The 66,583-nt window shown below is 49.6% G+C and overlaps 2 protein-coding genes and 1 long non-coding RNA gene across 5 annotated transcripts; 1 reads left to right on the top strand and 2 right to left on the bottom strand.

Annotated features, from left to right (window-relative positions):
- Positions 1 to 10,476: 10,476 nt before the first annotated feature.
- CEACAM19 (CEA cell adhesion molecule 19) lies at positions 10,477 to 27,717 on the bottom strand. 3 transcript variants are annotated; one of them, XM_057711364.1, is made up of 8 exons: positions 27,388 to 27,717; positions 26,210 to 26,578; positions 16,904 to 17,054; positions 13,763 to 13,846; positions 13,313 to 13,359; positions 12,301 to 12,386; positions 11,525 to 11,578; positions 10,477 to 10,685 (listed from the first exon to the last, which is right to left on the bottom strand). In XM_057711364.1, the coding sequence occupies exons 1-8, from the start codon at positions 27,440 to 27,442 to the stop codon at positions 10,632 to 10,634; spliced, it is 900 nt and encodes a 299-aa protein (XP_057567347.1). In that variant the 5' UTR covers positions 27,443 to 27,717; the 3' UTR covers positions 10,477 to 10,631. The 3 variants fall into 3 exon arrangements, with proteins under 3 accessions (XP_057567347.1, XP_057567348.1, XP_057567349.1); XM_057711365.1 differs by lacking the exon at positions 11,525 to 11,578; XM_057711366.1 differs by lacking the exon at positions 13,763 to 13,846.
- Positions 27,718 to 28,414: 697 nt separating this feature from the next.
- Positions 28,415 to 45,484, top strand: LOC130838381 (uncharacterized). Its single transcript, XR_009049659.1, has 3 exons — positions 28,415 to 28,787; positions 28,990 to 29,049; positions 42,372 to 45,484. It is a non-coding gene; the product is annotated as an uncharacterized LOC130838381 (long non-coding RNA).
- On the bottom strand, positions 37,143 to 59,300 carry PVR (PVR cell adhesion molecule). Its single transcript, XM_057711362.1, has 8 exons — positions 58,993 to 59,300; positions 56,093 to 56,452; positions 48,958 to 49,263; positions 47,424 to 47,541; positions 43,631 to 43,779; positions 41,936 to 42,052; positions 39,699 to 39,730; positions 37,143 to 39,101 (listed from the first exon to the last, which is right to left on the bottom strand). Exons 1-8 carry the CDS (start codon positions 59,066 to 59,068, stop codon positions 39,030 to 39,032), a joined length of 1,230 nt encoding a protein of 409 aa, XP_057567345.1. The 5' UTR covers positions 59,069 to 59,300; the 3' UTR covers positions 37,143 to 39,029.
- Positions 59,301 to 66,583: the final 7,283 nt, after the last annotated feature.

The raw sequence follows: 66,583 nt of genomic DNA, 5'->3' as shown, positions 1-66,583 counted from the left end.
CATTGTATCTATTGGGTGGCCTGGGACCAGGCAGGAGGTGGCGGTGGACAAGGAGGTGAGATGGGGATGAGGAGGTGGGGAGAGGGGAAGGGATGGGAGGTGCTGGTGGCTGGACCAGCGAGGGCAGAAGTGGTCGGATTGTTGATATATTTTACTAACAAAACGTTATTCATTTTGATATTATTACCTTCCCCTGTTATCTCATCCAGAATTACCCTCCTTCCCTGAGAACCCATTTTGCAGACCAGCAAACTGAGGCTCAGGCTTTAGCTTCAGGAGGTTAGAGAGGGTACGTCTTTATCTTCACAGCTGGGGACAAGGTTCTCTGACCTTGTTTTGTCAGCTGTCTCCCCTCACCCCTGCCCTCTTATCTCACCAGCCACGTCATTAATGCCCTCGGGAGCCAGAGGTGACCTGGGGCCTCCTCATTCTGTCTCCCCACTGAGACCCCGCCCATGACTGACTTAATATTTGTAAGATGGAACACTTGTCCTGTCCTCTTGGGCAGAGCCCTCGCTCTGAGAGCTACTCGCTTGGCAAAGCAGAAGCGGGTTTCTGGACTCTCCTTTTCTGTTCCCCTTATCTCTCCAGGGTGAGGCTGAGGGTGCTGTAATATTTACTCATGGATCGGACTTCAGGGTGTGGCTTCCTGTGCCAGCCTGGCAAGGTCTGGGCTTGGTCCTGGGGAGGCTGTTTTCGGGGAGGAAGGCCCCCATGTCCCCTTAATGCCTCACCCTCAAAAGAACACCCAGGCTATGCTGCAGGAGGGGACAGTGGATCAGAGGGGCAAGCCTCAGACCTTCGCATGGGCTGTTCCCTCTGCCTGGACACCCGTCCCTGCTCCCCTCCCTTCACCCCCCTCCTCCCCTCCTTGTCTCCATCTCACCTCATTCACCTGGGTTTTTCCAAGTCATTCGATCATTTAACAAATATTTATTGAACACCGACTATCTGCCAGACTGTGCTGGGGAGACAGGCACCATCCCTTTCCTTGTGGGGCTTAATCCTATTGGAGGGAGATGGGCTGTAATTAAAAAACTGATAGAGCATATCATGTCGGGTGGAGATAAGTGCTATAAAAATACGAAATAGGGCAAGAGGATGGGGAGTGGCAGGGGTTGCTCTTTTGGTCTGAAGAGGTCAGGGAGGGTCTTTCTGAGGAGGTGCCATTTGAGCTGAGACCTGAAGGAGGCGACCGAGGGGGACTGTGACGATCCGGGGGAAGAGTGTTTTTGGCAGAAGTCTCAGCAAGTGCAAAGGCCCTGAGGCAGGAAGCTCTTGGATGAGTGTGAGGATGGCAAGGAGGCCAGTGTGGTTGGAGCTGAGTGAGGCAGGGGGACAGTGGGAGGAGCTGGTTACAGGAGGAGCAGGGGACCCAGAATAAGTGCTTTGGCTGCGAGGTGGCCTGTTATAGATGAGTTGAGGATGGTAAGGTGCAGCTTGGGGTAAGAGGGCCAATGATGCACAGAAGGGAAGGGTCTAGGTGTGGGGTGAGGGGCTGCAGGGGGCCAGGTTGGTACATGTGATGGGCTGGGCTTTTCTGGAAGGCGGTCGGGGTCAGGAAGTAAAGGGCAGAATTAGAGGTGGAGGGGAGCAGAGAGAGTGCCAGGGTTCTCTGGGGACCCCAAAAGGGCCAGAAGGGCCTGGGAGGGGCAACCTGGCTAGGTGTCCTTCCTCTCTGGGCCTCATTTTTTCCCATCAGGAATATGGGAAGGGGTTGGACTTGGATTTAGAGTTATGGTTAAAAGCAATTTAAAGATACTTTTTATTCTGGAAAACTTCCAAATTTTACACACTCATCAAAAGCAGAGAGCAGGGCTTCCTAGGTGGCGCAGTGGTTAAGAATCCACCTGCCAATGCAGAGGTCACAGGTTCGATCCCAGCTCCAGGAAGATCCCACATGCCGCGGAGCAACTAAGGCCATGTGCCAAAAAAAAAAAAAAAAAAAAAAAGCAGAGAGCAGAGCAATGTCCTTCCCCCACACCCATCGCCCAGCTTGAGCCAATCTTATTTCCTCTCCCCTACCCATGCTCCTCTCCCATTTATTTGAAAGCAAATTCCAGCCATGGTATCCTTTTATTCATAGATACTTCAGCCTGTATCTCTAAAAGATAAGGACTCATTAAAAGAACAGACTCGCAATGTCATTATTTCACCTAAAAAGTGAAAAGAAAATCAACAATGAACATTTCCTTAGTATCTTCAAATACCCAGTCGGTGACCAAATTTCCAGTCATCTCCTAAATGTTATAATCTCTTCACCAGCTTCATTGAGGCATACTTTCCATCCCATAGTATTCACCTTGTGCAGCCATTCCCCAAATCTAGTTTTAGAACCCTTTCATCACCCCCAAGGGTTTCCTGATGCTGAGATCCAGAAGTGGTTCAATATTTTGAAATGTTTGCTTCCTTGGTGGAACGCTTTCCTCAGGCGACATCTTTCAAGGAACCCCAGGGCGTCCAGCAGATAAAAATTACCTCAATCTCGACTCAGCTGCCCCCATCGCCCAGGTACAGAAACAGGCCTGCACCCCCATCAAAGGTGTGGAGGGTGGCAAAGGGGTGTTTATGCCTCTGAGGCCAGGCCACCCATACCATCTGACTCCAGCAGACTCGTTCAGAGTGCAACGGCCTTTTGCCCACAGAGGGGTTGAATTTGAGAGAGAAGGGTTTTCCCCATGAATCATAATCACTCTTGGTCATGGCCCAGCCCACTTCCTTCCCCATGCAGCCACTTCCTCGTTTGTAAAACAAGGAGCCACAGCGCTGAGAATCGAGAGGTGCCCGTGGACTCACGGGAAGTAGGTAGTGGTGGACAGTGACCCCTGGTGGGCAGAGATGGGGCGGGGAGACCCAAGGAGGCTGGGGGTTCCCAGTCCCAGCGGAGGACATTGGTGTCCTCCTAACTGGGCCAAACACTGAACCCAGTCCCTGAAATTCCACCATCCGCAATACCTCCTGTGGGTTAAGCATGGCCCTCTCCTTGGTGCCCTCTGCTTGGACATAGAGACGCCAACACTTTAGTGGGTATGGGTTATGGTTTGGTCCTTCTATCTTTCAGACTGGAAACGTGCAGAGGATAAAGCTTGGATGGTGGCAAGATGTTGGTTCCATTCCCAGTTTGTCCCTTTACAGCCTGTGTGACTTTTTTTTTTTTTGCCACGTGCGGCATGTGGGATCTTAGTTCCCCAACCAGGGATGGAAACTGTGCCCGCTGCAGTGGAAGCGCAGAGTCCTAAGCACCGGGCTGCCAGGGAAGTCCCTTACGTGACCTTTCTTAGCCTCAGTTTCTACATCTGTAAAATAGGGATAATCACAGTACTTGCCTCATGAAACTGTTTGGAGGATAAAATAAGTAAAGCACTTAGCACAGGGCACGACATTTGGTAAATGCTCAAGAAGCGTTTATTATTAATTATCATTACATTGGCTTCCATATTGCCTCCCCCACTAGACTTTGAGCTCCCTGAGAGTAGGGGCTGCTCTGGTTTATCTTCCTGTCTCTGGTGCCCAGCTGATTTCATTCAACAGAACTTCGTGTATAGTAGTTGCTCAACGAACATTCATCAATGAATGAATGGAAATGCTGGACACGGGAAGGGAAGGATATATATAATGAGAATCCACACACGTTCACTTATTCCACACGCATCCCTGGAGCCCCTGCCCTGTGCTGGGTGGTACTGGGACCCATCGGGTGACCAAGGCAGCCCTGGCTGTGCCTTCTAGGGGTTCACAGTCCAGCAGGGAGATAAATCCATCTCCAAACAGAGATGACCCAGCATGGGCAGAGGTTGGTTGGATATGAACTCAGAGGGGGAATCTGACCTATCTTAGGAGTCAGGGAGGACTTCCTGGAGGAAGAGTCATCTCAGCTGAGACTGGAGGATGAATAGGGGCATGGGGGCAGTTAGAGTGGAGTGATGTGGCTGTGGGCATACTCCAGGCAGAGGGAAGGGAATATGCAAGGTTCTTGAAGAAGTTCAGTCCCTCAGATCACAGGCCACAGGGTGGAGGTGAGGGACAGGGGTCTGAGAGGTGAGGCTGAGAGGCCCCCCAGGAGCCAGACATCGCAGTCAATTGAAGGCTGGGCTGAGAAGCCTGGACTTTAAGGGCACTGGGGAGCCATGGATGGTTCTGAGCAGAGAGGGGCGGCGTCGAGTTTGGGCTTTATTTAATTTTATTTATTTATTTATTTGGCTGTGTTGGCTCTTCATTGCTGCACGCGGGCTTCAGTAGTTGTGGCACATGGGCTTAGTTGTGCCACCAGAGAAGTCCCCACGTTTGGGTTTAGAAAGATCCCTTGCGCTGTCTTGTGTTGGGAGGATTGGAGGAGATGGGGTGGGAGGCTGGGGAGGCAAGGGGAGAAAAATGGCAGCCTGGCCCCGGGCTGGGCTGTAGAGAGGAGAGAAGGCCCAGCTCAGGAGACTAGGGGGCAGGGGCAGGTGCCTGCCCCAGTGAAATCGAGGGAGGGAGGGGCCCATATTTCGGGGCCTGGGCAGCTCTGTGGACTCTCTGGGAGCCCCGAAGGGTAAAGAAAGGGACAGAGGTTGGAGGCAGGTGGGTGCGGGGCATCGCAAGGCCGGCACTCGTCCGTGGGTCTGCGCGGCCCTCTGCTGCCCCTTGCTGGCTCCGCGTTGACTTGCATCCTGTCTGCAAGTTTGGCAACCAGCACAAATCCAGTAAAGCTCAAACCCAACCAGTGACAAAAGAGGACATTTCCTGGGTGACCTTGCTGCAGGGTGCACTCACGTTCACTGTCCCCAATCCTCTTCCCCTGACCCAAGCCTCCAGCTGCCTTCCCCTGCTGACAGGCTGAACTGAACTCAAGACTGTCCTCCCAAATCCTTCCCTTTTCCCTTTTTCTTTCTTTCTTTTTCTTCCTTCCTTCCTTCCTTCCTTCCTTCCTTCCTTCCTTCCTTCCTTCCTTCCTTCCTTCCTTCCTTCCTTTCTTTCTTTCTTTCTTTCTTTTTCTTTCTTTCTTTCTTTCTTTCTTTCTTTCTTTCTTTCTTTCTTTCTTTCTTTTTCTTTCTTTTTCTTCTTTCTTTCTTTCTTTTTCTCTCTCTCTCTCCTTTTTTCCTTCCTTCTTCTCTTTCTTTCTCTTTCTTTCCTTCTTTCTTTCTTCTTTCTTTCTTTCTCTTTCTTTCTTTCTTTCTTTCTTTCTTTCTTTCTTTCTTTCTTTCTTTCTTTCTTTCTTTCTTTCTTTCTTTCCTTCCTTCCTTCCTTCCTTCCTTCCTTCCTTTCTTCTCTTTCTTTCTTCTTTCTTTCACTTTCTTTCACTCTTTCTTTTTTCTTTCTCGTTCACTTTCTTTCTTCTTTCTTTCTTTCACTTTCTTTCTTATTTCTTTCTTCTTTTTTAAACAATGTTATTGAGATGTAATTCACATACCATACAATTCACCCATTTAAAGTGCACAACTCAGTGTTTTCAGTGTGTCCCTAGGGTTGTGCAACCATCACCACAATCAATCTTGAATATTTCCAACACCCTCAAAAGAAACCCTAACCCCACTAGCAGTCACTCTCCGTGCCCCCTCCCTGCCAGCCCCTGGCAAACACTAATCTGCTTTCTGTCTCAGTGGATTTTGCCTATTCTGGACATTTCATGAGTGGAATCATACACTGCATGGTCTTTTGTGTCTTGCTTCTTACTTAGCATAATGTTCTCACGATTCATCCATGTTGGTAGTGTGGATCAGTATTTCATTTCTTTTTATGGCTGAGTCATTTCACGGTGTGGATAGACCACAGTTTGCTTATCCATTCATCTGCTGATGGACCGTTGGATTGTTTTCAATGTTCAGCTATTATGAATAATGGTTTTTGTTTTTGTTTTATAAATGATATACTTTTTTTAAGTCTTTATGAAATTTGTTATGATATTGCTTCTGTGTTTTGTTTTGGTTTCTCTGCTGCAAGGCATGTGGGATCCTAGCTCCCTGACCAGGGATTGAACCCGCAACGCCTGCATTGGAAGGCGAAGGCCTAACCACTGTACTGCCAGGGAAGTCCCAAATAATGCTTCTATGAACGCTTGTGAACAAGTTTTTGTGTGGATGTATGTCTTCATTTCTTGAAAACCCACCCTCTTGCAGCTTGAACGCCACCACTGTTCCCTACCCCTCATTGGCAAACCAGGCACCTGGGGGCTCCCCCTGCTCCAGGACCCGGCTTCCTCAATGTCTATTCCCTTCTCCCTCATAGCATCATCCCCCCTACTTCCACCCCCCCCCCCGACATTACATTCAGTGCTGTTTGTTGTCAGCTCTCCGAGGGTAGGGATCTCTGTGTGTGTTGTTCACCACTGTTTCCTCAGAGCCTAGAACAGCTGCACACAGCAGGTGACCAATAAATGTTGAATTGAGGAATGAACATATTATTGACAATACCCTTCTCCCTGATCCCCCACATCTAATTCAGAACAAAATTCTATCAATGTTTCCTTCTAAATATCTTTTGGCTTTGTGCACTTCTTTCCCAGCCACCCCCACCACCATGGTCCAGCGCTTGCTGAATGAATGAAAGAGTCATTGAATGAATAGATGGGAGTGGGCAGGCTTGCCTGGGAATTTCTCTCGGGAAAGCATAGTGGTTGAGAGTGCGGGCTCTGGTGTGAATCCTGATGGTGTATTGACTGGGCTGTTCATACCTATTTTGGTTCTCCCTATTCTGGGAATGTGGTCGAATTGCACCAGCCCAGCCCTCTTGACGTTACATTGTGCCATGTGACTTGCTTTGGCCAATGAAATGTGAGTAGGAGTGTCATTTCCGAGTGGAAGCCTTTAAAAGCCAGCGTGCCAGGTTCCCTCCCTTTCCCTGCATAGTGGGGACAGTCCCTGTCAGCCTGGTTCCTGAATGAGATGTGATGAAGAGCTTTCCTGGTCCTCAGCATGCCTGCCTACCTGACATGAAAACACGTAGCAAGAAATGAGCATTGTGATGTTTTAAGCCATGGAGATTGTGGGGTTACTTTTTACTGCAGCATAACCCAGCTCATCCTGACTGCAACATTGGCCTTGCCTTATACTTGGTGTGTGACGTCGAGGCAGTCACTTCACCTCTCTGAGTCTTGATTTCTCCATCTGCAAAATGGGAATATAATAGTCCCAGCCTCCCATGGCCATTCTGAGAACTTAAGAAATTCAGACATGGAGAGGCATAAAGGCCAGGCTTTCTTCACTGTAGCTTTTGTTATTATCATTATATTTAAATCTGGTTTTGTCATGGTGAAGGAAGAAGGAATGGTATCTCATTTCCTAGGGCTGTAGTAGGAGCCTGTATTAGCCTGCTGGAATAGTCATGATAAAAATACCACAGACTTGATGGCTTAAACAACAGTTATTTTCTCACAGTTCTAGAGACTGAAAGTCCAAGATCAAGGTGTCAGTAGGCTTGGTTTCTCCTGAGGTCTTTCTCCTTGGCTTGTAAGTGACTGCCTACTTGTTGTGACTTCATATGTTTTTTTCTCCATGCATGTGCGTCCCTAGTGTCTCCTCCTCTTCTTCTTTGCTTAAATGGTATTTTTATTTTTTAAATATATATATATATATATTTTTTGGTCACACCATGCAGTTTGTGGGATTTTAGTTCCCCAGTCAGGGATTGAACCCAGGCCCCTTGCAGTGACAGCTCGGAGTCCTAACCACTGGACCACTGGGGAATTCCCTCCTCCTCTTCTTGTAGGGACACTAGTCATACTGGATTAGGGCCCCACCCTATGACTTCATTTAAATTTAATTACCTCTTTAAAGGCCCTACCTCCAAACAGAGTCATACTGGGGGTTAGGGCTTCAACATAAATTTTGGGGGACACAATTCATTGTATAACAGAGCTGGTACCGAGTGAGCTAGAAGGCATGCAGTCAGGCCCAGAGAGCTTCCTTTTGAAAATATTGCCATCTTGGATGTGGTGGTTGTATGAAATAGGATTTACAGGGAGCTGGGTGTAACAGAATCCCTAAGTAACAGTGGCTTAAAGAAGAGAGAAGAGTGTTTCTTTCTTAGGTAACCTTCTAACCTGGCACGGTGGCTCTGTCCACATCACTGTCCTGGCTCAGGTTCTCTCCAACTTGGCTCTGAGCTTCCTTTGTCTGTGTGATCCCAGATTCCCACCACACCTTTCCTCCAGCCTAAGATAAGATGAACCGAGGAAAAGGGTGATCCTCTCCCTTTAAGGGCAGACCTCAGGATTGTGTATTTCACTTCTGCTCACATCCACTGGTCTGGAATTGGTCCCATGGCCACACCTAGCTGCAAAGGAAGCTGGGAGGTGTAGTTTTTATGCTTGGCAGCCATATGCTGGGTTAAAAACCCTATTCCTGGGGAAAAGGAGAGAACAGATATTGGGGTTTGATAAGCATTTGCTGGTATAGAGGAGAGGGAAGTAGGCATGTGGGTTCTCCTCATCTGGAGTTGGAATGAACAGAGTCCCCCCATACCCTGCACCCTAGCAGCCAATGCCTAGCTGAGCTCTGCCCATGTGTTGACCTGGTTGAACCTCTCAGCCAGCGGGAGTTCAGAGGCCCAGGCATTGGCTGTTCTGAGAGGTCTGGGGCTGGAGAAGTTCCTCACAGAGGGTATTTGCATCCTGAGTCCGTGGGAGAGGCAACTTCCCTTCCTGCAAATTCTTCCTCACCCTCTGTGTTAATTTCCTGTGGCTGCTATAACAGATCACCACCAATGTGATGGCTTAAAACAACACGAATGTATTATCTTACAGTTCTGGAGATCCAAGTCCAAAAAGGGTCTCCCCGGCCCCTAATTAAGATGTCAGCAGGGCCGGGTTGCTTTCTGGAGCTTCTAGGGGACGATCTGTTTTCTGGTCTTTTCCAACTTCTAGAGGCTTCTGCTTCTGGGCTCTTTCCATCTTCAAAGCCAGCAAGGATCACTGGAATCTTTCTCACACTGAGTCACTCTGACTCTGTGCTGTCTTGGCTTCTGGCCCTTTCCTCCATCTTCAAAGTGAGTCACTCTAATCTCTGTTTCCTTTGTCATCACAGCTTCCTCTCTGACTCCTGCTCTTCCTGTGTCCCTCCTATAAAGACCCTTCTTAGTACATTTAGGGCCCATCAGAGTAAACCAGGCTAATATCTCCATCTCAGGATCCTTAATCACACTTTCAAAGTCCCTTTTGCCATATAAGGTACCATTCATAGGGGATTAGGACACGGACAACTTGGGGGGGCCATTGTTCCACGTATCACACAGTTTTTATTTTTCAGCTCCCAGAGCAAAAGCCGTAGTTTTGCAGGGCCTTAAATGCCCTGCATGATCTGCCCCTCCCCCTCATCTCCCTGACCTCACCTCCTACCCTTTCCTGCTTCCTTACTCTGCTCCTGCCACACTGGCCTCCTTGCTGCCCCTGGAACACACCAGGCAGACTCCTACCTCAGGGCCTTTGCACTTGCTGTCCCTGCTGCCTGGAATGCTCTCCTTCTAAATCTCCTCATGGCTCCCTCTGTTTCTGCCTTCAGGTCTTTGTTCACTCTTACCTTCTCAGTGAGAGCTTCTCTGCCCTTTTTATTTAAAACCTCAGGACTTCCCTGGTGGTCCAGTAGTTAAGACACTGCGCTTCCACCGAAGGGAGCATGGGTTCAATCCCTGCTTGGGGAACCGACCAGATTCCACATGCCACGTGACCAAAACAACAACAACAACAAAACCCTCCATCCCCAGTACTCCCACCCCTCTTCTCTCTTTATCCACCACCCCCAACCCCCCGGCCCCCAACACACCACGGATGTTATTCATTTTGTTTCCTGACTCTCTCCTCTGCCAGAGTGTCTCTCCAGGAGAGCAGGAATGTTCGTCTATTTTGAACCGTGCTCGGCACACAGCGTATTTATTGCTGAATGAATGAATAAATTAGAGGGTGAGAGATCGGGCCCACATTGAGGACAGGGTTGGGTTGGGGTAGAGAAGGGAGCAGCTGCCCTGAGGGACTTGGCTTCAGGGGAAATGGGTAGAAATTGGCCACAGGTTCTGAGAGACTGATTTTTTTCCCCTCATTTTTTGAGACTGAATTTTAAGAGGGGCTGGATCTGTCTGAACAGGGAAGGGGCCTGGCAGCCGTGGTAACTGGCCGGGACTGTCATCTGGGGCCACAGGTTCATGAGGCCGGACCTTGCCGTCACGTGCTTTGTCCTTTGGGGCATGCATTGGGGGAGGTGCCCAGGGGAAGGGTCGCCCAGGGCAACCAGCAGCGCAGGGTGGGGCACTGTGGGCTGAGAGGAGGGGGCGCAGCCCAGCAGGTGCTTGTGAGGTCTGCTGGACATAGGCCTGAGACCACTCGTCACCCCCAAGTATCCGGATGGGGGACTCTGGGGTGGGAGGAGCCGAAAGCCTGCTTCTCCAGGCACATGGTCCAGGCCAGGCTGCTGAAAGTCCAGACGTAACAGCGGGTTGTACACTCAGAGTCTGAGCAAGGAGCTGGGCCCGTCACGGTCCCTGGTCCCCCACATGGGACACCTGCCCGATGCTGCGCTGAGTCTTCCGCTGAGTCCGCCTCACCGGCCTCACAGCCCCGACGGCCTCGTCCTGCTGGGTCTCTGGTGTGGCTTTTCTGTGGGTTCAAGGCTCCCAGAGGGGGCTGAGGCTTTCCTTCGCCCCGACTGGCCTGGCTTGGGGCCCCTTCAGGGGGCTGGCACCAGCTGGCAGTAAGGGGCAGGGTCTGGGTTCAGAAGGTCCTGGGGGAGGGGAGGGAAAAGAGAGAGAGGGGTTGTTGTTGGGGGGTGAGAGTCAGGGGGAGGCAGAGAGGAACCAGGCAGAGACCGAGAGACAGGAGAGAAACACACACACAGGGGATGAAGGACCGAGATGGAAAGAGACAGGGAGACACAGCGGTCACAGGAGAGCCACGAAAAAGGGAGGACATGAAGCGACAGAGATGAAGAGATGGGAGGGACAGAGACACAGAAAAGGAGGGGCAATGACAGAGAGAGAGACAGAGAAACAAAGTTGTGTGGAGTACAGAGAAAGAGGGAGGGAAAGATAAAAGGTCACAAAGAATTGGGGGTGGGGAGATCCCGAGAAGGGGAGAGAGACACGCACAGAGAAATGTAAGACAGGACAGACAGGGACACTGAGAGAGAGGCAGAGACCCAGGGGCAGACGGGGAAGGGAGGAAGAGCGGCTGAGACCCAGGCCCAGGAATGGGCTCCTGCGGTGGGGCCCTGACTTGCTGTGTGACCCTGGGCAAGGCCCTTCCCCTCTCTGGGCTTCATTTCCTCCCGAGCAAATTCACTGCCTTGGAATCCTTTGATGAAGGAGGAAACTATAACCCCCCCCAGAGGAGAAAGGACTTGTCCAGGGTCTCTCAGCCCAGCTGTGATGTGCTTACAGGGGAGCTACAGACCCCGAGAGTTGGCAGGGGTGGGGGCTGGGGGTTGGGGAGGGTGGGGGGTGGGCATAAGGGGTGGGGGATGGGGATTGGAAAGGACAGCCCGTCCCACCAAGCCTGGTCATCTTGGCCCCTCCCCGCCTCCATGGGGTCCCTGACACCCCCTCCCACCTCCCAGCTCCACACCTGGTAGGGCTGGTTCTCCAGCGGTGGAGGTGGGGGCAGGGGCAGGTTCGGCGGCTGCAAAGGAGAAACACAGATGAACCGGGCCCCTGGACCCCCCACCTTTGCCCTTTGGTGTATGGACATACCTGGACTCCAGGTCTCCATCGCCCCTCCCTGACTCTGGGGCCTCTAGGTGCAGGGGATTAGCCTCCTTGCACTCAGTGTTCTCCTCTGAGAAACGGGCCTGTCCAGTGGTCTGACAATCACCTTGTTAACACTCAGCCGCCCTGTCAGCACCTGTGGTTCTACGCTTTTAGTCTTAGCTTTTTGTCTCTCTTTTTTTTTTTCCTTTTTTTCAATTTTGGCTCCGCCGCGGGGCTTTGGGGACCTTAGTTCCCCGACCAGGGATTGAACCCAGGCTCCGGGCAGTGAAAGCTCGGAGTCCTAACCACTGGACCACCAGGGAATTCCCAGTCTCTCTTCTTATTTAATTCTTATTTTTATCCACCTTTCCCACCTGACTGTAAAAGGAATATTTGCTCAGCGTAGAAAATACAGACACTTATAAGAGGAAAATAAAGACCACCCACCAGCCCCCACGCCCAGAGACAAATGCTCTTTGTGTTGTGCTGTTTCCTTCCAGTCTTTTCTGCTTATATTTTTAAAACAGGGAGCAGCCTAGACAGAGAACAGCAGTTTCCAAATTGTGCGACAAGGCATCCCAGGGCACCCCAGCCCACTCAGAGGGGAGACACCAGGTCAGAAGTAGGCTTTAGGGGAGAGGGGCGAGGGCTCACCATGATGGCATTCGTGGACCCTGTGTCACTGAGAGGGGACACCAGGAGGACTGGAGATGGAAGCACTTCATAGATGTTGTTGTCACCTGAAGCAGAGGACAAGGGGAGGAACCAGATGACAGGTGGCCCACAGGCTGCTGTTGACATTTATGTATTCATTCAACTAACATTTGTGTTAAGCCCTCTTCTTGCCAGGGACACAGCAGTGACTGTGGCAGCCCTGGCTCTGCCCTCCTGGGGTTCACAGTCTAGTGCGGGAGCTCCTAGGGGACCTGGAGGAGAGTCAGGGAGGGCTTCCTGGAGGAAGGGGCATCTGAGACTGGAAAGAGAAGTGAGAGCTATGCAAAGGCAGGAGAGCATGCCTGCAGAGGCCTGGTGGTGAGAGAGCTGCCCATGTTTGAGGAACTATGTTTCGTCTGTCTAGATTATATTTATATTTCTTTGCATCGTTTTGCTTGTTTGGGGATGGACATGTTACATGTGAGAGATGGAGCCAGGAAAGACAGTGGGGACCAGTTTAGGAAGGGCCTTGAGAGCCAAGTTAAGGAGCCTGAACTTTGTCCTAAGGGTACTGGGGAGCCAGCGAGGGTGTTTGAGCAGAAGAGTTGCAGGGTCAGAGTATTAGAAGGACCCTGCCCAGGAATGCGGTGGAGGCAAGTGCGGAGGCAGAGAGAACAGTGAGGAGCTGGGTGTGGGAATCTGGGAGATGGAGCTTGGGTTGGGTTGGGTTGTGACCTGTTGGTGGACAGGAGCCACCGGTGTGGCTGATGGGTGTGGTGGTGATGGGGGAAGGGAGTGCCAGACACTCAGAAAAGGAGGAAAAACAGGTCTGGGTTGAGTGCTGATGTGATCATACTCTGTGGGCTGAATCTGGGGAGTCCCGGCGAGGTCTGGGCCGGGCAAGTGATTGGGAGGCCCCAAGCTGGGGACCACAGGGAAGTTTTTGGCTTGGCAGGAGAAGAGGAGGGGGCCATAGGAGAGCTGGGTAGTGAAATTGGGGCCTCTGGCTTACCGGCATGATGACTGGGGTCCAGCTCTGGTTTCTCTGTGGCCGTTATCCTGGGGGCAAATGGAGGGAAGGATGTTAGGATTGTGAGATGCTCAGGTGGGTGGAGAGAGACTCAGAGAAGCCGGAAAGTCCATCAGGCCTCAGAGAGAGAGGGTCCCCACTTTAGAATGAGCCAGGACAAGACCTGTCCCCGTCCCAGCCTCTTCTCCCATAATTCCCAGCCACACAGCCCTTCCTCAAGTTTCCCCTGCTGTCACCTGCTGCCAAAGAGCAATGCATCCCTAATCTCATCATTTACACAGACTGCCTAAACAATCCTGCCTGTCTCATGATTTCCTCAATATTCCTCTTTAAATAGGCTCATTTGAATACCCTTATTTAAGAAATACGCTTGACATCACGACCACAAATTTGTTAATTCACTAAACAAATATTTACAAAATACCAACCAACCATGGGCTGGGCACTGCTGAAGGCACTGGGGACACAGCTGGGCACAAGACCGACAAAGACCCCTGGCCTGCTGGAGTGGACGCTCTAGTGGGGAGAGAGAGGAGAGAATTCAAATAAATGATGCATAGTCGAATGACGGGGAGTGAAACGTGCAATGAAGGAAAACGAAGACGAAAAGGGGCAGAGGGTGGGCTGTGTGCGTGCAGTTTCAGACAGGAAGGTTTGGGGAGCCTCACTGAGAAGGTGGCAATTGAGCAAAGGCTTGAAGTAGCCAAGGGGACCAGCTGTGCAGGAATCATGAGAAGACAGTTCCAAGCAGAGGTAACAGTCTGTGCAAAGGTCCTGAGGCAGGAGCAGGAACAGCAAAGGAACAGCAAGGAGGGGAGTGTGGCTGGGACAGAGAGTGTGAGGGGGATAGTGGGAAGAGGTGAGATCAGAGAGGTGAGGGGCTGGGCAGCAGATTGAGCTGGGTCTCATGGCCGTGGTGTGGACTTTGACCTTAACTCTAGGACCAGAGTTGACTGATTTTAATAGGATCTCTCTGGCTGTTGAATGGGAAACAGACCTTGGGGGCAGGAGTGGAAGCAGTGAGACCAGTTGGAAGCTGTTACATTGCGAATGAAAACTGTGCAGCCGGATGTGAGATAGAAAGTGGGAAAGTAAAGTCAAACAATGGTTTAGACCTGTAGCTCCATATGTTTGCTGATTTTCTCTTTGTAAAAGCTAGCAAGTATTAGAAAGGTGTTAAAGGCTGACTAGAACCTGACTGAGACATTCATTTGCCACTATCAGAATCATGCAAAAAAGAGTAGAAAAAAGAATTCTTTTCACCATGTGATTCAAAACCTTTAAAAATATCATAACTTTAGGGACTTCGCTGGCAATCCAGTGGTTAAGACTTTGCCTTCCTTCCAATGCAGGGGGTGTGGGTTCGATCCCTGGTCAGGGATCTAAGATTCCACATGCCTCACCGCCAAAAAACCAAAAAACATAAAACAGAAGCGATATTGTAATAAATTCGATAAAGACTTTAAAAATGGTCCACATCAAAAAAAATCTTTAAAAATAAAATAACTTTAAAAAAATCATCACAATTAAAAATTTGGAAATATTATTGGAAATAATATTTGGAAATATTTTGGAAATATTTGGAAATATTATTTGGAATATTTGGAAATATTTGAAAACTAATATTTGAATTAGTTGAAAAATATTTGGAAATATTATTTGGAAATATTTCAAGCTTATAGAGAATCACTGGCTCTATCGGAAAGAAAGCTAGTCAGAGGGTCAAGATATGTGATGCCTAATTTTGGTTTTGGAGATTACAAAGTATTCAGTTCGGGTTCCTATCCTGGGAACTTTTCGCCATTCACAGGTCAGTTCTATGCCATTTGGCTAATGACTTCTAGTCTCTAAGGCTTAGTTTGCTCTAGAGACTACGGCAAACTATGGCCTGTGGGCCAAATCTGTCCCATCACCTCTTACTGAATCACCTTTGAGCTAAAAGAAGGATGTCTAGCAGGGATGCCTTATGTGCCTCCACTACGTTTGATATGACCATGGCAGACATTGTTAATCAATCACAGCATCCTTTCCCATTGAACTTAGACGTGACCCCCTACCTCCTCTCCCACCAAGCTCTCTAGTGCCTAGAAGAGTGCCTGGCCCATAGCAGGCCCTCAACAAATATGTGTCAACTGATTTACTAATCAGAATTGGGCTGGGAGGTGAAAGCTGTTTTGCCATCCCAAATTAGAATGTATTCAGAGAAAGACAAATAGAATTGTGAAGGTCAAGAAACTAACACATAAGGAAGAGTTGAGGAAGGAGACAAAATTGCTGCTTTCATTTTCTGGGGATTATTGAGTGGCAGTGAAATTAGACATCTTATCTGCAACCAGCTCAGAATCAAGGTCAGGAGACAAAGTTCTGAAGGGACTGATTTCATGAGGAAGGAATTTTTCACGAATAGATTGTCCCCTGGGGAAACAGGCTACCTCCTCCCTCTTGCTTTCTCCCAACAGGCCACCTCCCCTGCCCCCACCTCTCCTTCCCACCTACCCACCCCCTTCCCCCCAGAGGTAGGCACCATCTGATGCCTCTGCCTGCCCACCACCCACTCCCATTCTTTGGTAGTTACATCCAGTTTTCCTTTGGGGAACCCCTCCCCACTCTCAATCCATTTGATCACATGGAGCTCGGTCTATCTCTTGCTCCATGGCTACACAAATAGCCCAAGTTTGGCCCATCAGAGCATTCTAACACCTGGCCATGGTGATTGGTTCATGTAAGAACACGTGATTTAAGTTAAGTTAATGAGAGGCAGCCCTGGGGCTTTTGTTGAAACTATCAGGAACAAGGTACTATTTTTCCTCTGGAGTAGCTGAGCTGGTGGAATATAAGCCTGGAGCCACTGGAAGCTATCTTGTCATACCATAAGGGTAGAGCCTGCTTGGGAATAAAGCCACCATAGAGAAAAGGAAAGTTAAGAGGTCTATGGTCGTGACAAAATTGAGCCCCTGGATCCAGCCATACCTGAAGCTCATGTTATATAGGACAAAAACATTTCCTAGTTTTTGGTAAGCCAGTATACAGGTAGGGTCTCTGTCCTTTGCAATGCAGAATTCTGTCCAATGCAGGATAGGAAGATCCTCTCCAGCTCAGGGTTCCAAGATGTGATGAGATTGTGTATGAGTTGGATGATGTGACTTGTGGAAGAAGAATCAGTGGGACCCGGGACTTCCCTGGTGGTGCAGTGGTTAAGAATCTGCCTGCCAATGCAGGGGACACAGGTTCAATCCCTGGTCTGGGAAGATCCCACATACCGCGGAGCAACTAAGCCCATGCACCACAACTACTGACCCTGTGCTCTAGAGCCCACAAGCCACAACTACTGAAGCCTGTGCGCCTAGAGCCTGTGCTCCACAACAAGAGAAGCCACTGCAATGAGAAGCCTGTGCACTGCAATGAAGAGTAGCCCCTGCTTGCCAGGCGTGCAGCAATGAAGACCCAATGCAGCCAATAAGTAAAAACTTAATTAACTAAAAAAGAGTCTTAAAAAAAAAAGAATCAAAGGGACCAGAGAGGGGAGGGGGAGGAGACTGACAGGAAGGAGAGAGAGGCCTGGGGCTCCTGTACCTGTGACTCTGGACCCTCCAGCCTCTTGTCACCAGGAGATAGGCAGTGATGGCAACGAAGACACACCCAATGGCAAGAGATCCAATAATGATGGCAGCCACAATTCCAGCATTCATAGGCAGGCTTGTAATGGGCTGCTCCTTATGCTTTTCTGAGGGGGTGAGAGAGACAGAGAGAGAGAGGACCATGTCTTGGGAGGGCCTCCCCGCTACCCTCCCCCACTGCATCAGTGACTGTCCACAGAGCACCGATGTGGGATTTCAGCTTCCCAGCCCAGAGCTTTCTCCTGCATTTCAGATCTGAGCAACCAACTGTCTGGTGCACATAAAACTCAACAAGTCCTAGATGGAACACCTTGGCTCCCCCCACCTCAAAAGCTCTGCTTCCCTAGGACGTCTTACTATTCTCAGCACATCCAAAACCTATTTCCTGACGTGCTTCTCCATCCTCAGCCCACCACCCTGCCATTTCCCTCCTCAGTTGATGACCTCTCCATCCTTCCAGCAAAAGGATGAAGTTCTGGGCTGTGTTTTGAGGGGGACATAGGGGACCCGGCTTGTAGGATTCTCAAACTCAACATGCCAGATCTGGAACCAAACCTACCTGACTTCTGGCCCCTGCCACGAGGACCTCCAGCCTTTAATCTCAAGCTGGACACCTGTTATATCCCAGCCCTTCTAGGCAGCTAAGCTTGTAGACTCTGAGGTCAGAATGCTGGGGTTTAAGTCCCTGCTGCCTCCTGGCTGTGTGTTCTTGGGCAAATTACTCAACCTCTCTGTGCCTCTTCTCATCTGTGAAATGGGGATAATAAGAATACCTACCTCTCATAGGGTTGTTGTGACATTGTTTACACATACACACACAGAACTCTCTCAATTATCCAACAAAATAGGTTCTGTGCCATTTTACAGATGAGGAAACTGAGGCACAGAGAGGTGAGCTGACCTTCCTGAGGGCTGTGCTGGGATCACACCTGGGCCACCTGAGCTCCCGATGACTGCTGTGCGTGGGTTTTTAAAGAGATACCTGTGTCTTGAGAGCCCTTGAAGGGTAAGAATGAGCTATTTCAGGCTCTGTCTGAGTGGAGTAAAGACTCATTTCCAAATGGACTAAAGTGTTACTATCTATCTATCTATCTATCATCTATCTATATCTATCTATCATCTATCTATTGTCTATCTATCATCTATCAATCATCTATCCTGAATATATGTATATACATTTGTGTAATAAAATTAATAAATATTTTAAGTCAACCTTTGCCTATTTCACCCATCTCCCTAGAAGTTTACCTGTTCAAAGTGTCCAAAGCCCATTTTGAAATTTAACCTCGTCATTAGGAGGAAGAGGCTAGCCTATATTCAGACTTATCTGATCCTGGGCATATTCAGTAGTTGTCCCCACAGCCCAGGGAAGTGGCTATATTAATATAGGCCCATTTTGCAGATGTGCAAACCAAGGCTGAGAGGGGCTGCATTTGGGCAGAAGATAGAAGGCTGTCCCTCTTCCACACACCGTGCTAGCAACTTCTTCCCCACCTTATGCTTTATCGAATCCTCACAAGAGCAAATGGAAATTCAGTGGCTTCTGTGAGTAACTCAGGAGGAGGGGCAAGGCGGAGGCTGTGTCTGCCGACCCAAGGAGCCTCCTAGTCCCTGTCTGTCCGCCTCCTCCCATCGCCCAGGCTTCTTGCAAAAATCCGGAGCCCCTTCTCCCGGAATCTGCTTGCTCTGGCCCGCTGCTGCCCCATATTTCCACCCAGCCTCATCACCCACGGCCCCCTTCCTCACTCTCCGGGCTGCCTGGCCTTCGCCCATGCGGATCCCTCTGCCTGGCATGCTCCTATCCCCACACTATAGCTCCGGCTCATTTTTCTCTTCCCAGCTCCTTCCGGAAGTCTTCTCTGACAATCCCAGGCCAAGGAGACTCCTGATACACTTTTCCTTCATAGCTTACCAACTTAATTATGCAATTAGTTGATTAATGTTGATAGAGTGGACATGTGGGTGTCTCCCCAGCACTTTCCACTGCAGCGCCTTTGGGAGGCCTCCAAGGGTTCAGGCGCCGTGGAGACCACCCCCAGCTCTGGGGGAGCCTCTTAGCTTATTCGCGTAGTATAGCCCCACCCCTTGTCACCGGGATGGGCAGCCATCCAGACCTAAACCAATCAGAGCGCCGCATTCATTTGGCCTTAGTGATTGGTTCAGATTGGCCCAATCAGAGTGAAGTGAAGGATTGTGGTCCAGAGTTACGGAGTAAGCGATCACTTGTTTTGGAAGCAGCCGAGGAGGCTCCCTGCGTCAGCCGACACAGCGTGGCCTCGCTCCTCCTCCAGAGGAGTTGTGAACATGAAGGCCGGAGTCATCTAGTACCATGAAGGCACTATCCATGTCTCCTTCTTCCCTGAGAAGAACCCTGCGCTTTAGCTGGGCAGAAGCCTGCGCAAGATAAAGACAGTTTCCAGCCTCCTCTGCAGCCTCCTCTGTGCACTGCCGTGACCTAAAGCGCTGTATTCACCAAACAAGACATGACATTGCAGTGATGTTCAAACCCGGGGCAATTTCACATACAAAATTCTGTCTCCATATTTCCCCATTTGACAGGGACATCAGTCACATTGTAATAGGGCCCACCCTAGTGACCTCATTTTAACTTCATTACCTCAGTAAAGATGCACTCTCCAAATAAGGTCCCATTCTGAAGTACTGGGGATTAGGACTCAACGTATATTTTTGAGGGGCTATAATTCAATATGCAACACCTCCCAAGCCTGCCATCCTGGAGACTCTTTGAACTGCCCAGGATCCTTTAATTCATCCCTTTTCTGCTTAAATCAGCCAGAAGCAGTTTCTGTTGCTGCAGCAAAAACCTTGCCCGATTCACATGATTTTCACCGCTTGTTGTATTTTGTCTTTTATCATAGACAGTGAGCTTGTAAAGAGGGAGCCTGTGAGTCACTGTATTTTCCAAAGTTGATTGTAATTGAATGCTCAATCAGTGATATGACTTTGCTATTTTCCTATCCAGCAGGAGGTGTAATCCCCTTTCCTTGAATCTGGGCCAACCTTAGTGGTTCACTGCTAATCAAAAGAATGCAGTGTAGGTGACAGTGTGTGACTTCCAAGGCTAGGTCAGAAGAGGCCATAGAGGGGGGTTCCCTGGTGGCACAGTGGTTAAGAATCCACCTGCCAATGCAGGGTACATGGGTTCGATCCCTGGTCCAGGAAGATCCCACATGCTGTGGAGCAACAAAGCCCATGCGCCACAACTACTGAAGCCCACGCGCCTAAAGCCTGTACTCCGCAACAAGAGAAGCCACCGCAATGAGAAGCCCGTGCACCGCAACGAAGGGTAGCACCTGCTCGCTGCAACTAGAGAAAGCCCACACACAGCAACAAAGACCCAATGCAGCCAATTAATTCATTAAAAAAAAAAAAAGAAGAAGTCATAGAGTTCCTGTAGTAGTCTTTTGGAACACTTGATCTCCACATACTTTCCCTCCATGAACCCAGAGCCCAGCCACCATGTTGTGAAGAAGCCCAAGTGGTCACATTGGTGAGGACGTGTGATGATGGTCCAGTTGATAGGCTTAGCTGAGCTCCCAGCTGACAGCAAGTGAGTGAAGACTTTTCTAGCTTCCAGCATTCGAGCCAAGCTCAGCCTTTTGAATCTTTTCATCTGAAGCATGATATCACAAAGCTGTCTGAATTCCTGATCCCAGAAATCGTGAACATAGTAAAATGGTTGCTGTTTTATACCATTGAGTTTGTTACACAGCAAGAAGTAAGTAGAGCAGAACCCCGCATTCTGTTTCTTCTTCCAGGACTGAAAATTTTTTTTTTTGGCTTTTCTCCTTACTGGTCTCTGGGACCATCTCTTCTCAGTTCTACTAAGAATCATATGGGTCTTCTGTGGACCAGATTTATCCATGTTGATCTTTGATGAGATACAATCACATCTGAAAAGTGCTTTCAGTATACAAACTGAAAATTGTCAGACCATCTATAAAAATAGAATTCTGACTCACAAAGTGCAGCAGGCTGCCTATGAGATTAACCCTCCTAAAAACAGCCCAGGAAGCCAGCTCACTTTAAGTCAGACTTACAGGAAGCCAGATTTCTATCTCCAGTGACAATGCAGGAAGCTAAACAATAACTTCTGTAACAATCAGCTCCAAATGGCCAGGACTTGATTAACAACTAAGAGCCTCCTTAATTTTTGTCCCTTCTTCTAACTTAGGGCCAGCCAGAGAAAGCCAGATATGCACCCTAATTGATCACCGAGGATGCCCTGCTTCTAATTAGCCCACCTTCTGCTTTTCTATGCCAACAGCCTCCAACAAGGCACACCTGTTTTCCATTATAAAGCTTTGCCACCCCTCTGCCTGCCTTTGCATCTCTGCCAAAATGGAAGTGATAGTGGCCGACTCCCTGGCTACAGCAAGCTCTGAATTAATAGCTTTTGCTTTTCTCCTTTGGTTGTTCTTTATTTCCACACCTTCAAAAGCAGCAGCTTCACGTGGATTTGCCAAGCCAGTCCTCTAAACCAGGGGTCCCCAGCCCCTGGGATCTAATGCCTGATGATCTGAGGTGGAGCTGATGTAATAATAATAGAAATAAAGTGCACAATGAATGTAATGTGTTTGAATCATCCCGGAACCACCCCCACCCCCCATCCTCCTCCACCCCACCCCCCTGCCCTGGTCCATGGAAAAATTGTCTTCCACGAAACCCGTCCCTGGTGCCAAAAAGGTTGGGGACCGCTGCTCTAAAGGATCCTGTGACGGGTGGTGTTGACATTGCCCCCATTTTACAGACACAAAAATAAAGCCTCTGAAAGGATTGGCCATTTGACTAAAGGTCATATTGTCACATATGTTATGCAGCCCAGGTCCCAGGTGCAGAAACTTTTTTTTTTTTTAATCATACAGGCTAGTCGTGTTTTATCAGCAGGATGCCACAAATGCCTGAGAGAAATCCAGGCTGAACCAGCTAGATCCAGGATGGCCGGCTTGCCTTGCCTTGACTATTTCTATTTCTATACCGGTCCCTGAGAGCTGAAGGACACCTGACCTGATTTCTCTCTGTGTTTGTTTCAGAAGCACTTGGTATTTGACAGAGATGCTTTGCAGCTGTGCTTTAAGAGATCTACAACTTTCACCCGCCCCGAACCGGCTCTGACTTGACCTCAGGAAGGGGCCTGCACAGATGAGACCTGGAGGTATCCAAGTTACATTTGCCCCATTACCACACTAAGATCTCTGCCCAAAGAGGGGATTTGTACTCTGGTAGGCACAATTCATGCAAAGGAGCGTGGATGACTGCGCACACCCACAGCTGCCCTTGAAATCTCCACGTGGTTCCTAGAGCCCTGATGACCTATCTGCTCCCTAACCCTTAAAATCCCCTTACTCCCCTCCCTTTGCAGAGTAGGTGCTTTTAGAACAGAAGCTCTCTTCTCCATTCTCCGGCCACTCTCAAGCCTGTCTTGCTTGCAGCAAATTCAGTTTTATGATTGGCAGCTCGAACCTGAGCCTGAGTGGGAAAGAATTCCCTGACAGAGCCAGAGGGACTTCAGTTCAGCTAGGGCCCCAAGGGCAGACCTTGCATCTACGAGGGTGAGTCAAAAATTATCCGTGCTCTGGCTGTAGAATTTATAGGATTTTTAATATAACCGGAGTGTGGATAAATTTTGACTCATCCTCGTAATTCAGTAACAGCATTGCTGGTAAATTGAAACCGTTGACACCGAATAGCTTTGGATGGTGGCTGTTAACACAGGCAGAATCAAGTCCCATTTAAAAGTGCGGGCTGTGGGGACTTCCCTGGTGCTCTGCGCTCCCAATGCAGGGGGCCCAGGGTTTGATCCCTGGGCAGGGAACTTGATCCCGCGTGCCACAACTAAGAGCCCGTGTGCCACAACTAAGAGCTTGCATGCCGCAACTAAAAAGATCCTGCATGCAGCAATGAAAGATCCCATATGCAGCAATGAAAGATCCCACATGCTGCAACTAAGACCCAGCGCAGCCAAATAAAAAATAAAGTCTGCTTTGTGACTGTTGCTAGGGATCGCAGCTGTTGAGTCCTTGCTCATGGTCCCAGCCCTGATCCCCAGCTCCCCATCTTGTTTGTTGTACTTGATCCCACCCCCTCGGGCAAGGGGTGGACCCTTGACTCAAGGGAAAGCAAATCACAGGCTAGACAGGACCAACCAGATTCTCAGCCTCTCTGTCTGTCTGTCTCTCCAGCTCCCTTTCTTTCTATCTCTGCATTTTGGAAGAAGAGACTCTATATGCAAAGAAGCCTGGGCTGACACCCTGTTTAGTGTCCTGGTGGGAATCCCTGGCCATGAGAGGCGATGGAGCCCTTGAGTAGAGATGAGACCAGAGATGGCGCCCCCTGGAGGAGGAGGGAGCACTTGCTTTCCTCACCTTCCTTTCGCAGGAGCAGGGCTGGGCTCCCCACCCATTCATTCATTCAGCAGTGCCTCTGGCCCTGTTCTAGGCTCCAAAGAAACTGGAGCTGTGAACCCAGGCCTCCTAGAGCTGACATCCCAGGGGCTACTTTTGGGGTTCTACAAAGTACCCCCAACTCTAAGTCAGTTAGAGAGAGCTTCTGTCCTTATAATCCAAGCCTTGGCTCAAACCCATCCTGCAGCACTGGCCTCCTAGGATGACCCTCTTCACCCTCCTGCCAGCCCACTTCATGAGCCCTACAGCTTCCTGCCCCAGGCCCTTTGCACAGGCTGAGCCCTCTGCCCGAATACCTCCCAAAGCTCCTTTCCCCTCTACTTAGAACTGCCAGCCATCATTCAAGCTTTGTTGAAGGATCACCTTTCCAATCAACCTCCCTGACACCCCTATTTACAATCTCATAATTCCTCTACCTTCCTTCACAGTACCCGCACTGTTCATAATGATCTATTGTGTGAGTGTATGTGTGTGTGTGTGAGATTATGTAGTTAATATCTGTCTACCCCACTGGGCTGTGAGCCCTAGGAGGGCAGGGTCAGGGCTGCCTTGGTCACCACTGTGTCCCCAGCACTGCCCAGTACTGGCCGGACACAGAGGAGGCCTTGAGGAGGTGGCACTTGGGGGGCGTTTGCTGAAGGACGAGTGAATGAGGAGTATAGCTTCTGCAGGGGCAGCTGTGTGTCTGATTCAGGAGGCCTTGACTTCGGATCCCAACTCTGCTGCTCATTTGATGATGAGCTGCTCGATATTCAAGAGGTGCCTTAAACCTTCTCGATAAAACAGAGATTCAACTTGCCTTGCACCCCATGATTAGCTTAAGCTGTGAATCTGATCAGTCCTCCACTTAAACCCTCTAGTGGCTTCTTGTCAATCTCTCCATGGCCTACAAGCCCGGCTCCTGTCTGTCTCTTAGATCTCGCCTTCCAACACCCAACTTGTTTACTGTCTTCTAGCCAGGGCGTATTTCTATCTATGCTTTGAACACACCAAGCTAGTCTAGCCTCAGGGCCTTTGCACTTGCTGTTGCCTCTACCAGGAGCTCCGTGCCCCAGAAACCTTCAGGGCTCCCTTCCCTTCCTCTGCTCAAATGTCACTTCCTCCATGAGGCCCACCCCAGATCACATCATCCTGTTTAGTTTTTTTTTGTTACTGGGCAGTCATAACCTCTCTGTGCCTCAGTTTCCTCATCTGTAAAATGGGTCTAATAATTTGCCCACCTCACAGGGCTGTGGTGAGGATTATGTGAGTTATGAGTAAAGCTGGCATGCAATAAGCACTAAATAGTGTTAGCTATCACTATTATTGTTAATGTCTCTCTCTGAAATATGATCTTAATTTATTATTTACATGTTCATTACCATCATCCCCCATTTGAATGAAGGTAGGGAACATTTTTTTTCTCTTTCTCTGCTTAGAGAGGAAGTGGTTAAGCTCCCAGACTCTGGCATAGTGACCTCATGGGATCAAATGCCAGCTCTACCTGAAGCTCTATCAAATGCCTCACTTTCGGACTTCCCCAGCGGTCCAGTGGTTAGGACTCCCTGCTTCCACTGCAGGGGGCACGGGTCTGACCCCTGGTTGGGGAACTAAGATCCCACATGCCTTGGGGCAGGGGCCAAGGGAAAAAAAAGCCTCAGTTTACCCATCTGTAAAATAGGGACAATGATGGTGCCTGCCTCATGGAGTTGTTGTTGAAAGTTTTCATTCGTTTATTTACTGATTCAACTGACATTAACTGAGAACCTATTATGCCCCACATGCTGCAGTAGACATTGGATGATAAAAGGATGAGTACATTCTATTTCTCTCACTCTGAAGAATTACTATTCTAGTGAGACAAGTTTTTAAGGTGATAAATTAGAACACACCGTGCCAGTTGCAAAGGTAAAGGGATGAACAGTCCTACGGGGACTTAGATGATGAGTGACCAGGTCTGCCTGGGAAGCTTGAGAAGATATTCCCCTCCCCGCTTTACTGAGATATACATATAACATTTCATGGAGTTTTAAGAAAAAACACAAATGAATTAATATAGTCAGTGGTTCTCAAACAGGGGTGATATGTGGTAAATATGTGGTAATGTCTGAAGACATTTTTGGTTGTCATGACTGGGAGGGTGCTACTGGCATCTAAGTGACTAGAGGCCAGGGAAGGCACTAAATAGCCTACAGTGTCCAGAAGAGGCCCCTCCTGCAAAGAACGAGCCAGTCCCAAATGTGAATAGTGCCTGGGTTGGGGAGATGTGCTCTAGGGCAAGAGTTTAGAACAGTAGTTGGCCCTTAACAAGTGCCCAGGAAATATTAGCTGTTGTTATCACCCACCATCATATCTCTGATTTGCCCAGAGTGGATTCATCAATAAATTCCTTTTTTTTTTGGCTGCATCTTGTGGGATCTTAGTTCCCCCACCAGGGATCGAACCCACCCCTCCTCGCCCACCCCAGTGAAAGCCGCGAGTCCTAACCACTGGACTGCCAGGGAACCCCCAATAAATTCTTGACTTACGAACACAGAGTCCCTCAAGACCGAGCATACAGTAGGTGCTCAATAAATATTTCACCAATTCATGCATGTGAGGAGTCAATGAGATGGTGCACTCTCCAGGGTCCAGCTCAATGTCTGACACAAGGTAGGCAATCAATAGATATGTTATTCGTTAATGCATGGGAGGATTAAATGATACCTTCAGGGCCTGGTACACAGTAAGCACTCAACCCACCACTGGGTGTCACGTGCATGAACGAGAGGACCAAATGTTTACCCAGAGCTTGGCACCTGGTAGCTGCTCAGGGTGCATTAGCCTCTACAGTTCCTCCCCCAGCGCCCAACACTCACCAACCACCTGGACTTCAGTCTTGGCCCTCATGGTCCAGGAAGGGTTGATGGTGACGGCTACCTGGTAGGTGCCGCTATCGTTGGACTGGGCGTGACGCAGGAGCATGGAGCCGTTGGCGAAGCCGACGATGTCTCTCCGATTCATGGCGTTGCCATCTCTCTGGGGCCGCTGTAGCCCAGGGATGTAGGTGAATAGCCTCGTGCTGCCATCAGCTTCCTTCCCCAGGTACCAGCTGAAGTCCTGGATAGTGTCTGGGACACCCTGGACAGACAGGAGAAGGTTCTGGTTCCTTTGAGGCTGCTCTGGAATCTTCTGGATGCGGAGGGCTGCCCAGGAGCCTTGGGGGACCCAGAGGACCAGGATTGAGGCTGTGGGGTTATAGGGGAGGCCTGGAATCAGAAGGTTGGGCAGGGACCATGGCATTCTCCTCCCTATCGGTCCTCAGCTGGGGGCTCTGAGTGCTGCTCAATGGAAACAGAGGTGGGATTGATTAGTGATGTCTGCCCTGGGTGCAAGAGTGGGAACCCAGGTATGGATTCCTCAGGTTTGCCATCCCATTGGTCCAGAAAGTTTTTCTTTCTTTTTTTGAAAAGATTTTTTGATGTGGGCCATTTTTGAAGTCTTTATTGAGTTTGTTACAATATTGCTTCTGTTTTATGTTTGGGTTTTGGGGCCCTGAGGCATGTGGAATCTTAGCTCCCCGACCAGGGATCAAACCCACATCCCCTGCATTGGAAGGTGAAGTCTTAGCCACTGGACTGCCAGGGAAGTCCCTAGAAGGTTTTTCTGCTTGGAGATGCTGTGTGGCCTGCCTCTAAACACATGGACTCTCTGAATTAATTTATTCATTCATCTAACCAATAATTTTTTAACCAATATATTATTTATGCTACAATACCAATTACTTACGATACATCTAAAATTCCCTAGATTTCTAGGCCCTGGTGATTCAGCAGGGAATCAAACAGAAATAAATTCCAGCCCTCATGCTCCTGACATTCTAAAAAATTCCAAAGATAAAATGCAGATGAGGCTGTGATTCTGCTGCCCCTCCCTCCATCTTACTCTAACAATTTTATTTTCCCTGACAATCTTTCCCTTCTTCCAAGAGGAAACCTCAGCCCCTGGGCTAGGTACCACTTCTCCCCTCAGTCCTGGGTGTACATTTCCTCCTTACCTGAGAGCAGAAGGCTGTTTGCGAAGGGGTGCTGGGCCCCAGCGGGAATCTCCATCTTGGTGTCCTATGGAGATGCCAAGGGGCCACCTACTGGACACCGAGGGGGCCAGAGGGCTGGGCCCCGGCTCTCCGAAGTGGGCCAGCTCAGTGGGGATTCCAGGGGTGCCTCTGAGACATGGCTGAGGCCGGCCTAGCTCAGCACCCCTTTTCCATAGGCTCTGGAGGCTTCACCTGTGCTCCCTGGGATGGACGCATAGACGTTGGTTGAACCAGTTTTCCAGGGTGACGGAGAAATTTCTGGGACTTCCCAGGACTCCTCCCTTGACCCCTTTCAATCTCTTCTTCCCTGTCAGTGTGACTGTCAGTAGCAATAGCAGTAATTATAACAATAAGAGTCACAGCAGCCTCTGGTTATGCAATCTCCCCCCGGGCCAGGCAGGGAGGTAGCTCCCTTGTCCAACTACCTCAGCCCACGTCCGCCACGCATAACTCTTTCCATTTCAGAGACGAGGAAACTGAGGCTCAAGGAGAGAGGCAAGTCTAACAGGAGGCAGAGATGGAATCTGACCTGTGGCCGGCTCACCCTAAAAAGCTCTTAGCATAGTTGTTCAAAAACATCCCTCTCTTCATTCATTCCAACACGCACCCGCTATGCCCAGCCCTGTGCCGGGTGGTGCTGAGGACACAGTGATGATTGAGACAGAGGCAGCCCCTGCTTTGCCCTCAGTCCACAGAGGGGCTCATGGCTGTGTGTGTGTGTGTGTGTTTGTGTGTGTGCATGTGTGTGTGTGAGAGACAGACCCACCATCGGACAGTGATGAACCAGAGTGATCAACGCTGGGATGGAGGAGCCCAGGGGCCCGGGAGAGCCAGAGGGGCTGCCTCACTCAGCCAGACGGGATGTCTGAGTTGAGGCCTGGAGTAGGAGGAGGAATGAGGTGGGGTGGAGTGGAGTGAGGTGTACCAGGCAGTGTAAATAGCGCAGGCAAAGGTGTGGAGGCTGAGACAGCCATCCAGGTGCATGGAGGAGGCTGTAAATTCCTTGAAGAATGGAGGGCCCCGTGGGAGCAGGTGCGTGTGTGGGGCGAGGCTGGAGAAGTAGGAGGGACCAACTGTAATTCTGAGCTCTGTTGGGACAGGGCCTAGGTGATGGAGCGTCCAGGGTTGTGAACACCGTAGCCATTGGCCACATACGGCTATTTAAGTATAAATTTAAATGAACTGAAATGTAATGCGTTAAAGAACTTAGGTTCTCAAACTAGCCACTTTCAAGGGCTCAACAGCCCTGTGGGACCAGCGGCTGTCACACTGGAGAGCACGGATACAGAACATTCCCATCACCATCACAGAAACTTCTATTGAACAGTGCACATCTAGGGATCTGAAGGGGGCGGTGCCAGGTGAGATTTCAGTAGCAGTTTGTGTGTGTGTGTGTGTGTGTGTGTGTGTGTGTGTGTGTGTGCACGCACGTGCACGTGCATGCGTGTGCTCGCATATGCTCGCGTATGCTGGACACACATCAGCAGATTGTCAGAGATGATGGCATCTTCCAGAGCCCCAGGTTGGGACAAGAAAGACATCTTGACTTTGAACCAACTCCAGGGGGGCGTGGCCCAGATGTCTGAACAGCTGCAGACTCCAGCACCGCCCTGCTGTGCGTAGGTGAGCCTGGCTCTGCCACCACTTGGTTATGGGATCTTGGGCAAATGAGTTTCCCTCTTGGAACGTTTCTTCCTCTGGACGATGGGACAAGCATTCCCACCTCACGGGGCTGTTGGGAGGAGTCAGATGCTGCATGCGGGGGCCAACAAACGCCCATCCCTGTAATTACTATTGACCTTGTCTTTGGACTTGCCCTACCTCCCAGATTTGTGACCCTGCTTGAGGGAAGTGCATTTCCCTGGAGGCGTTTCCAATCCTCCACCTCCCAAACGGTTTTCGAGGTGGTGTTCCTGGTGGTGTTCCAGGGATAAGACTCCTTCCAGGGTCTACCCTTAGTCCTTTTTGCTGCAGTTTCAAGATTTCCTCCATCTGTCGGCCTCAGTGGGGTTGTCGCAAACCCAGGCTTTATTGCCAGGTGTAGCTGCCCCAGTCTTGGGCGGCAACCAGATTGCCCAAACCCGCCTCATTCTGGTAGGAGTTCGGTGTGCAGCAGAAGTGGAGTTTAGGGGCCAAAGGGATTCTGATGAATTTTCCCTGTTAAACCTCAGGAGCAAAGGCTCTGCGAGCAGCGAGAGGCAGGGTATAAAGCAAAGCCAGTTATTCTATATTGTTCCTCTCCTGAAGCCACTCTCTCTCTCCCCCTCTCCACATCCCTCCCTCCCTCCTTCCTTCCCGCCTCCCTCTCACATAATCACTTTGATTCATCTTACAATTACGAAAAGTCAAGGTTTATTATAGAAAATTTAGACAGGGACTGCCCTGGTGGTACGGTGGATAAGACTCTGCGCTCCCAATGCAGGGGACCCAGGTTCGATCCCTGGTCAGGGAACTAGATCCCACATGCGTGCTGCAACTAAGAGTTCGCATGCCACAACTAAGGAGGTGGCGAGCTGCCACTAAGGAGCCCACCTGCTGCAACTAAGACCCGGTGCAACCAAATAAATAAATATTAAAAAAAAAAATTTAGACAGAATGGACTCAAAAGGAAGAGAGTAAAATTCAGCCATCTTCCAACTGCCCAGAGAGAGTCACTGTTAATACCAGATGTTAATTCCATCCTCCGTCCGGCAGGCTTCATTCTGGTTTCTCCCAAGCCCCAGAAGGCAGGTCCTGGCAGGTCCTGGTTGGTCCAAGCCTCCCAGGTGTTCCCATTCTCCTAACCAGGGCCAATCAGAGCTGAGGGTGATCTCGGAGAGACAGCAGTGAGCAGTGGCTTACAGTGAGGTCTTAGCTTCCTGCCCAGGAATGGAAACTGGGTAGCCTGGATGAAGACCAGGATCCTAGCCACTAGTCCCCCAGTGGCTAGAGGTTAGAAGCAAGATCCCCTTGGCCCTTGCCCCCATTGAAAAATGCATTTCTCTAGGAGGCAAAAGCTGTAAAAACAGGTACGTAGTTTATTACTGGAAACACAGCACAAGTGAGAGACCACACAGAGAAACAGTTTAAGACAGAAGCAAGGCAGAGATACACACCTGGAGAGAAAGGGTGTGGGCGTCCCCCCAGTCAGGAGGAGCGCCGTAAAGAGGTGGTTAAATCATTTATATAGGGCAGTTCTTCCTGGTCTTTGTTTGCCTTTGGCCAATTATCTGGTTTCCTTTTCCACACCTGACCTGTCCTAGGACCCTCCCCAACACGCGTGTGCAACTTTTTTCCAAGATGGATTCCAGGCCAGGGGCCAATGGGGGGCCTCGGGATCACCTATTATGGGGTAGCACCCTCTCCTTTTTGACCCCCAAAGAGCCTTTCTGCCCATGTGCAGTGGCTCCCTTGCCCCAAGGATGTGAAATATGTGACCTCTTGTTGTACTCAGTTTAGCCCTTCTCTGTCCCTGCCATAACTGTTATCTTAAAGTGTCCTCAGGACACAAAGTCCAGCTACTTACCCTGTTCCTGTAGTTATTTCTATTCTGAAGTGCAAACCAGAGGCTGGTTGTAAATGCCTAGCCTGGAGCCCATCTATCTCCTGCCTCACCCCCAGGCGATCCCATTCTTCTGGCCAGGGATTGGTTGAGTGGTGGGTTGAGCTGGCCAATCAGAGCCAAGGGGAGGCTCCTGGGGAAGCTCCCCCAGAATGGGGTGGGCTGTTTCTCCAGGTAGGTGTTTGGCTGTGATGGCCGGAAAGCAGCAGCCATCTTGGCACTAGCCTGAGCATGACAGCCAATCTGTGGAAGAAGACAGCAAACAGCAGAGAAGCAGAGCTGAATCCCATGCATGGTACCTGGAGTTCAATGAGACAATCCAATTCTTTGCTTTGAATCCCAGCCCTGGGAGTCTGGGGTGGGGGTGGGGGGAGAGGGGCTTTCCGCTACTGGCACCTGAAGCATCCACACTGTTGCATGTTCATATACTGACAAAGATTCTCTCTTTGTCTGAATTCCACCCAGGCTCTCCTTCATTTTTTTCTGACTAGGGCTGACTTTTGACTTGTGCGTTCGTCTCTGCCTTGTCCAGTTTTAGCAAGAATCCTTCTAAGTTAGTTTAACTGAAACAGCCCACACTTGATATCTGATCACCCGTGATAATCTGTTTGGGTTCTTCTTCCTCTACCCCCCACCCCCCATCCCCCCCCCCTCCCCCGCAGGTGATGTCTGATCTGGCAAGAATCCCGTCAGGTCAGTGTAGCCAGAACCCTTCTTATCCTTAATGCTACTGAAGCTGAATGCGGCTTCTGTACCCCGACACCCAATTAAATCTCAGAGACAGAGTTCTGAGTGAAGTAGAAAAGAATAGCTTTTTTGCTTTGCCAGGCAAAGGGGCCACCGTGGGCTAATGCCCTCAAAACTGCGGGCCTGACCCGGAAGGGGTTGTGAGGAGTTTTATAGTAACAGCTCAAAGAAGGCGTGATCAGCTCGTGGACATTCTTCTGATGGGTTGGTGGTGACGTAAGTGGGAGTCCACATCATCAACCTTCTGGTTCCAGAAGGTCTAGGGTCTGCTGCTTGTGGGCAGCACACAGTTACATTCTCCCACCTGGTGCGGGTTTCCGTCTCCGCAAAACAGCTCACAGGGAGGGCGGGAGGGAGTCCCAGCAGAGAGGGGTTACGGGGATATATGTATACATACAGCTGATTCACTTTGGTGCACCTCCAACAGACAAACAACAAAAACCCACCCAACACACAAACAAACCCAAAACAGCTCAGAGATCTTGTTCTGTGTATCTCTTGAGGGGGAACCAGGACCCTGCCTCAAGGCTGCACTATTATTTCTTTTGACAGCTCCTCGCTTATCTCTGCATCCTCTCCCTTCCCTAATTAGCAACTCTTTGAACCTGCCCCTGGAACTCAGGGAAGGTCATGGAGGCTGAATGAAGCCTATTTCCTGCAATCAAGAAACGGGGCGGGGGGCAAAGAAAGGCTTTTGTGCCCTGGAGCCCCACAGGGTGCTGCTTGGTATGACCACCTCTTAGTCGTTTTCCCTGCACTGACTCCCAGCCTGCTCCGCGGCTGTAATTCCCCCCCCCCCCCCCCCCCACCGTGCCCGCGCTGTATTTGCGGTTGGGTCCAATCTCTCTTCCCTATGGTAGGGGCTACCTACACCTGTAGCAATGAACCCTTCCCCTTGAATAAAGTCTGCCTTATGCTTTAACTGATATCATTAAGTAATTTTTTTCTTTAATAGTTAGATTTTTTTTTTCTTTAACGATTCACCTATCCTTCATGAATTTAATTGGTTCCTGAAAATTCTGCCAGCAAGCACTGGGAAAAGAAAAAAATTTTTCTATAAAAATTTTAGATTTTTTTTTTATTGTGATAAAACCCACATACAACTGACCCATTTAAAGTGTACAATTCGGTGGCATTTAGTACGTTCACAATGTTGTGCAACCATGGCCGCTGTTTCTAGAACATTTTTATCATGCCAAAGGAAACTTTGAACCCATTCAGCAGTCACTGCCTCTTCCCCCAGGCCCTGGCAAACACTGATCTCTTCTCTGTCTCTATGGATTTGCCTATACTGGACATTTCATATAAACAGAATCATGCGAGATGTGACCTTTTGTGTCTGGCTCCTTTCATGTAGCATCATGTTTCCAAGGTTATAGCGTAAATCAGTACCCCTGTCCTTCCCTTTTCTATTTTTTTCTAATTTTAAAACTTTTATTGAGATATAATTGACGTACAATAAACTGCATATATTTGAAGAGTACAATTTGATATATTTTTCCTTATTAGTAATGTATATATGGTAATTCCAATCCCCATTCCTTTTCATGGCTGAATAATATTCCAGTGCATGGATAGACCAGATTTCATTTATCCATCCTTCTGTTGATGGACATTTTCATTGTCTTGGCTACTGTGAACAGTGCTGTTATGAACATTCATGTACACGTATTTGTTTAATTCAATTAACTTCTCTCTAGTTGTGGCATGTGGGCTCCAGAGTGTGTGGGCTCAGTAGTTGCAGCGTGTGGGCTTAGTTGCCCCACAGCATATGCGATCTTAGTTCCCCGACCAGGGATGGAACTCGCGCCCCTTGCATTGGAAGGCAGATTCTTAACCACTGGACCACCAGAGAAGTCCCTTTCATCATTTTTTAATGTTAGATTTCAGTAGCACAGGCATTCTCACCCTGAGTAATCTGCACCCAGAGGTTTCCGGGATCTTGCAGCAACTTGAAGCAGGATGATATTGGCTTAAACCCTCTGCCCTTTATTTCGTGTAGAAGCAGCTGGGATGGGGAGAGTTTGGGGCTGTTTAAGCCTCTCCACAATCTCCATCAGACCCCCTCCTCCCCATTCTCCAATGTGGATAAGTGTGGTTTTCTCAGTCTTATGTGAAGTTTATACAACACCTATACCAAAATTCTGGGTCCACTCTTTTTTTAAAATAATTAATTAATTAATTATTTGGTTGCACCAGGTCTTAGTTGCAGCATGTGGATTCGTTGCACGTGAAGTCTTAGTCATGGCACGCATCTAGTTCCCTGACCAGGGATCAAACCCGGGCCCCCTGCATTGGGAGCACGGAATCTTAACCACTGTGCCACCAGGGAAGTCCCCGGGTTCACTCTTGACTCTTGGCTCTGTGAAATCCATACATCCTTCCTCCCAAACAGGCCATCATGCCCATCACTGGTGGGAACAGAGATCACACGACTTCTGTGGGGGACCATTCATCAGTGTCTATCACAACAACAGGGGCTCTGTTCTTTGATCCAGCAATTCCACCTCCAGGGTGTGTCCCAATACCCATGCCAGGTCATGCACTACAATGTGGCACTAATAGTATTGATAAAAGGATGGAAATGACACAAATATCCATCCATAGGGGCCCGGTTGAAAAAGTCCTGGACATCTCCTTGTGGAGGAGGACTGTGGCTATAAAAATGCTAAAGATGCTCTCTCTGAATTTCCAGAAAACTTCAGTAATAAAAGCAAGGTCAGAGCAGTGTGTATGAGATGTTACCTATAGTGGGGAAAAAAATATATAAACTTACCAGGAAGTAGTGCCATGGTTATCTGAGACAGAGCAGGGGTCCAGGGTGGGAGTGGCAGATAGAATGATGGGTCCCCAAAGATATCCAGGTCCTAATCCCTGGAACTTGTGAATATGTCCCCTTGCATGGCAAAAGGGACTTTGCAGATGTGATTACGTTAGGGACCTCGAGATGGGGCGTTTATCTGGGATTGTCCTAAGTGTTCATCACAAGGGTCTTCATAAGGGAAAGAGGGAGGCAGGAAAGTCAAAGAAGGAGGAAGGTGATGTGAGAGTGGAACAGGGAGAGGAACGGTGATGTGATGCGGAGCCGTAAGCCACGGAATGCAGGCGGCCTCTAGAAACTGGAAAAGCAGGGAAAGGGCCTCTCCCCTGGAGCCTCCAGAAGGAACCAGCCCTGCCAACACCTTGATCGTAGCCTCCGGAGACTCACTTCAGAATTCTGACCTCCAGAACTGTAAACAAAGACTTTTGTGTTTTTCGAGCCACCAAGTTTGTGGTAATAAGATAGTGAGTCAAAAAGTATCCGCACTTCGGTTATGTTAGAACTTCTATAAATTCTACAGCCAGAGTGCAGATAATTTTTTACTTACCCTCGTGCAATTCCCCTGCCTAAAGGGTACAGTTCAATGGTTTTTGGATATATTACATTATTCATTTTTAAAAATTGGGGTTAACATAGAGGTGACGAAAATTTGCCATTTTCACCATTAAGTGTACAATTGAGTGGCATTAATTTCATTCAAATGCGCAAAACTGAAAATCTACATGCAAGAGTGAAGCTGGACCCTTACTTTATACCTTATGTGCAAATTACCTCAAAGTGGACCCCTGGTATCTTTTTATAACTTTTGATGTGTGGATTTTGTGTACAGGACTGCCTCATTTTATTGCTTTTTGCTTTATTGTACTTTGCAGATACTGCGTTTTTTACAAATTGCAGGTGTGTGGCTACCGCGCGTCGAGTAAGTCTGTCTGTGCCATTTTTCCAACATCATTTGCTCACTTTGTGTCTCTGCATCATATTTTGGTAGTTCTTGTGATATTTCAAGCTTTTTCATTATTATACCTGTTATGGGGATCTGGGATCAGTGATCTTTGATGTTACTGTGGCAAAATGATTATGACTCGCTGAAGGCTCAGATGATGGTTAGCATTTTTTAGGGATAAAATTAAGGTGTGTATGTTGTTTTTAGACACGATGCTATGGTACACTTAATAGACTACAAGATAGTGTAAACATAACTTTTTAATTTTTATTTATTTTTGGCTGCATTGGGTATTCATTGCTGTGCACGGGTTTCCTCTAGTTGTGGCGCGCAGGGGCTACGCCTTGCTGTGATGCATGGGCTTCTCATTGAGGTGGCTTCTCCTGCTGTGGAGCACGGGCTCCAGGAGCACGGGCTTCAGTAATTGTGGCGCACAGACTCAGTAGTTGTAGTGCACGGGCTCCGTTGCTCCGCGGCATGTGGGATCTTCCTGGAGACCAGGGATCAAACCTGTATCCCCTGCATTGGCAGGTGGGTTTTTAACCACTGCGCCACCAGGGAGGACCCAAACATAACTTTTTGTGTGTTTCTTTTTTTAGCCACGCCACATGGCTTGTGGGATCTCGGTTCCCTGACCAGGGATTGAACCCAGGCCATGGTGGTGAAAGTGCTGAATCCTCATCACTAGACCACCAAGGAACTCCCATCATAACTTTTATCTGCACTGGGAAACCAAAACACGTGTGTGACTCACCACTGTGATACTTGCTTTATTGCAACCTTTGATTTATGGTGATAGTCTGGAGCTGACCCCACGATATTGTTGCAATAAAAATAAAAAGTGAGGGTTTTTTTTTTTCCCTCCCCTGAGAGCAAGGAAAATAAAGGGAACAGTGAACAGGCTGGAGAAGAAACATCATCTGGCCTGAAAGAGTTAATCACTCCTAGTTTTATTTAACTGTTACCAAATCTGTAATGTGTGTAACTAGATTTGTCCTTCACAAAGCTAACCTATCACTCTTTAACTTTATGTGAATCACATCCTGCACTCCCTTGTAGCAAATCGCCCCTTTGTAGCATTTGCATCTCACAAAGAAAGTCGAAGGCCGATAGACAAGAGACAGACAGACCCAATTACCAGGCTGCCTGAGGCTAGCTGCGACTGTTCTGAAATAATGCAGGAAGAAGAAAAAGAATGCAAGACCTTCACTACTTTATCCTTATCATATACCCTGGACTTCGAGCCCCACATATAAAATCTCCGATTCCCCGAGGAGGGGGTAGGCACAGTTCTTGAGGCGCTAGCCTGCTGTGTCTTCCCTTTGCCTGGCAGAGGAATAAAAAGCCTCTCTATTTCTCTTCCTCCAAATCTCCATCTCTGTATTTCTATTAAGCATCGGTGTGCAGAAAAGCCGAGATTTTGGCAACAATATCTCCGAGGTATGCCTGTATTTTGTAGTTAAAAGAATCGAAAAGCGAGAAAGAGAGAGAAATAAGACATGCTCTGCTCGTGGCGTCTGAGAATCCTGGGGACTTGTGTCCTTGTGGCCCTCTGGATTCGAGGTCTTGCCTCCACACCTCTGGTTCTGTCTCACGTGGTGGTGGTCCCTGAAAAACTCTGTCCTTCCTCAGTTCCCACAAAAGGCCCCCTTACACACAGCCACTCGAGGTGTAATAAATAAACTTTAATAAGGTGTTTGGGGGCTGGGGATGGACAAGGGGTTTCTGCAGTGGCAAGGCAACCAATCTCCCTTTGTGTTCCTGACACTGTGAAGCCCCATGGCCTTGTCACCCATTACCCGTCCCATTCCATGGGGTCCCATCTTTTCCCCATCCTTCTCTGTTCTGCAATCTCCCATCTGTCCAGAGAGAAGCCCAAATCCTTCTCGTTTCCTCTTGCAGAGTGGCTTATGCCCTGCTCTCCAGTTTAGCCTTCTGGCCCAAGGTCTTTATCTCCCTAAGGTATTTTCTCCAACAGATAGTTCTCTCATGAGAGGAATTCTGGTGCCTGTCCCCAAGATTGTAGACAATTTTCAAGTAAACATGTCAGTTGTATCTGAGCAGCTGTGCCTCCTGGGTCTTGGGCTGTGGCCATCCTTGTCTGAGGGGAGCCTTTCCTGCACAGCTGTAGTTTCTGTTTCCTCAGCACCTCTTCTTCCTCGTTTTGGAAACAACTTCTTGCTTTCCTCAATGAGTGACTGAGGTCTTGTGGATCCCAGCACTCTGGCTACAGATGCTCTCTTGGGACCAAGTCTTGGCAGAAGGTGCCTGGAAATGACAGCCTCCAAGTTCATGACCACCAGGTGCCCCTGCTCCTTGGACAGCCTAGGGCATCGGAGTTCCAGTTCTTCTTTTTTTTTGATTAATTAGTTTATTTATTTATTGGCTGCATTGAGTCTTCATTGCTGCACACGGTCTTTCTCTAGTTGCTGTGAGCAGGGGCTACTCTTTGTTGCAGTGCGCAGGCTTCTCATTGCAGTGGCTTCTGTTGTTGCGGAGCATGGGCTCTAGGAGTGTGGGCTTCAGTAGTTGCAGCAGGCAGGCTCAGTAGTTGTGGCCCATGGGCTTAGTTGCTCCTTGGCATGTGGAATCTTCCCAGACCAGGGCTCGAACCCATGTCCCCTGTATTGGCAGGTGGGCTCTTAACCACTGTGCCACCAGGGAAGTCCCCAGCCTCTGGTTCTTCCGGCGACAAGGGTCAGTGGCTATTTCTTGCAGCCACAGAAATTCAAGTGAATCAGAGACTTAGAAGCTCAAGGCCAGAAGTCAAATTCTTACCAAAAATGTCTGGTAGTCGGAACACTCTCTGTGGCCCTACTATGCAGAAAAGGATTAACCTTGCTCAAAAAAAAAAAAAAAGACTTTTGCCTCTGGCTCCTGGGAAGTAACCTCTAAGCCCTTCCTTGGAATGACCTGGCTGATAGAAGTCTTTGTTTACCTGGGGCTGTGGGCTACACAGGATAATTGTGGCCAATGGTGTGATTCTATGCCAAAATTTGGACCTTAGGCCACACAATATCGGCTTGACCTATGTTGGTGCTAAGGTCAGCTACAGGGGGGTCAGCCGTGTGTACATGATTGAGGCTCCAATAAAAACTCTGGAAACCAAGGCTCAGGTGAGCTTTCCCACTTGGCAATACTCCATGTGTGCTGTCACGTGTCATCGCCGGGAGAAGTAAGTGCTGTCTATACGACTCCACTGGGAGTGGACAACCGGAAGCTTGCGCCGGGACCCTGCCCTGTGTGCTTTTTCACATGGCTGAACTTCATCTCATACTTGCAGCATAGTAAACCGTAACTATGCGTAAAACAGCTTTGCTGAGTTCCGTGAGTCCTTGTAGGGATGACTCAACCTGAGGGTTGGTCTTGAGGACCCCTGAACTTGCACCCGCCCACTGGGTTGTGAGGCAGAGGGGAAGTTCTTGAGGTCTGGCACGGGAAGGGTGGCCAGTCTCTTTGGAGGGAGACTTCATCCATTGAGGCAGGGCTCCAGCTGCGAGGCCCACCTCCTCACCAGCTCCAGTCTCTCTCTCCATTCAGTCCTGATGCTGTCACCTGGTGCCCTCTGTTGGTGGATCCTGGGGAGAGCTGTCATTGGGGCTAACAGCCGAATAGCTGACGGTCTAGAAGGGGGAATATGCAAACGTTAGCCTGAGGCCCTTCCAAAAAGATTCCTCCTGCTGAAGCCCAGCATGTGAAGAGCTGCAGACGTGCTCCTCCCCCTACCCCTGGAAGCCAGGGCAGCACTTCCCCGGGTGTGGTCCTGAGTGGGGAGGGGACACCTATGAAAATGCAGATCCCCAGGCCCCAGCACAGACCCACCAGACCAGACTCTCAGGGGGTGGGGGCCCAGGAACCTGCATTTTATATTTATTTATTTATTTATTTATTTATGCCACACTGTGTGGCTTGTGGGATTTTAGTTCCCCGACCAGGGATCAAACCCAGGTCCTTGGCGATGAGAGTGTAGAGTCCTAACCACTGGACTGCCAGGGACTTCCCAGAACCTGCATTTTAGCAAACCTTACAGGGGATTCTGCCCAGCAGGAAGAGTTTGGGAACTGATGCTCGAGGCCTTTGAAGAAAAGATCCAAGATCAGACTCCTGAGGCCATGCTGGCGTCTGGTTAAGTGCTGCGGGTGCCCAGAGATGCCTGGCCCCTCCTTGGGAAAGCCCACAGTGACCCCCCACACCCCCCTCAGCTCCAGCACCACACTCACCCCATTAGCTGAGGAGCTGTGCTGGTTCCTACCTGAGGAGACAGGAGGAGAAGTGGTTAGAAGTGAATGACATACCAAGTGAAGTAAGTCAGAAAGAGAAAAATACTGTATGCTAACACATATATATGGAATCTAGAAAAGCTGTAGTGATGAACCTAGTGGCAGGGCAGGAATAGAGATGCAGACATAGACAACAGACTTGAGGACACAGGGAGGGAAAGAGAGGCTGGGACGAAGTGAGAGAGTAGCATTGACGTACATACACTACCAAATGTAGCATAGACAGCTAGTGGGAAGCTACTGCTTAGCACAGGGAGATCAGCTTGGTGCTTTGTGAAGATCTAGAGGGCAGGATGGGGGGGGGGAGGCTCAAGAGGGAGGGGATATGGGGATATATGTATACATAGAGCTGATTCACTTTGCTGTACAGTGGAAACTAACACAACATTGCAAAGCAGTTATACACCACTAAAGATGTGAAAAAAAGAGTAAACAAAAACACTAATTAAAAAAGGAAAAAAAAAGAATGACAATGTAGAGAGCATGGGAAGAAGACACATATGGGTGACCAGACTCCTTGAATTCTAAGTCCCAGCTCTGCTATTGACATGGGGGAGTCACTTCCCAAAATGGTTTCTACATTTATAAAACACATCTGGTGTATAGGCTTCATCTAGTTATTCATTCAGTTGCAGAAATATTTACTGAGCGCAGGCTCTGGAACCAGATGGAAGGGTTCTAATTCCAGCTCTGTCCTTTAGGAGCTGTGTGATCATGGGCAATTGACTTAACCTCTCTGTGTCTCAGTTTCCTCAACCATCAAACAGGGATTTATTCCACAAATAGCAAATATCTACTTTGTGCCAGGTGCATTCTAGGTGCTGGGGCTACAGATGTGAACCAAACAGACAAAAATCCCTCTTCTCATGGTGCCTATATTAATAACAATAGGCAGATTAATAATAGCAATAATAATCATAGCTGATATATACACCCAGCGTGTGGCTTACAATGTTCCAAATGCTGCGCTAAGTGCTGTACCTATATTATCAGGTACAATCACTCCCATTTCACAGATGAGGAAACGGAGTCAGAGACAGTATAAGGCATTTGCCCATGGTGACACAATAAAGCAGTAGAGTGTGGGCTCAGACACAGGCAGTCTGGCTCTGGACGTGATGCATTCAGCAAACGCTTCCTCAAATGCCTCTTTTGTGCCTGACCCAGTGGTAGGTGGTGCTGAGGACACAGCCATGACTGAGACAGTTCTAGCTCTGCCCTCCTGGGGCTCCCAGTCTGCTGGAGGGACAGACAAGTCCCCACACATTGAAGTCCCTGAGTGGGCAAGGCTGAGGTGGGGGAGCCCAGAGCAGGTGCTTGGCTCATTTTGGGGAAGATCAGGGAGGGCTTCCTGGAGGAGGGGGCCTCCTGCTGGGATGTGAGGAGGCCATTTTGTTTAGTGGTTGAAGGAACAAAGCTTTGTAGCCCACAGAACTGCCTCTTACTCTTGACGTTCCAGCTGTGTGCCAGCTGGCAGATGACATCACCTCTCTGAGCAAACATTTCCTCATCTGTAAAATGGGTTCACAGCGGGACTCTCTTTGCAGGGTGGTTGTGAACATTCAAGGGGGCTGTGCTCAGAAAGTGCCTGGCATGGAGAAAGTGCTCAGCAAAATGTAGCTCTTTTGATTACAGAATTAGCCACAGGACTTTGCCAGAGGGAGCCATGAGGAGGGTACTCCAGGCAGGGGAACAGCCTTGCAAAGCCCTTGAAGTGAGAGAGTGTCAAGTCCTTTAAGAGCCGGGGATCAGGGTGCCAGTTCTGCCACCCCCTCCTTTCTGTGAGAGCTGCGAGGGAGCCAGTCCTGAGCAAGGCAGATGGAGGAAAGCTGGGGTGGGGGATTAAATGTTATTCTACCTTCCATCCATCAGGCAGGAGCTCCTCTGTCACCTGGATTAAAAGCCAAAGTCCTTACTGTGGCCTTTGAGGACCTACAGGCGCTGCTCCCATTTTGTAAAATGAATCAGTGATCCAATGAATAAAACCGCCAGGTCTCAGCACCCTCGTCCGTCAAATGAGGGAACCTCACGGTATTAGGGGGAGGATTCAGTGCAAGGCTGCCATGCGGAAGGCTTAGTGTGGAGCCTGGCACACAGTAGATGCTCAATTATGGTGGCTGTGGTGATGTTCATTTACAGCAGACAGGCGGGGGATGTTGTAAAAAGAGGGGACTCACGGGAGTTTATCCACCAGCAACAAATCAGGAGCCCCAGCAACAGGGCCACAACAACCAGGACTATGATGGTAATGATCCCAGCGGACAAGCCCGAACGTGACTGCTCCCTGGGAAATCCTACAGGAAGAGAAGGAAGCAGAAATTTAAGATGAGAGACTTTGGGGGTTTTCACCTGTCCCCAGAATATTACCCTTCATTTTTTTAAGGAAGCTACCACTCTGCTTCCCTCTATATGGTTTAGGTGGACTTGACCCCACCCTCTGCTTCCTAGGATGGGACTTTGACCTGGGCCTGGCCAATCAGAGCATTCCATTCTCCCTGGCTGCTGCAGTTGGTTCATGGGGGTGGGGGTGGTCTGTGACCTAAGTTGAGCCAATGAGAGCCAGCCCTGGGACTTTGGCTAAAGTTATTGAAAGTGGTGTATTCTTTCCCTTAGGATTACTAAACTGGTGGGCCTTGAGCCTATAGCTGCTGAGGACCATCTTACCTTTCTGAGGGGAGAGCCTGCCGTGGAATAAACCCAGCATAGAGAAAAGCAGAGACAAGAGAGGTCAAGAAAAATTCCTGGGTTACACAGTTGGAGCACCTGGATCTAACCATACCTGAAGGTGAATTTCCAATAAAGTCCCATTTTTGCTTGGGCTGCTTTGAGCTGTGCTTCTATCTAATACACTTGGAAAGGCCTTCCTGAATCCACTGGGAAGAGGCATCATGCAACTACCCCAGCCTGGGTTTGCAGAGGCACTGTGTCCAGGTAGCTGTACAACGGTTCCAGTGGTACAGATGTTGAGTTAACAGAGAGTAAAGCTGATCCCACTGAACCTTCTGCCGAGACCAGCTCAGCGACTCGAAGTGAGTGACAGGTGCCGCAAGCTTGAAGAAGACACAGACACAGACTGAAGAGAAAAGTGGGACCGGGAGGCTCAAGACCTCTCGGATCAAGAGCCCTGCTGACTCATCCCAGGTTGCTTTTATTGAGTTTGTGGGCTAACATTCTCAGGTTACACCCATAAACAATCAAAGGCCTCACATGACTGAGGCAATTATCTTTGTTTGCTTCCTGGGTCCCAGTTGAGCAGGTGTGGATTTGAGCTGGGCCTGGAGAGCAAAACAGCCCTGGGGGCAGGAGACCTCTCTCAGATATTGGGGGTCTGTGCCCCACCCCTGTTGGCCCCTCTGCGACTGTGCCTGTCTTAGGTTGTTCCTCCCTTGAGGAATCTTACCCGTCTCTGGCTAACCAGTCATCCTCCAGGGCCAAACAGGGTGATATAAGGAAGGCTCTATACACCACCCCTGTTGGCCCCTCTGCGGCTGTGCCTGTCTTAGGTTGTTCCTCCTCTGAGGAATCTTACCCGTCTTTGGCTAACCAGCCGTCCTTCAGGGCCAAACAGGGTGATATTAGTCTCCACGCCCCGCACCCTTAGCTCCTCCACTGCTCAAGCAGGACATTCTGAATCCCATCGCTCGGCCCACATACTTTAACATTTTCAAGGTTTCAGAAAGGTTCCCGAATGTCTTCCCACAACCTTCCATGAGGGGGCTTAGGGGAAGGATGGGAGAGAGAGAGAGAGAGCATTCTTGCGGCTGAGGGACTCCTTTAACCAGGGGCCACCTCTAAACTCCTCCCTCAGAGGGAATCCTACTATGATTTCCTCATTTGATCCCTCTGTTCTCCCCACCTAGGGGGCTCCTCACCTCTGACCAGGGTGGTCACTTCTGCCTGGCCAGTCCCTAGGGCATTGGTGACAAAGCAGATGAAAGTTGTGTTGATGGACTCGTCCACGGTATTGATCAGGAGCCGGGTGCCTTGGGCCACAGCACAAGGTGGCAGGGGTCCCATGGTCCTAGGAGAGACAGATGGGTGAGGAAGTGGTAACAGGTGATGGGGTACTTGCTGTATGCTAGGAATACAGAAACCCCCACGCCATCTATAATACAAGTTGAGAGCAAGCCTGGAGCTCCCCTGACTCTGCCTCTCACACTCCCATCCAGCCTATCGGCAGATCCTGTCTGCCCCACCTTCAAAATCTATCCTGAATCTGATCGCTCCTCAGGGCCTGAGCAGAGACCTGAAGGAGGCGAGGATGAGTGGTGTGGGTACCGTGGGGAAGAGCATTCCAGGCATAGGGAACAGCATATGCGAAGACCCTGAGATGAGAGCATAACTGGAGTGTTCGAGGATCTAAAAGGAGGCTGCCGTGGATATAGAGGTGAGAACAAAAGACCACGGCCACCATTCTGGTCTGTTCCCTCTACTCCTGGGTCACTGTGGCCACCTTCTCACTGGGTTCCTTGCTTTCAGCCCGCTCTGTCCTCCACTCAGCAGCCTTAGAGATCTTGTTAGAACTAAGTCAGCTCAAGTCCCTCCTCTGTCCCAAGCCCTCCCATAAAGGAAAAGTCCTTACCACGGGCACAGGTCCCACACCAGCTGGCTCCCTGATGCCACTGACCCCTTTGCTCTCGCTTCTATATCCATGGTGGCCGACTTGTTGATCCTCGAACACTCCAGTTATGTTCCCACCATATGCTGTTCCCTATTGCTGGAAAGCCCTTCCCATCAGTACCCACACTGCTCACCCTCACCTCCTTCAGGCCTCTGCTCAGATGTCACTTTCATGACACCTTCCTTGGCCCCCCTCTTTCAACTGCTGTGACCCCCTTCTGACCCCTCTCCTCTGCTTTATCTTTTGCACGGCATTTATCACCACCCGACACACTCCATCTTTGACAATGTTATTTTGGTTTGTTTTTTTTTTATTTTAATATTTTTTTATTTCGGCCACGCCCTGCGGCTTGCAGGATCTTATTTCCCTGACCAGGGATTGAATCCGGGCTCTCCCAGTGAAAAAGAAGAATCCTAACCACTGGACCCCCAGGGAAGTTATCCTACGTTATCTTGTTTAATCGTTTCTCTCCCTCACCAGAAAGAGACGAGGAGGGAATTTGGTCTATTTATCAAGATTTGTGAGTCCACAGAAGCCGGCACACAGGAAGCAGTCAAGAAACACTGGTTTAGTGGCGGAGGAGACGCAGGCATGGATTTGGGCTGCAGAGCTGGCATGGAAACCCGGCCGGGTGGCTCGTGGGCCTGAACTGTGGTGCTTTGGGGAAGGTAGGTAAAGGCCGGTTGTCAGTAGCAATCGAAAAGCTTCGACCGGCAGTTCCTCTGGCTGACCACTGAGACACGACTGTGGCTGTCCACAGAGGTGGACGGACGGGGATGCTTGGCACCACAGCATTTGCATAGTTGAAAACGGGAAAGCACCTCGGTATCCCCATTTGGGTTAAGTCATTGAAGACGGCATCCATGACGGAATCCCAGCATCATGAAGAAGGGGGCTGTGGGTACCTCGACATGCATAAAAGATAAGGACTGGTGGATAGATGGAGACAGGAATGGACCGAAGGGCAAGAAGGTGAGCAAGCAAGTACATGAAAACATTCGCAGGGGAATCCACGTGGTGGGGTTCTTGAGTGTTCACTGGAAAATCCTTACAACTTTTCTGTATGTGTGAAAAATTTCCTGATAAAATGTTGGGGGAAAATAGATCTATGTGCCTTGACATGGAGAAGTGTTCATGAGACAGAGGACGAATGTCAGACTTGTATATATAGCACAGTTTTTTGTTTAGAAATTTTGGGAAAGAAGATGGGAAGGATATATGACAAGGGGTAACAGTGTTATTTCTGGAGGTGACTGGGTATATGACTGTAGGTGCTATTTTCTTCTTCTTTTTTTAATAAATTTATTTATTTATTTATTTGTTTGTTTGTTTATTTATTGGCTGTGTTGGGTCTTCGTTGCTGCACACAGGCTTTCTCTAGTTGTGGCAAGTGGGGGCTACTCTTCATTGTGGTACACGGGCTCCTCATTGTTGTGGCCTCTCTTGTTGCAGAGCACAGGCTCTAGGCGCGTGGGCTTCAGTAGTTGTGGCACATGGGCTCAATAGTTGTGGCTCACGGGCTCTAGAGCGCAGGCTCAATAGTTGTGGTGCATGGGCTTAGTTGTTCCGCAGCATGTGGGATCTTCCTGGGGCAGGGCTCGAACCCGTGTCCCCTGCATTGGCAGGCGGATTCTTACCCACTGCGCCACCTAGGAAGTCCACTATTTTATTCTTTTTACTCATAACCATATTGCCTAAAGTTTCTACAATGCTCATAAGTTATTTTTGTAATAAGAAAAAAGACCCATGGTGTACCTGAAAGACTGGCACAACAGTGTAAAGCAATTATATCCCAATAAAGAGCTTAAAAAAAAGAAAGAAAAAGAAAAAAGACCCAATAAAAATTACATAAAACATGGGCTGTCCCGGGTGGCACAGTGGAGATAAAACTCTGTGCTCCCAATGCAGAGGGCCTGGGTTCGATCCCTGGTCAGGGAACCAGATCCCGCATGCTTCAACTAAGAGTTCGAATGTCATAACTAAGGAGACTGCAAGCTGCAACTAAGGATCCCTGGAGCTGCAACTAAGGAGCCCACCAGCCACAACTAAGACCTAGTGTGACCAAATAAATAAGTGAAAGAAAATTACATAAAACAATTTGCCCTGGGCTTCCCTGGTGGCGCAGTGGTTAAGAATCCACCTGCCAATGCAGGGAACACGGGTTCAATCCCTGCCCCAGGAAGATAGCACATGCCATGGAGCAACTAAGCCCGTGAGCCACAACTATTGAGCCCATGTGCCACAACTACTGAAGCCCACGTGCCTAGAGCCTGTGCTTTGCAAGAAGAGAAGTCACCACAATGAGGAGCTCGTGCTCCACAATGAAGAGCAGCGCCACCCTCCCCCCCGCCCCCCGCACCCCCGGCTCTCCACAACTAGAGAAAGCCCATGTGCAGCAACGAAGACCCAAGGCAGCCATAAATAAATAAATAAATTTATATAAAAAAAATCAATGTGCCCTTTTGCCTTTATCTTCCCCGACTCTTAACCCCTACCTCGGTATGAATTTGAGGAAATTTTCTGATTGCTCTGCCCCTCCATAAAGAGAATGGGGACGGGACAGTATTTGCTCTGTGAGAGGTGACCGAGCAGGTAACATGAGGTGGCCGGGGAGGTGGCACAGCCCAGAGCTTAAGAGGATCGAGTCTGGAGCCAGACGTTGATGAGAGAGTCACCTTGGTGCCCCCGTGGCTGTGTGCCCGAGCAGATGACGGCAGCTCCTGAGGCCAAGCTAATCATTAACCTGGGCCTGGAGATAGTGCCGGTTGTGGCCAGAGTGTGGGGATCACATGGGGTGAAGGTCAAGTACCCAGCACACAGCAGGGTAGACGGTAAAGAGCAGGTGTGTCAGCACACCTGGACTAAACCTGCACATGAGAGACAGACATTTTCCTGGGGGTTTAAAGTTGACTTCCTGCTCTCTTTACTTTCCTGCCTACACCCCTCCTCCCACAGACCAGGAGTCGAGGTCCCCAACCCCCTCATTTCTCAGGACCCAGGTATCTGGGAGCTCAGCCCCTCCTCTCCCTGACCCGGGAACTCACGTGTTCCACTTGTAGACCCTGGGCTCTGGTTTGCTGCGGACGTCACAGTTCAGGGCGACGTCACTCTGGCCGATGTACCAGGGGCCATCATAGCCGGATATGGAAACCTCGGGGGGGTCTGGGGGAAACAGACACACAGAGACAGGGAGCCTTCAGAAGGGCCTAAAGATAATTGGGATTCATGTCACAACAGGAAAAGGGCCTTGGTGGGTTTGGGGGAACAGCTCAAGGTGGAGGGGCCTGGAAGGGGTCTGGGGCACAGGGAGGGCTTCTCAGGACCTGCTTCTCTCTACTGGTTTTCCTGGGTAAAGCCAGGTCCTGGCGTTCCTGGGATGTCCTGTGAGAAAAGGCCTCCTGGGCGCTCATAACACACGGGAGCATATTCAAGGCTCTGATAAGTCCCGCAGGAAAGAATCCTGGATGACCCTGTCTCAGCTTACTCCTTATCCAACTCAAGTGTGATCAACAGGGGAGATTTTCAGAGTCCCCAGGGGGGAGGCCAATGAGACAGGGTGCTTTTTGTGCGTGTGTGTGTGTGTGTGGGGGAGTCAGTATAGACTACCTCCTCTCTCAGACCCAGTTGAGGGGGTCTGGTGTAGACAGTGCCTGAGGGAATCAGTGCAGCCCCTGCCGGGGAGGGAGTAGTCAGTACAGACAATGATGGGAGGACATAGCCCGTAGACGAGCCAGTGTAGACAACTGTGGGGCAGAGGGAAGTGTAGACTACACTGGGGGGACAATGCAGACAGTTCTCAAGGGCCAGTGTAGACAATGTTGTGGGTCAGTGTGAGACAGCACCTGGGAGAACTCCTGCAGAAAATGCAGGGTGTCCGTGCAGCAGTGGTCACAGGCGCCTCTCTAGACAACACGGGAACAGTGCCAACTCCCCACAGCTGGTGGCGTACATGCCTGGTGTAGACAATGAGGGCAGCGCTATCTGGGGTCCAGAGGAGCCAGGGTAGACGGTAGTAAGGCAGTGTAGAAAACAGACAAGGGAGTTGGTGTAGACGGTGGGGGAGCGGGGGAGCAGTGTGCACAAGGTCAGTGTGGACAGTTGCCTGGGGAAGCGGGTGTAGGCACTGTGTGTAGACTGAGCTCAGAGGAGCCCATACGGGGCATCCATGTAGACAGTGGCCAGGGTGGGCAACCCAGGGAGCAGTGCGGGCTGTGGCCTAAGAAGCTGCTATAGGCGTTTCCTGGTGGTCCAGTGGTTAAGACTCCACGCTTCCACTGTAGGGGGCATGGGTTCAATTCCTGGTTGGGGAACTAAGATCCCCTATGCTGCGTGGCACAGCCCAAAAAAAAAAAGAAAAAAAAAAGAAGCCAATATAGACAATGAAGGACAGTGTTGTTTGCGCCCAGGGGAGTCGGTGTAGACGATGTGGGGAGGGTGTAGGCAGTTGTCAGGGGAGCCCGCGCGGATGATGGCAGGTCATGTTGGAAGCGGTCTGCAGGGTCAGTGTAGACAATGCGGGGTAGGGTGGCGACCGTCTTGCAGCCCCTCCCGCCCCTGCTCACACTCAGGTCCACTCACAGGGCACGGCGAGAGTCACGGACAGCACCGCGGGCTCCTCGAGGCTCTCGTGCTCCACTCTGCAGGTGACGTTCTTGCCGTCCACCTGGCTGGAAGGCGTTAAGGTTAAGAGGCTGATGACGGTGACGGTGCCGGACAAGGGCCCTGGCACCAGGTTCGTGCTGGCCATCTTGTCCAGGGAGGAGGACCAGGAGATGCGGGCGGGCGGGCGACCCCCCGTGGAGACGCAGCGGGCCACGGGCACGGGCTCCGGGCTGAGCCGGCTGAGCGGGACCTCCTGGGTCTCTGCCTTGTTCTGGGGCTCGGCTGGGGGAGAGACGCAAAAGGGCTGGGTCAGTCCTTGCCTGCAGTCCTTCAACAAACATCTCAGCAGCGGAGGAGGGCTGCGCATTGAGGGGCTCGGATGTGGCGGGGTTCAAATCCCAGCTTTGCCCCTGAGCAGTAGGGTGGCCTTGGGCACGTCCGTGCCTGTTTCCTTGTCTGTCAACTGGGGATAATGAGAGAATCACCGGCATTTGCCAGTGAAACTCTTAAAGGGGTACTTGGCAACATAATAAGCGCTCAGTGTCTATAATTATTATTGGTAATTGAATACATCACCTGGCTCTGTGATGGGTCATGTTGAGGACCCAGCAATGACCGAGAGAGCCCCACCCCAGCCTTCATGGGGTGGACTATCCAAGGGGAAGACAGACTTCTCCAGGCAGTGATGACTCAGGATGGGGCATGGCTAGGATGGGGGAGCCCAGAAAGGGTGCCTGAATCTGCCAGGGGGCAGGGGGTGATTATGGAGAACTTCACGGAGGAGAGGAGGGCTGAGCCGCGCCCTGGAGGTTCATAGGGAGAGCGACTGGCTCAGGCTCTCAGGGTTGTAAGCGACAGAGCTGGACCTTCCCGCAAGGTCTGTCTGACTCCAAAACTACCTTGACCATTTCTTTATCATCCTGGTGATTCCCAGACCTGGGGTTTCACTTGGTTTCTCCCCCTCAGTACCTGTGTTCCTATTACCCACGATTTCTCTTTAATTTGACTCACTGGTTCTGTTTTACCCTCATTCTACATCATAAGACCCGAAGCCGCGTGTTTTCTGAAATGACGACATCTGCCTTTGGTTGGGTGCTGTGTGCCTGGCACTGTTCCCAGCACTTAACCTTTCGTGAGTCCTTCATGCAAGCCCTGGCACAGTTCCTGGCATCCAAGAGGAAAATAATGGCAGCTCTTATTCACCCTCATGGTGATCTCCATTTCACAGATGAGGAAACCGAGGCACAGAGACGTCCTACTCAATTGCCAAGGGGAGGGCCTGTCATGTTTTCCTGGGTGCTCACAAAAATGAACACATGGGGGGGGGCGGAGTCGAGATGGCAGCGTGGGAAGATGCGGAGGTGGTGCCTCCCCACAAAGAGAACAGTTACCAGAGGCCAGCGGGGACCTGAGGCCCAAGCAGACCGCAGGAACCCCGCAGCAACAGGGTAGGACCTGGGGGAAGTCAGGGAGGCGGGGAAGGGGAAGCCTGATGGGACTGGTGCCCCCGGGGGGGTGGGGCTGGGAGAGGGGGGAGGTTCCTGCCTGGAGGGACTGCTGGGAGCTGGGGAGATCGAGGAAACCGCCACTGGGTTTCTCCCACCCAGCAGGCCGGGGAGCCTGCTGGGCTCCCCAGCGGGGTCCTCCACCCTCCAAGGCCCCCTCCGGGCAGCCTGGGTCCTGGGGGTGTGGAAGGAGGGAGGAGGGGCGAGGAGGTGGAGAAGCAGACAGGAGGGGGTGGGGGCTTTGAGACTGGGGGACGGGGGAGGCTGGAGGGCGTTTCGCCTGCCCTCTTGGCCAGGGAGGCCGACTGGGCTCTCGGACCTGGTCCTTCATTCTCTGGCCCCCCTCCAGCTGCTTAGAACCTAGGAGAGTGTGGGGCGGGGGAGAGGAAGAGCGGCAGACAGGGACCCTACCAGACTGGGCGATCTGGGGAAGTGCGGCAGGTGTTACCCTAGCCCAGTTGGCCCTGGGAAGCCTGTTGGGTGTCAGTCTGGTCTCCTGCCTTTCAGTGCCCCCTGCAGCTGTGAGGGTCCTAGGGGAATAGGAGAGAGGGGGTGAGGAAGAAGAGAACCCAAGGGGGAGGGACCCTCCGAGACTGGAGGACTATGGGGAGGTGCCTAGCATCTCTCCCACCAACTCGGGCCCAGGGAGCCTGCTGGGACCTTGACCTGGTCCTTTGCTCCCAGGACCAGAGGCATTTCTGGGCCCCTCTACCTCATTGGGCCTAAGCCCCATTCCCCACCACCCCCAGGGCCTTCTCTAAGGGTAGGCTCTGCCCATTGCCTAATTTCCCCCCCCCCACCCCCACCCTTGTCTAAGCCCCATCCCCACAGCCAAAGCCTTTTCTGGCTTTTTTTTTTTTTTTTTCCCTTCCCACCTCCTCACTTAGGATATTGCAGTTGTTTTACCTTCCAGTTGTTGCTCCATCTTTTTTTTTTAAATTTTTTCTAACACATCTGTTAGTTTCCTACTATTGTATTTTTTAGCTTGCTATTGTTCTGCTGTTCTCCTACCTTTTTTTTTTTTTTAATTTTTTTTTCGTTTTTCCTGCTCCACACAGCTTGTGGGATCTTGATACACAAGCCCAGTGTCAGGCCTGCGCTCCTGAGGTGGGAGCTCTGAGTCCAAAACATTGGACTAACAGGGAAACCCAGTCCCCAGAGAATATCCTTTACCGTGAGGTCTCCCAGAGGTTCTCAACGGAACACCAAGACCCAGCAGGAACACAATCCCTCCCATCCAAAGTGGGGGGAAAATGAGATGACAAAAAAATATGTCACAGATGAAGGAAGAAGGTAAAAATACACAAGACCAGATAAATGAAGAGGAAATAGGAAAATTGCCTGAAAAAGAATTCAGAATTATGATAGTAAAGATGATCCAAAATCTTGATAACAAAATAGAGAAAATACAAGGAACAGTTCATAAGGACTCAGAAGAACTAAAGAGCAAACCAACAGTAATAGATAACAAAATAACCAAAATTAAAAATACTCTAGATGGTATAAACAGCAGAATAACGAGGCAGAAGAACGAATAAGTGAGTTGGAAGATAGAATGCGGGAAATAACTGCCACAGAGCAGGAAAGAGAAAAAAGAATAAAAAGAATGGAAGACAATCTTAGAGAGCTTAGTGACAACATTAAGCGCACCAACATTCGAATCATAGGCATCCCAGAAGAAGAAGAAAAAAAGAAAGGGTCTGAGAAAATATTTGAAGAGGTTATAGTGGAAAACTTCCCCAACATGGGAAAGGAAATAATTAATCAAGTGCAAGAAGCACAGAGAGTCCCATACAGAATAAATCCAAGGAGAAATACACCAAGGCACATATTAATCAAACTAACAAAAATTAAACACAAAGAAAAAATATTAAAAGCAGCAAGAGAAAAGCAACAAATAACATATAAGGGAAAACCCATAAGGTTAACAGCTGATCTTTCTGCAGAAACTCTGCAGGCCAGAAGGGAGTGGCAGGATATACTAAAAGTCCTGAGAGAGAAAAACCTACAGCCAAGAATACTCTACCCAGCAAGAATCTCATTCAGATTCGAAGAAGAAATCAGAAGCTTTACAGATAAGCAAAAGCTAAGAGAATTCAGCACCGCCAAACCAGCCTTACAACAATTGCTAAAGGAACTTTTCTAAGCAGGAAACAAAAGAGAAGAAAAAGACCTACAAAAACAAACCCAAAACAATTAAGAAAATGGTAATAGGAACATATATGTCAATAATCACCTTAAATGTAAATGGATTACATGCTCCAACCAAAAGACACAGACTGGCTGAATGGATACAAAAACAAGACCCTTCTATATGCTGCCTACAAGAAACCCACTTCAGACCAAGGGATACATATAGACTGAAAGCAAGGGGATGGAAAAAGATACTCCATGCAAATGGAAGCCGAAAGAAAGCTGGAGTAGCAATACTCATATCAGACAAATTAGACATTAAAGAAAAGACTATTACAAGAGACAAGGAAAGACACTACATAATGATCAAGGGATCCATCCAAGAAGAAGATATAACAATTGTAAATATCTATGCACCCAATATAGGAGCACCTCAATACATAAGGCAAATGCTAACGGCCATAAAAGGGGAAACTGACAGTAACACAATAATAGTAGGAGACTTTAACACCCCACTTACATCAACGGACAGATCATCCAAACAGAAAATAAATAAGGACACACAAGCTTTAAATGACACATTAGACCATGTCGACTTAATTGATATTTATGGGACATTCCATCCAAAAACGACAGTCTAGACTTTCTTCTCAAGTGCACATGGAGCATTCTCCAGGATAGATCACATCTTGGGTCACAAATCAAGCCTTGGTAAATTCAAAAAAATTGAAATCGTATCAAGCATTTTCTCTGACCACAATGCCATGAAACTAGATATTAATTACAGGAAAAAACTGTAAAAAATACAACCACATGGAGACAAAACAATATGCTATTAAACAACCAAGAAATCACTGAAGAAATCAAAGAGGAAATAAAAAAATACCTAGAAACAAATGACAATGAAAACACAACGACCCAAAACTTATGGGACGCAGCAAAAGCAGTCCTAAGAGGGAAATTTATAGCAAGCAATACAGTCCTACCTCAAGAAACAAGAAAAATATCGAATAAACAACCTAACCTTACACCTAAAACAACTAGAGAAAGAAGAACAAAAAAACCCCAAAGTGAGCAGAAGGAAAGAAATCAAAGATCAGGTCAGAAATAAATGAAAAAGAAATGAAGGAAACAATAGCAAAGATCAATAAAACTAAAAGCTGGTTCTTTGAGAAGATAAACAAAATTGATAAACCATTAGCCAAACTTATCAGGAAAAAAAGGGAGAAGATGCAAATCAACAGAATTAGAAATGAAAAAGGAGAAGTAACAACAGACACTGGAGAAATGCAAAACATCGTGAGAGACTACTACAAACAACTATATGCCAATAAATTGGATAACCTGGAAGAAATGGATAAATTCTTAGAAAAGTACAATCTTCCAAGACTGAACCAGGAAGAAATAGAAAATATGAACAGACCAATCACAAGAACGGAAATTGAGACTGTGATGAAAAATCTCCCAACAAACAAAAGCCCAGGGCCAGATGGCTTCACAGGTGAATTCTATCAAACATTTAGAGAAGAGCTAACACCTATCCTTCTCAAACTCTTCCAAAATATAGCAGAAGGAGGAACACTCCCAAACTCATTCTACAAGGCCACCATCACCCGATACCAAAACCAGGCAAAGATGTCACAAAAAAAGAAAATTACAGGCCAATATCACTGATGAATATAGATGCAAAAATCCTCAGCAAAAATTTACCATTGCAACAAAAAGAATAAAATACCTAGGAATAAATCTGCCTAAGGAGGCAAAAGTCCTGTATGCACAAAATTATAAGACACTGATGAAAGAAATCAAAGACAGTACAAACAGATGGAGGGACATACCATGTTCTTGGATTGGAAGGATCAATATTGTGAAAATGACTATCCTACCCAAAGCAATTTACAGATTCAACGCAATCCCTATCAAATTACCAACGGCATTTTTCACAGAACTAGAACAAGAAATCTTACACGATTTGTATGGAAACGCAAAAGACCCCGAATAGCCAAAGCAATCTTGAGAAGGAAAGACGGAGTTGGTGGAATTAGGCTTCCTGACTTCAAACTATACTATAGGCCACAGTGATCAAGACAGTAATCCCACTACTGGGCATATATCCAGAGAAACCCATAATCCAAAAAGAAAAATGTACCATAATGTTCATTGCAGCACTATTTACAATAGCCAGGACATGGAAACAACCTAAATGCCCATCAACAGATGAATGGATAAAGAGGATGTGGCACATATATACAATGGAATATTTCTCAGCCATAAAAAGGAATGAAATTGAACTATATGTCATGAGATGGATAGACCTAGAGTCTGTCATACAGAGTGAAGTAAGCCAGAAAGAGAAAAACAAATACTGTATGCTAACACATATATATGGAATCTGAAGAAATGGTACTGATGAACCCAGTGACAGGCAAGAGTGGAGATACAGAAGTAGAGAATGGACCTGAGGACACGGGGCTGGGGTGGGGGGCGAAGGAGAAGCTGGGATGACGTGAGAGAGTAGAATAGACATATTTACACTACTAGCTAGTGGGAAGTATAACAAAAGGAGATCAACTTGATGATGAGAGATGCCTTAGAGGGCCAGGACGGGGCGGGGTGGGGGGGGGGGTAGGGAGTTGCGGAAGGGAGGGGATATATGTATAAATACAGCTGATTCACTTTGGTGTACCTCAAAAACTGGTACAAGAGTGTAAAGCAAATATATTCCAATAAAGAGCTTAAAAAAAAATCCACCAGAGTGAAACTTAAAAAGAAATAATAATAAAGAGGCAAGGTTGGTGGGGAAAAAAAATGAACACATGGTTCCATGACAATGCCAAGGGCATTCACCCCACCCCCACCCCCACCCCCCCACGCCCGCCCCCCTACGACCCCCTGCTGGGGGAAGCTCTCCGCTAGGGGGTATCAGAATCCCCTCCTCCCAGTCTATTTCAACTCTCCCTTCCTCACCAAAGGGAGTAACAATAACTGACCCCCTATCACCAGCTCACATAGGCCTCTGCTTTAAGCAGTTCACCTGGGTAAACATCCAGGCTCCCTCAGGATCGCTTTCGGAAGGCAGCGCTATTGTTACTAAGCCTATTTTACAGATGAGGAAAGGAGGTTCTGAGATGAATCCACTTGCGCAACCTGGCAGTGGCTTCCCCGCTTCCCGGGCCCCTCCTGTACCCCCCACCCCATACTCGCAGCGCTGCCCCCTCAGCACCCCCAGTTCCTCCATCCCCTCGGCCCTCGGTCTCCAAGATCTTACTTCCCAGGATCGCTATTCTCTTCTGGTCCTCCAGCCCCTCCCCGACTCTAATCTCCCCTTTGGCATCCCCGACCTCCTTCTTTTGCCACCTCGGAATCTCTTCTCTGGAAGGAATCTCCCTTCCTCCGGGGCCCTTCCCCCTCTTTGCTTACTTCCCTACCCCACCCTACTCCCCTCCCTTTCGGCCCCCCTCCTGCCGGCTCACCAAGCACCCGGAGCCAGGTTCGCGCGCTCCTGTCGCCGTTGGGAAACGTGGCGAACTGGCAGGTGTAATTGCCTTCATCCTCGGCGCGCAACCCCCGCACGGCCAGCGACGCGTCTCGCAGCTCCTCGCCGGGTCTGGCGGCCACGAACTCCAATCGGCCAGGCTCCCGGAAGCTGGGGCCCTGGGTGGGGTGGAAGACCGCCACGCTGCGGGGCTCTTCCGTTAGCTTCTGCCGAGTCCAGGTCACTTGCGTCACCACCACTGTGAGCTCCAGCGGCTGCAGTTTGCACGGCAGCTCCGTGTTGTTGCCCAGGAAGCCGCGCACCTGGGCTGGTGCCTGCACTTCTATCGTCTTGGTCCCTGCGGGGAAACGCAGGGCGGGTCACACCCGGGTATCCCTGATCTGGATAGGGAGGGGGGCCTGGGAGGCCGCTCACCTGGGGCTTGGAGCCCCATGGTTGGGAATGTGTGTGTATGGGGGGGGGGGGGACGGGGGTGGGGAGGGCCAGCCAGTCCGGATCCAGCGGGCGAGGGAGGCCGGACTGGGTCTGCAACCGGGTCACGCCCCTTTGTCGGGCTATTGTTACATTTTCTCTATCTTAGCATCATCAATTTAAAAAATTGTGGTCAATATTGTGGTTAAAAAATTACAACTGCCCATTAAAGCATTTCAAAACATGCAACTCAGTGACAGTAAGTACACTCCTGATGTGCAACCCTTACCACTATCTAGTTCCAAAACTTTCTCATCACCCCTGTCATCAATTTTAAGATATCATTTATAGCACGACCTGACCTTGGGTGGTTAGAACATCTCGGATTTCGAGGGTTGGAAAGGGGAAGAAACTCTAGGACTTAGAATCCATGAAATAAAGTGTTATTAATATTATTACTCTGTGTGGACTTAGGTTGGGAAAATGTTTGTAGGGGATCCTAGCGCAAGGATGGAGGTGATTATAGCCCCTGGGTTTTGGATCCCCTCAGATCTCTGCTGTGAGGCTTCAGGCAGGTTCCTTAACCTCTCTGATTCTTTTTCCTAGTTTGTAAAATAGGACTAAGAACAGTTAACATTCACAGATTGTTTACACAGATCAGGGGCTGTTCCAGCATTCAGGCTTTAAACAGCTCCTTGAGGCAAACACTACTGTCAGCCCCACTTTATAGAGGGGGAAAGCAAGGCACACAGTCTTGTGCTTCAGGTCACACAGAGGGCAAGTGGCAGAGGTGGGATTTAAACCCGGGCCATCTGCAGTTAAGACTCCTGATCTCTCATCCACCAGGCTCCATATGCAAATCTTTCTGCCCAGGCCCCCCTCCCCTGCCTCCCCCCGCCACAGTACGTCCTCAATATGTGTTGGCTTTTTTTGATATTAATAAACACAACAGTATGCATCCTTATTAATAATAATAAGGATAAGGGAGAAGGTGAGGAGTTAAGTGCTTTGACTCTCAGTCCTGCCACTCACTAGCTGCAGCCTTTTTGCTGATGGTTTCACTCCTCTGAGCCTCAGTCTCCCCATCTGTAAAATGGGGGTGGTTATAACTTAAGAGGGTGTTGGGAGGACTAAATGATGAAATTTATGTAAAGGGATTAGATAAGCCAAGCACTTTACAAAGGTGAATATTATAATTATTGTTACGAGGAAGAGGAGGCCAGGAGGTAGTAGACCAGGGTGCTTGGAGCGTGCTGTGTGGAGGGAGGGCATGGTCTGGACATGAGGGGATTGTAGACTGGTGAGCATGCTAATCTAGCTTCGAATGCCAGCTCTGCCATGGACGTGCTGTGCAGCTCTGGGCAAGCGAGTCTCCTTCTCTGATGGCAAGACCTCTACGAGGATGAAATTGGGTGAAGTGGCCTTGCTCTGGGCGCGTGCCCTGTGTGATAGCCAGGCCCAGGCTCTGCTGTGTGCCAGGCACTGGGCTGCTCCCTAAGGGTGGGCGTCCTTCAACTCTCTCCAAGGGCCCGTGAGACCCGCAGTAGTAGCACCAGTATTTTCATCCGCATTGGACAGAGGGGGCAGGTGAGCCTTTCAGGGTCAAGCTACTTGCCTAGACTAGCCAGCAAGTGAGGGGCAGAGCCTGCGTCAAGACCTTTTGGGACGTGGTGAGACTCTGGTTTCCCCGAGCCCACATTCATTATTATTACTGTTCACGGGAATTATCACTAACGGTATTGTTCTTCCCGAGTGCACCTGCCCCAGCTCAGCATCTTTCCAAGACACAGTCTTACTAAGGTAGGTAGGCGTCCACGCCCCCGCCCCACCCCGCCCCGCCCCGCCCCCAAGACACATCTTAAGGAAACAGAGAGCTTTGGTCACTTTTCTGAGCTCACACACATATTAAATGCCAAAAGCTATTTTGAACTTGCCGCCGTCTGACATCAGCGCTGAATCCCCAGTCACTTGGGATGCGGCTCATAGGAGCAACTCAATAAACGTGTGTGGGATGAATGTACGCGTGAATGAATGGCCCCGTCCTCAGAGCCAGACTTTTGGAGTCGAAGGGGAACGGCGTTAAGTGCCGCTCCCCCGGCCCCCCCCCCCCCCCCCCATCAAGCATCCTCTGTGGTTGTCCGCGGGCTGTTGGGGGCTGGGGAGAAGGGTTCGCTTGTAGCGAGCAGGGTCGAGAGGTGTGGTGCCCGGGCCTGAGTCACCTTCCACCATACTTCCCCCGGAGGCTGGCCCGCCCTGCCCTTCAGAAAGCTCTCAAAGTCCTTCGGCTCTCCCGGACGCTGTCAGGAGAGTCCGCCCCCGCCCGGCGCTGCTCCATCCCTGGGGCGGAGGGGAGCAGGTGGCGAACGGTGGCGCGCCCAGCCTCGGCGAAACCGGGGGACCGAGCGCCCGGGCCGGTGGGGATGGAGCGGGGAAGCTGGGGCCGCCCCACCGCGCGGGGTCACTCACCGGCTGCCGAGGACGCCCAGAATAGCGACAGCAGGGACCGCAGCAGCAGCCAAGCTAAGGGAGTGGTTCGGGCCATGCCGGGTTCACGCCGGGGGCGCCGCTGCCTGGCAGGGCTCGCCGCCGCCTCCCGCGCTCGCTCTGCCGGTCGCGCGGCCGCCGCTGGTCCTGATTCCGCAGCTTCTGGCCAGGAATCCCGCAGCGCCGCAGCCTAGAGGAGGGAAGGGGGAGTTCCACTTCTTCTCTCCTCGCCTAGCAGCGGCGAAGAAGTAGAACTGGGCTCCCGGGTCTCTGCCCGCTCACTGTCCTGCCTCCGGGGCTCGGGTACTGCCCCTCCCTACGCGCCTGCGCGGACGCTCGTCACCACGGCGACAGCACTAGGAGGTGGGTTCTGAGGAGAGGAAGCTTCCATATAAAGGTCCCCGTGTGACAGGCGGGGAAACTAAGGCACGCAGAGAGGTTCAACGACTTTCTAAAAGTTCACGATGGGGACTTCCCTGGTGGTCCAGTAGTTAGGGCTTTGCCTTCCAATGTGGGGGGTAGGGGGGTGGGGTGGGGTGCGGGGGGGTGCGTTTGCATCCCTGGTCAGGGAGCTGAGATCCCGCATGCCTCGGGGCCAAAGAACCAAGACATAAAACAGAAGCAATAGTGTAACCAATTCGATAAAGACTTAAAAAAATAAATAAATGTTTTAAAAAAATGAAGTTCACTATTGGCGAGGGACAGAGCAGAGATTTGAACCTATAATTGGGACAGGTTCCGAGTTCCTAACCACTAAAGTTTAACCCCCCCGTGACATCCCCATATCTTTCTAGAACATTCCCCCTTTAGGCTTTGCCTGTTTGGAGGGTTCTGTTCCCTGCTGCCCTCTCTGACTTGGCCCCGGACCTCACTCCTGGCACACAGCTGTGGGTGGGTGGCTCTGATGCTTGGTGTGTCTCACTTGGCATGTACGTAGGTGAATTTCTGAATGGAAATGTGAAAGCTGGTCTCTGGGAAATCTCTGAATTTTCTGGCACTCTTATTCTGGGCCTCTGAGTTATTTCCAAATCGGGAAACTCTGACTGCTGCTGTGTTCCTCCTCTGGACCATGATGTCACCTCTGGGGTTCCCCCTCCTCCCGGAGCTCCTGGCAGTGGTTACTCTGATTTCAGCAGCCTCCTCTCTGACTCTGGGTGGTCAGAGGCTGGCCCCTCCCCCTGCCAATGTTTGGACTTCAGATTTGAAGTTCACCTCACCCCATGTTCTGCCTCTTCCCCACTGGACTTCTTATATATATATATATATATATATATATATATATATAAATGTATTTATTTATTTATTGACTCTGTTGTGTCTTCATTGCTGCACATGGGCTTTCTCTAGTTGCCATGAGCCGGGGCTCCTCATTGCAGTGGCTTCTCTTGTTGAGGAGCACAGGCTCGAGGCATGTGGGCTTCAGTAGTTGCAGCATGTGGGCTCAATAGCTGTGGCTTGTGGGCTCTAGAGCACCGGCTCAGTAGTTGTGGCGCACAGGCTTAGTTGCTCCGAGGCATGTGGGACCTTCCTGGAACAGGGATGGAACCCGTGTCTCCTACATTGGCAGGCAGATTCTTAACCACTGCCCCACCTAGGAAGTCCCCCCACTGGACTTCTGACTTGGCGACAGGAGTGGGGTCTCTATCTGAAATCAAATCATTAGAGCCTTGGTCCTGAACAATTCTACGCAATGGGGATGATGTAGGCTCAGTCATTGAAGCTCAAAAGTGGGGTCAAGGCAGGGCTGAGGGTCAGGGATGGGGTGAAGGTTAGGTATGAAGTCAAAGATGGGGTCAAGAAAAGGGAGTGTCTCAGGGATAGGCTTAGGATGTGGTGAGTGTCAGTCGGAGGGGAAGGGCCTTTGGTGTTCCTGGGGAAAAACCCTTTGGCTCAATAAATACTTGGGAAAACCAAAATGTCCAGGCTGTCAAAATTGCTGAATTAAGTGTGTTATTGTACGTCTGGATGAGACTGGGCAAGGACGTGATGGAGGGAGATCAGTGCCAGCTGGAGTGGGTGGGTTGAGTTAAGGAGTTGTCTGGTTCCCTTGACAGCCCCTCCTCTGGCTCCTTTCCCCCTCTGAGCCCCCAGGGGTGGTCTGGGATCTCACTGAAATCACCCTCCTCTGGTTCCCACAGCTTCCTGGGCTCCCCCACCATGGCCCTTTGCTCTTTGTAGTTATTCAATCAATACACATTTATTGAGCACCTACTATGTGCTCGGCCCTGTCCTAGGTGCTAAAGATACAGTGGTGAGCAAGGGACAAAGTTCCTGCCCTCCTGGGGGTCCCATGCTGGATGAGAATTGGGGAGAGAAAGATAATAAAAAAGTAGGCAGTTACTATATGTACTAGGGGAGGATAAAGGCTATGGAGAAAAATAAGATATGGTAAGGAGACAAGGAAGAATTTCTTCAATATTCCTTCTTTGTGGCGCCCAGCACTTTTTTTTTTTTTTTTTTTTGGGGGGGGGTACACCAGGTTCAATCCGCCCAGCACTTTTGACTTTCTTCCCTCCAGCTTCCCCTATATGTCCTTCCTTCCCAAGGCAGGAACAAACAAAAAACCTCACACCTTTCGTGTTTCTTGCAGCAGATGCAAGCCTGTGAACTAGGTGTCATCAACTGACTTGCATTTGGAGGGGCCAACACAAACCTTCTGAGCAGATGTTTTAAAGCTATAGCCTGGCTCAACCATTGTTCTTAGGTTCCCATAACTGCTTGTCCCGGATGGGGCTGCTCCTTCAGCCATGAACCCAGAACGAAGAAGATGTGTGAAAAAGAACCACAGCTGACCTGCTGTCCTTGTGTAACATGAGTGAGAAATCAGTGATGCAAATCATCAAGATTTGGGGGTTGTTTGTTACTGCAGCAAAACCCAGTGAAAGCTGACTGATAGAAAAATCACCTCTGTGGTGGTGTGTTGAAACCTAAATGACGTCAGCTCTCTAATTGCCTGGGGAGAAAGTATTTCAGTCACAGGAAGAAGCAAGTGCAAAGGCCCTGAGGCACAAAACTGCTTGGGGCCAGTGTGGCTAGAGTAAGAAGAGTGATGGGAAGTATGAGGGACAGTTCAGAGAAGTAGGAGGGGGTCAGATATTATTAGACTTAGTGGGCCATGGTAAGATGTTGACATTTTACGGAGATGGGAAGACCTTGGAGGGTTTTGAACTGATGTGATAGGACTCGTGTTTTAACAGGATCCCTCTGGCTGCCGCGTGGGGAACAGGCTGCAGGTTGAAGCCCATTGGGAAATGACTGCACTGGTCCAGGGGGAAGGTGATGGAGGATCATCACTGGGTAGTGGTAGGGGAGGTGAGTGAAGCAGTTGGATTTGAATGTAATTTGAAGGTAGATACCCAGGGATTTGCTGACAGATTGGATGTGGGGCATGAGAGAAACCACTCTTTCTCACCGAGGACCCCATGGTCTTGGCCTGAGGGAAGGAGGACGTGCCTTTGACTGAAATGGGGATGATGGCTGGAGCAGCAGATTTGGAAGGAAAAGCAAATTTGGTTTTATGCATAACTGTTTGTTTCTTTATGTTCCTGTCAAGACTCTAAATTCCGTGAGGGTTGAGACCAGTTCTAGACATTTTTCTGTACTCAAGTGTCAAAATATCTATTGAAAGAATAAATAACTGAATGGATATCTTCTTTTTTAAAATAAATATATATTTATTTAGGCTGCACCAGGTCTTCGTTGCGGCACACCGGATCTTTGTTGTGACACGTGGGATCTTTTAGTTGCGGCATGCTTGCAGGATCTAGTTCCCCGACCAGGGATTGAACCTGGGCTCCCTGCATTGGGAGTGCAGAGTCTTACCCACTGGACCACCAGGCAAGTCCCTGATTGATATCTTCAATGGGTCTGTTATAGTTCCTTAGAGTTCATCCCATAGATGCCATGGTTTTCCAACTTCCGCATCCAAAAGAATCACCTGGAAGCTTGTATAACCAAGCAAATATGAATATATTTCCGTATTCTTCCCTCCCATATTGAAAAAAATAAAATAGCAGCATTGTTCGGCCTCTTCCTGCTGGTTACCTAGCAACCTAGCTTTTTACCAACGTTTATGTCTTTCTAGGTAAGGACATAGCAAGCTGCATTTTTCATTTATTCCTTCCTTGGGTCGTTTGTTCATTCATTCACAGCTCTGCAGCTTTCCATTGCATGAACGCACCATAAATTTTGAAGCCATCCTCATCAGGTGGGCCTTTTCGGGTGTTTCCACCTCTTTGCATTTTCAAACTCTACTGCGCAGAGTACCCGTAACCCTGTCCACGCCATTTCCCACGAATGTGACAGTATCAGTTCCACGGGTTCCTAGAAGCTGATTTGCTGGGTCAAAGGGCATGCGTATTTGTGGTTTTGGAGGATGCCGCCAAATTGGCATGCAGTACTCTTGCCAGCCAAGCAGGAGCATGGCAGTTTCCTACCCAGGGATGCACATGGCAGTGAACTGAAGCTTTTAAAATTTCAGATGTCAAGTTTTGTCCCAAAGAATCTGATGTAGGAATGTGGACGCTGAGTGGGAGGGTGGGGAGAGAAAGAGAGCAAAAGAGGGAGGGATGGGGAGTGGGGGCGGGTGGGGGGGGCAAAATGGGGCGGGGAGAGGGGGTGGGGGAAGGGGGAGAGAGATGGAGGCTGGGAACGGTGGGGTGGGGGTTGGGCCTTCTGAGTGTGACTCCCTTGGTTCAGATTCTGTCTTCACCAACTAATGGCTGGTGAGCCTAAGCAACCTATATGGATTCTCTTGCCTCCTTTTTCTGATCTGGAAAATAGGGGATCATATAAACATGTGGTGATGGTTAAGTAAGTTACTTAGAAATAAGTTATATGGCTAAAAAGGTTTGCTGCTTTTATTTTGCTGCTTGACAACGGGCAGCTGTTATTACTGGCATCCTGGGGCCTGGGAGACCACCCTGTATTACCTCGCCAGGCACCCTGGTTAGAAAGAGCTGCCATGGGCAGTAGAGAGTCATCGAGTTTTATGCAGGGCGGGGACCTCATGGCAGATACATCTCATGTCCCTCACATGGAAAACAGTGGTGACGAGCTCACTCTGTGGTGTGGGACAGAGAATGCGGTGGTGGGGTTGGCAAGGGCAGGGCTTTCATCTTCTATACGCTGAAGCTAAGCAGGCAAAAGCCGGCAAAGAAACCCCCAAATAACAACCACCTTCCTGTCCTCCCCTAAGAGCTACCAGAGCAGGCACATCCTCCCTCTCGCCTCCCATCAGCGCCCCCCCACCGCCCCCCAGCCTGACATCCATCCTCCCCGTCCAATGTCCGCAGTCCTCTCACCACCCAAGGAAGGAAATGAAACCTGCCTGCCCCTACCAGCCTACTTGTAGCCACTGATGACTCACCAGAGCCACACGCTTTGACCCAATCCTGTCGCTCATGGAAACAGTCCAGATTTTACAACCTAGTTCACTAGTTCCTGCATGACTGTGCCCCTGACAGAAGTCTCCTCCTCTCCGCCTTCACACGTCAGCCAGACGGAAACCCTTGTAATCCTTCTAAACAAGCCATGTTTGCTCACCTTCAGGCCGGAACACTTTCCCTCTGTTCTTCACTGGCTAATGGCTCCCACTTCAGATGGGAGCCATCCAAAGATGAGCTATCGCCTCTTCCAGGAAGCCTTCCTGGACTCCCCAGGCTGGGCAATCCCTCCTCAAGTCTCCCACAGCCCCTTGAGCTCTGCTGTCCCAGGTCTGCCCGCTCTGAGTTGTCGCTCTAGGGGTGGATCTGTCACCCGCTGGGCTGTTAAGTTCCACTCAGGCAGAACCCAGGACTGTGCAACTCACAGCTAGGCAGTGATAATTCAACTCCCTCATCTGTAAAATGGAGCTAATAATAGCACCTACTTTTCAGGGTTTGGGGAAATAAATGGAAATGATGCATTCAAGCCCTTTTAGTACAATGTCTGGTAAATATCACCTTCAGGATGCATGGCTGCTCTTGTTAATTATCCTCATGTCTTCTCCAGTACAGCTGACCCCTCCCACAGAATGACCTCTTGGACCCCCACGCTGGATCAGGAGCCCCCTCTGGGCTCCCGTGACCCAGCCCCGAATACTCTGGGTCATCACTATCTGGGGATGGTTCTGTCTCCCTCACCGGATGATGAGCCCTGGGAGGGCACAGGTGTGGCCGTGTTGGTTGTCTCTGGGTCCCCAGTACTGCCCAGCACAGGACTGCACGCAGACCAGTTGCTGGAGGAAGGTGTGTCGAACCAATGAATGAATGAATGAATGACTTTAGTGATTATTTGATCTCTGATTGTTGCATGTCGTTTATTCCTCTTTCCCGCTCTAGGATAAAAATTATGTTTTCTGTAAATACTGGAATTTAGAGAAAACGTACTCATTAACGTGTGCGTGTGTGTGTGTGTGTGTGTGTGTGTGTGTGAGAGAGAGAGAGAGAGAGAGAGAAAGAGGGCGCTTGAGAGAGCTTGAGGAAAAGTCTATGTTAGAAAGAGGGAGGAGCTTTGACTATGCTGAGGGTGGGTGGGAAGCGGGGGCGGGCCGAGGACTTGGGCGGGGAATGGGCTGGATTTTGGTGATCAAATCTGTAAACTGGGAAGGCAGTGTTGTCTGTCTTGTTCACAGCAGTGTCGCTGGCATTCACTATGAGCCTACCACATAGAAGATACTCAATACATAGTTCCTTTTTTTTTTTTTTTTTTTTTTTTTTGATGTGCATCACCTTATTTTATTCTCTAGTCCAGGGAGATAGTGAAAATCTCCTAGTAAACTTCTTATGCTACTCCTTTGGCATAAATCATGGTTTTTGAAAATTTATCACTAAAATAATCTGAATTTTTTCCATAGATCTTCCAGGAAGCACAAGGACTTCTGGGCAACATATAACATTGATGATAATATCTAATATTTGTTACATGACTTCTAGTTTTAAAAATGCTTTTAGAAACAAGAGATACGGCTATTCTCGCTTCTGGGAAGGCCTGATTACCCAGCTTCAACTCCTTAAAGAGTTCACACGTGGCCCCCCTGATGCTAACTCCCTGAAAAATGCCCGACCAATGACTGAGTCAACCACACCTCCTTCTCTTGGATTTCTTGTATAGATTAGTCATTCCATCTCTTCTCTTTAGAGGCAGTTTCCTTTTATAGCAATACATATTTCTTGAGTGAATGAACAAGGCTTTCATTCATTGTGAAAATAGCCTACAAAGCTTGCTGTGCCTTTGTAACTGTGAATCACAGGATACTTTGAGTAGGCCTAAAATTCTTTAGATTCCTGTCGGGGAGTAGAGAGACTGTGATAGGTGGCTGATGAGAAGGGGAAGGAAAGAGGGGCCTGCTGACACCACCCTCTTGTCCAAGTTCTTAGCAGATATCAACAGCTGATGCAGGCACTCCTTCCTGGGGAGCATGGGTGGGTACCCAGGATGCTTAATACTGATCTTTGAGGACCCACTGCCAGTCTATCAAAAATGGTAGTTGAGAAGGAATGTTTTTGTCACCCCTGGCAAAACGGATGTGAAAAATAAGAGTCGGGGAGAGAAATTACAGCCAGAGGTTATAGCTAGACATCCCTGTGCATTT

The sequence above is a fragment of the Hippopotamus amphibius genome, chromosome 16, assembly GCF_030028045.1.
Source record: "Hippopotamus amphibius kiboko isolate mHipAmp2 chromosome 16, mHipAmp2.hap2, whole genome shotgun sequence".
Taxonomy (NCBI): domain Eukaryota; kingdom Metazoa; phylum Chordata; class Mammalia; order Artiodactyla; family Hippopotamidae; genus Hippopotamus; species Hippopotamus amphibius.
This window is presented reverse-complemented; position numbering and strand designations above follow the sequence as displayed.

Bases quoted from the DNA above. Each gene is read 5' to 3' on its own strand.
- CEACAM19 (XM_057711364.1), bottom strand. From the start codon at position 27,442: ATGGAGATTCCCGCTGGGGCCCAGCACCCCTTCGCAAACAGCCTTCTG. The intron at 13,847-16,903 runs GTACAGGAGCCC...TCTCCCCACTAG, and splicing joins TGGAGGGTCCAGAGTCACAG to AGCGTCCACTCCAGCAGGCC. The intron at 10,686-11,524 runs GTGTGGAGCTGG...CCCCTCCCCCAG, and splicing joins TGGAGAACCAGCCCTACCAG to GACCTTCTGAACCCAGACCC.
- PVR (XM_057711362.1), bottom strand. From the start codon at position 59,068: ATGGCCCGAACCACTCCCTTAGCTTGGCTGCTGCTGCGGTCCCTGCTG. The intron at 47,542-48,957 runs GTGAGTGGACCT...TGTTTCCCCCAG, and splicing joins CGTGACTCTCGCCGTGCCCT to ACCCCCCCGAGGTTTCCATA. The intron at 43,780-47,423 runs GTGAGTTCCCGG...TGTCTCTCCTAG, and splicing joins AGGGTCTACAAGTGGAACAC to GACCATGGGACCCCTGCCAC.